Below are 71,638 nucleotides of genomic sequence, written 5' to 3'. Positions count from 1 at the left end.
GTTATGTTAAATATATTATTATCATCAAGTGATGTTTGATTGGTTTAATTGATCATTACCATAGAATTAAAATACCTTTTCACTTTTTTACTTAATGACATTCCAGTTACATGCTGAGGATTTGTTTAAACTTCCAGGAAGTAATCGTTCACAGTGAATGTATAAAAACATTGTAAATGGTCGATTCAATATAAAAATCCAATTCATGAATTATTGTAAACAAAACTATTCTGTACAAGGTTTAAATATACGTACTAATTCAGGTGAAGGGAACGTATTAGTATTATAATAATTTGATACAAATTTTCCATGATAGCTCTAACATCGAGAGTTCTACAAAACACCATTTAATTCAGGTAGTGCAGTTATAATCAATATATCTTCTAAATTAAATGCAGCTGATGCCAGCTTTATTTCTGAAATATGGCTGGCGATTGCACGGGTTGCACTGTTGAAAGATAACAATGTGTGATATTACAAATGACTATGCTTTTTATAGTTTATGTCGAATATAATTGTTTCAGAAACATTGATGCTTTATTAGATAAAACAGATAAAATGAACAAGGATAAAGATTAAATAAAAAGAGCCATCTCCAAGAAGGCTTCTCAAAAAATGGTCCTACAATACGTATATATCGATTTGTAAACGATACGTATCTATATAAAAGACACAGAAATGATAAAACCACTAGACGGTAATGGCATTAAAACAGCTCATAAAGGCTTAAAGTGCAAGGATCAACGACAGTGTGATTTAACATTATCCTTAACCTTTAAATGAAATAGTTCTATTTGTATTTTGTTGCTTGACTGAATTTGTGCTCAGTTGCAGTTAACAATGGGTGTTTCGGAACAAATTCCAACTATTTCAAATGCATCATTCTCAAAAGAAAAATATTCAAAATTTTGTTTCTAATGATTCAGCTCTCGCTTTATTTCACGATGATTTAACTGTTTAACTTCCAAAACAAGATTTCAACTTCCATGTATCCCATACAGATGCACCTGTCAATATTTTGCCCGTCGGGGGGGGGGGGGGGGGGGCGGGGTGACCCAGGGGAATTTGACATCTGGGGGGGGGGGGGGGGCTGACCCAGGGGAATTTGACATTTCAAAAATTTTGTTGTCTAAATCCCTACCATAGAGGCAACCTTTTTTGTCTAAATCCCACCCTAGAGCCTGGTTGGTACATCAATTGTTTGTCAAATTCCCGCCTGTCGGGAATGGTCTTCTGTCTTAAGTCCCGTGTATGCCCGCCGCTCCCCCGGGCGGGCAAAATATTGACAGGTGCAAGAGTTATTCCGCTTTTACGGTTAACTTTTGTCAAACTTCATGAGCCTCAACTTAGGTAGAATGAAATCGGCAAGAAAACACTAAATTTACTCTCGGAAACGATACTATCGCTGGAGCTAATAAATAATCTGACTTGATTCAATTACGCCAAAAGTGTGGCAGCCATTTTGTTTTAATCAAAATTCATATCTGAAATATACTAGCAGGATATGGAATATATCCTGTCTCCACGTGACGTCTATTGACCAATAGAAATGCAAGAAACTTGTAGGAGGCAAGATAAAGACGGATACATGTCACAATGTATATTTCAGCTTTGACATGATTACTGAATGTATTTCCATAGAAATGTTCTTCTTTATGTTTAGATACACAAACGAAACACGCATTCAGTACTCGAAATCCTTTGCGGGATACTTATTATAATAAAAATAATAAGGCAAAATTCAAGTAAGATTTATGTTTCGCGAACCAATATAAATACAAGTTATTAAATCAGAGGTTTTACAAAAAATAGGACAGACATTTCCACACAAGAGCATATGATTTAAAATTGAACCATTAGACGGGTATTGTAAAGAGCGAAAACATATATATCAATGTTTTTTTTTTTTTGTAAACAAAGCCAAACCCGCCGGAATCATTGACATTTTTATTTGTTTGTTTGTTTGTTTTGGGTTTTTCGACAGTATTTTAACTTTGATACATAAATCACAAAGAATAAATCCGTTTAGAAAGAGACCGCGATCAATGTCTACTCGGTATTCAAAACAGTACCATATATGATTGCAAAAGTTAATACACATGACATATTAAATACATTTGGTGCTGGCTGAAATGTTTCTTTGCGTCACAAAACTCGTCCTTCTATGGCTCATCGCAAGAGAGAACTGGTTACGGTATTACAAGCCTTAGTAATTTTAGTATTTGTTTCTATATTGCAATGAAAATATATGTGTGTATTAAGATTATTATTTGCACTCGAAAAAAAAACACAATTCCCTTTGGGGTCGATAACGGGTATACAATGTATTGAGATTTTTGGAACTTCATCAAACCGTTCATAGGGTCCTTTTTGACTGACGTTGTCTAAAAATGTGAGTTTATTCCTCGGATGTAGGATAGTTTCGTATTTGAGAGCTACACACCTAGGCATTCCAGAAATATTTTCAAAATTAATTTCGTGTTATAAATGTTGATTCTACGGAAGCGTGAAAGGGCGGCCAGAGGCTAATACGTTTTAGTACGTTACGGCTATGGAAAGGATATGCTATGAAAATGTGAATGAGAAATGGTGGGGCTTATGTTCAGTCACATTGTTCAGCGTAGATATCTATTTTGCAAGTTACTTGCTTAGATATCCACGCATCTTTGAATATGATAAAATATTCTTGCACATCTGTCCAACTGATATTTGATTCGTTTTATCAAATTTTGTTGCCGTTTTACTATCGCTTATCTATATCTAAATGCCAAATGTAATATACCAGTGGAAAGGTCGTCATATTAGATTTACAATAACACCCTGACCATATAACTGGTTTGTTTGTAGAAGTCGTAGGGGCTTGTTGTCATGACACTGTTCAGGAGCCCAGTTAACAGATGTTTTCTTGGTTACCTTGCATACATTGATATTTAATATAGAACAGAACATTCCACGTGCGCTCATACTGTTAGTCAACATTATTGGTAATGAACAAATTTCTAAATCTTGCATCTAACGATACCATGACTTGATTATACGGGTAATGTACCACTATGATATCCTGCTCTTTATGTATACCCGTAGCATTTTTACACAGTGATTTTTGTTTACTTTCCAGTATTTCACTTATTTGTAGAACTTTATTCGCAAGATCTATTATACCCCTTTCAGAAAAATGAAACTGACGGTGAAACAATTTACCATGCAGAGAATCGAAAGACAAACTTTATTCAGTGAATTATATAATATTTTTGCGGTTGGAACGGCGATCGGCATAGTATTTATTGTTCTACTTCGTGTGTTTTAAGCTTGGGAATTACAATAAGAGATGTATCGCTATGGAATCGGTGCAGTGGTAAGGACAAGATGATGTTCTCAATTTAGACAGAAACTCAAATTTGACATTGTAAAAGTTAATTCTCATGACCTATTAAATATATTTGGTGCTGGCTGAATTGATTCTTTGCGTTACAAAACTCATTCTTATACGGCTCATCGCAAAATAGAGCTGGTTACGGTGTTACATGCCTTAATAATTTGCAGCATTTGTTTCTGTATTGCAATGAAAATATTTATGTATATTAAGACTATTATTTGCACTCGGAAAAAACACAATATCCACAGGGGTCCGTAACGGGTATACGATGTATGGAGATTTTTGGAACTTCGTCAAATCGTTCATAGGGTCCTTTTTGACGTTGTCTAAACATGTCAGTTTATACCCCGGATGTCAGATATTTTCGTATTTGAGAGCTGCATACCGAAATATTTTCAAAATTAATTTCGTGTAATAAAGGTTGATTCTACTGAAGCGTAAAATGGCCACGTTTATGTACGTTACGGTTATGAAAATGATATGCTATGAAAATGTGGAAGTAAAACATGTTGTAAATGGAAATGGTGGAGCTTATGTTCAGTTGTTTTTGGAGGCTGTGTTCTGGGAACGTGGCTTTTTCAAGTGTTTTTTTTTGTACTTGTTTTGTTATATATAAACTATGTATGTATATCTGTATTTAAAAAAAGAAAAGAAACATAAATGTTTAAACAAACATGCGTGTGTATCTTTTAATATGCATTCTTTTCAATTTAATGTCTCTCTAGACATATCCATTAAGTTGATTAAGTTGATTCGAATTAATATACCATACAAACTGAAAACGTTTGTTTTTATTGATAGAGCAAAACGTATTATATATCTCATGTACACCAAAACATTACATTTATTCCACACTTTGACTGTTCTTCAAGTAAAAACATTATGCTCTAGACATAGCAGAACATGATCCTGTTTTAAACAGAACATGTTAGCGTGATGCAAAGTTTGAGAACCTTGTTTTCATGTAATTTCCACAATGGTGTTTATTATTGTGTTATTTTGTGATTTTAGAACTTGGTACAGTAAGTACAAGGACGTAAAAACAATAAAATTGTTCGCATTTGTCAGCGTTTATATTCAGAAAAGTACTGACCAGTGAGTCTAGTTGTTTCAAGTAATGATGTGTGCTTAGGACACTGTTGTTTTATTTTCAAACGTAGAAAGGGAATACATTTCAACCTTTTAATTTTAGTATGTTACAAATACATTGAAAGCATTGGTTACTAAACAAATTGACTCAAAATGTCTTCACCTCACCGGGAGTTTTAAAGCTCCATATATAAAGCAATATAAAGAAAGTAATATGTGCGGATATCAGAGATGGCTAGGAATTTGCTTAATCGGCAATGAATGTGCGTTGGTGACGCATACAAAAAGAAAACAAGGAGTGTAAAATGGATTTTGTCTATCAAACGGTGTGAAATCCTCGACATGAACTTCCTTATCTGCAGAGGCTTGACAAATATCTCTATGTAATTTCTGTACACAAGATGTATGCATTAAATCACAGCGGAGTTCGGAAATAAAACATTTTAGAATTGATTTGTTGAACAGAGATCATTTCAAGAGATTCTCCGACGAAAGAAAATTGACGATAGACAATAAAAATAACTTACAGTCTTTACAGACATATTCGAAAGGGGTTTCTAAGAGATCAAATTGTGACGGTGTCCTTTTATCTGGTATATCCACTGAGTTTCCATGGCGCCATAAACATGTTACATCTTTCGTTGAATCTGTAAATGCAAGAAAGATATACAGACAAGACTTGACCCTACTTATTGTTGGGGGAAATTATTCGTTCTCATATGGAAAGAGGTTTGCTATGAAAATGAAATGTATTAATTTCACAAGCAATATTTTACCAGTTAACAACCAAGAAAACAAAGCATGTGTTAAATGGTCTTCTATAAATGGCACTCTATGCATTTGTAATCGGATAACACCAATGTAAGCAATATCACGTTCGCCCTCCGCCTTCTGTCGGCATTACGCTTGTATGGTTTTAATTTTGACAATAAAAAAACAAATAAAAAACAATGATTTGTTTACAAACGTTTTGTTCCATTATATTTTAGGCAAACTAAGTAGAGGCATACAAAAAAAACTACATTTCTTATTTGCGCGTACAGCAAGACAGAAACACACTTTAACTTAGCTCAGACTAAAGTTCACCGCATCAATAATACATGTCTGCAAATACTGTACTAGTATATGGGCAAATCGTAAAACTTGAGTTATTACATTTCAATTAATTTCTGCTTCCACAAACTGAAGACATTTTAAGCAATCAAAGTGATTATCAGTAAAACGTACTGCATTGGTATTAGCGAAATGTTACAAGATTATTCCCTCTCAATGTTCGAAACAAAAGAGACGGGAGGTAGTGATCGATGTTAGAGATTTTAACCATTTGGCCATGGAAGCTGTATGTTTTAGTGGTTGTGATTCTAATACCAGTATCACTTACGAATGAATTTCGTGCGTCTATTTTGCAGAAGATATATTGATGAGAGAAAAGAAGTGTTTGACATGTTGACAGATATATTGACATTGCAGAGCGTTTTTGTCTGGAAACGCCTACAATGAAGGACGTAATCTGTTAATAGAGAGTTTGAGATTTCAAACTTCGCCTTCCCCTTCAACGTCTCTCATATATATTTTGGGTAAAACGTCACCGATATGCGTGTATTTTATTTATATCACACGTTGCTACTAAAGTTTTCCATGTAATATCACGTAAGCCTAAGACTTCTCTTTATTACTATGCGAAATAAAAAGCTTAGTTTCAGGATTTCTGTTTATTAAGTTATTTGATAATTCATATATATAATTAGACTAAATTTGATGCGAAACACTATCAATAGGTATAAGAATAATGAAGTTTTGTATGGCTAATGATTTTAACTAAATACATTGAATTGAACCTGGAAGTATGAAGTTATCAACTGATTTTGAGAAACTTTGAGATTTTGTTCAAACTTTAACTTCTACGGCATATTTGTGTCCCCAGGCGGTATCGATTATACCAGATGGGTCTTTTTGTCGTATGAAATGAAGTTTTGAACGTCCGAAGACGTGATATCACGAAAGTCGAAACTTCAATCTTTTTACATCTACTCTGTCCACATACTCGGCATCAAAGACTGAAATCTGGATGGAGGCACATGGCATGACAGTCATTTTACTTGAAAAAAAAATAATTACGCGCGATTATCATTTGGTGGAACATTTTATTTTCACATCCAAATAAAATCAATCTGTTTCTGTCGGACACTTAATACGACAATTGCGTTTAAATTATAAACATAAAATGGTACTAGAATGTAGTAAGACGGAAAATTCTTCTGAAGTATCAGACAATTTCAGATCTATGATATCATGATGAGAGACGTTTCCTGTTAGCCGTATGGGATAACTCCATTATTTAAATGCACGGAACCAGAGCCTGGCAGAGGAACATTGTGGGTTAATTCCCCCTTTGATTCTTACATTTTACAAAGAAAGTCGGCCTTGAAACTCGGCGTGACCCTACCCTACCCCTACCCCCTCCCCCCTGAAATGGGTGATCCCCTCTTTAATGTTGGTGTCCCTCTAACCAAAATTCCTGGATCCGCAGATGCCTTACTTATAAAATAGTATATTAAAATCATATTCTGATATGGCTAACAATGCTTTTTTCATCACAACGATATAATATGTTGACGTCACGTCAATGTGGTATTTAGCGCCAAGTACGCATCAAGAAATAGCGCTTTAAAATTTCATGAAATATTTTACTTAATAACATGTTTTAAACGAGATGTCACATTGCACAAAAATTTTGATTAATTTATAATCATGCTGAATTAGTTATTTGCTTTGCAGAATCATTCGCAATAATTTTCACTCGAACTGAATTCTGCCGCAAGACGTATTACCGTTTCCGGTTCTGGTGTGTTTTAACAAATACCTACTATCGGCGCCATGCTTGCGCGAAGAAACAGTTCCATCATATTTGATATAAATTTCACCATAAAGAACATATTAGAATCGAAATAATTTATAGCAAACAGTGTTTTATTACTATTTATACACTCGTGTATAAATAGTGATAAAACATTGTTTTGCTATGAATTATTTCTTAATTGTGCTGTCTGAGAGTTTGGCATTATACAGAGTCATATAGTGTCATTATCACGTTGATATGATCATTATAGATCATTAACTTTGTATGTGGATATATGCACGAGTTCTGCAGCGGTAATGTTGCGCGACTTTAGGAGAAACGAGATCCGCAATGGACGGACCGTCAGGGGAGGTAACTAGAGTCACGGATTGGGACTAGTCCGATATGAAAGCGTTCAACGTCATGATATGGAAAAAAAATTCACGATCGCGGTCCATTGAAACCCAATGGAAAATAATTTTAGGTATGTAATAATCATTTTTATTTCCTCTCATGTATGATTTACAATCGTGCATTGTAACTATACTGACTATACTGACATAGTTTTATATAAAACCTAAATGTGTGGAGCAACACTAACGGGTGTTTACATTGTTCACATTGTTTTATCGTTTTTTATTTTGTTGTTTTTTTTTTTGTGGGTTTTTTGGGGTTTTTTTGGTAATCGCTCTAATATCCATGCGATGATTATATTTATTGAAATGTTTTTATTTATTTAATTTTCATTTCTTCATTTTTAAAACCTCTTGTAAAATTCCTGCCCTTTCGGACAATTGGTATCAAAATGCACGAAAAAAAACGATCATAATTATGGATAAATTGAATGGGCGGATTAAAAGAAGTAAGGTTCATTCTAATGTTTGAAATCTCAAGGAATTTTAATCGAACTTCAACTTCATACGTTAACTTCGCAAGAGACGTTGAAGGGGAAGGCGAAGGTTGAAATCTCAAACTCTCTAATACCTCACTGACCACTTTCAATATTAGTAGATGATATAAGCAATTTCGCTGCACTTGTCGGTCAGTAGTCTAGGGTATTGGTTTTCAGAGATTTTGAATACAAATTCGGATAAACCTAGTCTAAAAATAAAAAATAGTGTATATATTCATGTTTTCCATCAAGACGTTTTTGATACTTTTCGAAATAATATATGTCAAAGACTGGTTACTTTTTATGCATAGACGGCAACAACTTTGTAAGAATACATTTACTTGGCCTCCTGAAGGATAAAGCACTCAATATATCAGCAATGTCATGAAGAACACTAAGTGTCCCAGTCTAAAGCATACTTGTCCGGATACGCTTTAAATATCAGCAAATGTTGTTTGCATTACATGATGACAAAAATGAAAAATATTTCTCAAGAGTCCATTCAACGTCCAGAAGTCTTTGAGAGGTCATGATTTGCTTGGATAGTTAAAAGTGTATGTTTCTACGCGACACTTCCTATTATACACTACTGACTTTATGTGGATAATCTGTTTTGTGGAAATCTGTATTGACTAAGACGCTTGAAATTATTTCATTTGTTACTTATATACTTAAACTAAGCTCTAAATTGTTCAAATTCAAATTTCAGCGGAAAATTGTGGTTTCTTGAAATAAATTGATGTTATCGCGGAAACAAAGCCCGTGACCTATATATCTAAACGTAACATTGAAAAGCGTTGACACTGGTCTATTAAAGGAACACAGCTTCGGCTTTTTATTTGCATTTCAACAGTAGACATGAAAATAAAAGCAGCAGCAGAACGACTTTTTCATTAAAAATGTCAGACGAGGTGAACTGCTGTAAGTATTTAAGGTGTGAAATTTGATTAAATAAATGCAAATAGCAACTATTTTTTTTTTTGATAAATACAAATCAATATATAAGCTATTTCAAACATCTCTGTTGCCATGGTTACTTTAAAATATAATAACAAAACTAGCGTACCATGTAAAGTGCTTGGTATTTTGCTAATTATACTACCCAAATATTCCATGTTGGTCATTAACAGAAGCTGTCAAAAACCCGTTTTAATACATAATAGTTATTTGAAAATAAGAGAAAATGTGTACCTTTGGACGGTCATGTACTTCGAACCGCGATAAAAATGTACTTTAAAGGACGGAGATAACCGGAAATGAGATTGTAGCAGTTAAAACATTAAATTACAAGAAATACAAAAAATGCTGCGGTTCAACTAAATTGGATTTACTCTGATAACAAGGTAACCTACCTCCTTAAACGACCCAAGCAAAGGTCGAACAAACACAAGTGATTCAAAACACACGGCCATGGAGGCCGCCTCAGTAATGAAGAATACTCTAAAACAACTGTGTCTTTATTAAAGTACCAGAATGGATTGGCATTTGTCTCGTTCTTCGCTTATACACTTAGCACAATGGTATGGAATTTTGTTGTGCCATTCTTGAATTTATTAATTTAAGGCTGTTTAAAGTAACGCCTTTTTCATTCCGTATTTTTGTTGCTTTGAAGTGGTGGTCGATGATGTTGCCAGACCTGATGTAATTTTGAATTACACACATTTTATAGATTCTTGTTTGCTGGACCACGTTACATGTAATCGCTATGTAATTTGTTTTCTGAATCATATCAATTTAAAAAGAAATCGACTTCTTAAAATGCAGTTACTCTGTTCACAAGGAGTATGCTACATGTTTTGTAAAATATTCACATTTTACACTTAGTTATAATTGCTGGTCACATTTTAAAGATTAAAGGGCAACGATGGCGCTTGATTGCTCGCCTGAGTTACTGAGTTACAATGCTTGCTTAAACAGTTTTGGATCCGAACATATGTGTCTGTGAAGTTATTATTATAAAGTAGTATATTTACATAATCTTCGTTGAGAGCTATCGGTTTCTGACGGTGAGATTTTAAGGTTCAAATATATGCATACAGGCTAAAGTGACCACGCCCCCTGGCGGCCATGGCCATGCCTTTAAGGAACCAGAATAATTTAAACAATCTTAATATAGGGTCACCAATGGAACATTTGTATAAAATTATTTAATATATGGCCTGCTGTTTCTGGCTAGAAAACTTTTAAAACGTTTAAAGTTTCAAGTATATACATATAAGGAAAAGTGACCACGCTCTCTGATGGCCATTATTTTTGCTGATTCGGAACAATTTAAACAAAATATGGTAGATGTTCAATAAAGGATCATTTGTGTTAAATTATTTTAAAATCAGACCAGCATTTTCATAAAAGCTTTTTAAAGTGTCCACTATAGAAAGATATGTCACTATTGGTCCCAAATGTCCCCAAAGCGTGTCCAAGAAAGCTACAGTTGTCTGCACAAACAATCACACATTATTTTGTGACCTTGACCCAAGAGACCTGGGTCATAAGCGTGACATACTATCTCAATATGGTTAACATTTGTGTCAAATTATTTTCAAATCCCTTGCAGAGTTATGGATCAGACAATACGAAACTTTGACCTCTACGTGTGGCCTTGACCTTGGAGCTAGGGGTCTAGGTCTCGCGCATAACAAATCATCTCAATATAGGGAACATTAAGCCAAGTTATTTTAAAATCCCTTCATCAATGGCAAAGTTATGGACCGGACAAGAAACAGACCATGTGAACATTTAACCTCTAAGTGTGACATTGAACTTAGAGCTAGGGCTCTGGATCTTTCGCATGACTTGTCGTCTTATTATGGGGAACATTTATGCCGTGTGATTTCAAAACCCTTCTTCCATGGCAGAGCTTTCGATCGGACACGAAACAGACCCTGTTACCTTTTGACTCTAAGTGTGACATTTACCCTGGGACAGGGGCTCTGGATCTTGCGCGTGATTTTTCGTCTAATTATAGTGAACATTTATGCCAAAATCTCTTGATGGATGGCAGAGTTACAAGAATTTACACGGACGCAGGGACGAACAGTGTGATTTTAATATGTCCACCTTCGGGGAGATAAAAGCGTAGGGAAAAGTAACACCGCTCACTGACGGCCATGTTTTATTTTGACGAATCGAAATAACTCAACAATCATGGTAAAGGGTTACCAAAGGACTATTAGTGCGACCTTAAGGTAATGGACCCGAAATAGAGTACCTCCTTTTTGTAGAGTATTCATTTCCTACCATAAACTTTGACTGCAATTTTCAGGGGGGCATAGGTTCAAGCCCCCCTGTGACCAAAATTTTTTTTCCATATTTTCCTTTTTTCTAGTAAGGTTTTACTTCAAGACTTATTATGGATGTATTGTACAAAAGTGGAAAATTTTCGTTTTATAAGCGATTTCTTGCTGTTCAAAGTGAATTTACCTCTGAATCAGGAGGGGTAGAGTTAGACATCTTTAAAAATACTGAGTTACATGCGGTAAAAGTTCTCTATTTTGCCTTTATTCTTTAGATTATTTATTGTGGAAGAAATGCAGGTAGGTTTTACTTCTGCCCCAAGGTTATTTTTGAGTGAAGTGAGCAAAATTTAAAACAGACCAACAGGATTCGACCTTAATTTTTCAATGTTGGAGTTAGAATTCTGTCACATTAAATCTGTTAACTTGAGGCACCCTAGAAAAAATGATATCTACAGTTTTATTTTGTGTTTTATAATTGTTTAACAATAGTTTGATGTTTCTTTTATCAAAATTAATGCTGTAATGAATTTTCTGCAAACGTTTTAGATAGTGGCCATCACATTACCATGAAATACCATAAATCATACACAATTTACAAAAAGCGGCACGGTAAAAGTTGTTTAAAATTTGCAACACAGTGCGTAACATGGTCAACTTTAAGCATATACCAAGCAAATGCCATTTTTTAAACATTACTATTAGGGGTCCAATACCTTAATTTAATATCGGGCCTGCAGTTTCATACAAGAAGAACAATCTTGGTATAGGATCACACAAGGACCATTTTGAAGAACATAGCGTGATCACAGTAACTTCGTGCTCAGGTGAGCTAAAAGGTATTACCTCAACAACTCAGAACCTAATTGTCATGCTTTAGGGACTATGAAGAAATATACCATCATATAATTTAAAAGTGTAACGTAGAGATTTCTAAACGTCTGCACCATCACCACCGCCCAGTTTCAATCTGGCTTTCCCATAAACACCCGGGTGGCATATATTGTTAGAACTGTCCGTCCGTCCGTCAGACCATCCGTCACAGTTTCTTATGTTCTCCACTGCAGTTTCCATCTAACTGAATTTAAACTTAACTTACATTATCCACATGAAGTGGATATGTGTATATGTGTAGGACTTTAATGTCCGATTATATTTTAGAGTTATTGCTCTTTTTTATACAATAAATATTTTCATGGCATAGTTTCGACCCGCGAGGGAAAATGTGTCTGAAATATCTGTCCGTTCGTTCGTAAGTCTTTCCGCCAAACTTTCTTATGTACTCAACTCTAGTCAGTTTGTATAAAAATGTAAATACATCTATACAATCCTTGTGGTATTCTTTCAACGCAATATATTTTCGTATGTGTCAACAAATCACCCTATGTATGTGTCTGCTAGACTTAATAAAATTTATGACAATATTCTTTGGATAGCAACTAAGCAAAATAATAGCAGACTCGTTTTAGTAAGATTATTCATTAAATGCAATGATATGTGCAACACCCGTCACGCCTCCTAGCAGAGACTGAAGTAAGGATGTATTATAAACTAATGAATTAATGAAATGAATGCATCAATCCCAGTGATTACAGAAAAAACCGCGGACATGAAGATCGCGCTGACATTTTATGGCCACCTCATGACACTTTAAGACTGATTCTGTGCTAGGTAATCAAAATCCATCAGCCATATTGTATGACGGTTTACGATAAGCTTCTATAACTACATGTACGCGCAAAATTACATGATGTTAAGTGTTTTATGTACAATTATGCAGTTTGCGATTCAATTCCTGCTTGTCACATGAAATGAATTTCACCATCTTTCAAAATTTTGCACCGATATTGTTTTGCGCTTTTTTCTAAGAATAACATTAATATTTCTTCGTTTTGGCACATTTATTATGTTTAAGCTTACAATGAGTCAGAAAATAAAGGATTAGGTAACAACTGTAAGGAGCTAGAAGTTGTAAAAGTTATTTGCGAATTTATCTTTGAAAATTTTGATCTGCAAAAAACATGTCTGACAAATTGCATGAGATGTGTTTTACATTAACAAAAATAGTAAAATAGTAATAATTTGTCTTTCACCACACATAGCTTTCAGCCGTAAGCAACAAAATCATATAAAACTTTTAGTAGAATATTCGGTAAATAAAATCCTCAGAAAGTTCCGGAGATATTTTAGAAAGTTTTTATTATTAGCAGTATTTTTATGGGAATTGTATAGATGTAAAATCTCGAAATCGGTAACACCAAGAAGTAATTTCTTTACATCTTTGAAATGACTGCTTTCGACTTTCCATTTATCTCTTAGAGCAGTCTCTTCGTGTGCTGCTAACATCAATCTATAGTTTAGTGATTCGATCAGTTTTGAGAGGTTCTCTACTCGCCTCGATTATTCACTAAAGGCGACAATGTGTGTGTGTGTTCGAGTTTAACGTCTTTTTCAACAATTTTTCAGTCATATAAACGATAATACTCCCCTGATTATATATTAGGTGTAAAACAATGAAAGGAATACCTGCTCCTGTTTGGAAAAAGACAAATACAGAGAACTCTATTATTTATTTTTATGATGAAAGGGATCCTCACGTTTCTAGTTAGTTTATATATAAAGATATTATTTGAATTTATTTAATATGTCCAATTTTTTAATATCATACCTCATATCTTAAATTTAATCCCGAGCTGACATTAATTCATAAAGTGATTTTCGTTTCCGTATGCAAAGCCCAGGCTTTATCCTACATTATACAGATAAATGACGTTACGCCATTACCTACGGATTATCAAACGTGCAGAACTACCTTAACAAGGTAGTCTGTAGGATCAATAAGCTTTGTTTCGCAGGAGCGCCCCTTAAAGACCATGCACAGTACAGTGAAAGTTGAGATGTAAGGATAGATGAAGGACAACGATATGTTCTAGGATTTCGCACATCCGGTCTCGATGTCATTGCAGTGTGCACATGTTACGCGAAATGTAAACAAACAAAAACTGAATGCAAAATATTCTCAATTTTACAATAAATCTCGAAATGATGAATGAAATTCATCTTAGATATGATTTTGAATTTAAAGTCATACATTGGTATACATCTATACTGTTTAATATTTAATTCATATTGCACATTTTGTCGCGAAGTTCGTGATTTTCTATTAGTTATTTCTTTATACGTTTATTTGTTATACTTTTGTCCGTCAGAGCCAGATTTTCTGCTCCACGAAATTTTTTTGTTCATTCCTCGAAAGCACGAAATTTCACACTTCTCCTTTATTTCTGGATTTTTCTCTGAGTTGCTCTGTGGGAGCTCCTTTTTTTTTTTCTTTTGCTTTTTTGTATTTTTCGTGATTTGGAGCGTTAGCAGCGTTCTTTTCTCTTGCTCTGACGGAATTAGTATCACGTATAACTCACTTTTCTTATATTTTTCATGCATTTGTAATATCAGTATAAATACTCTGAAAAGCCAGAAAAAGTCGTTAGTTAAAATAAAATAGTAAAATCGACAAGGTTTGTTTGTGTTTCAGTGTGGATTCGCCACATTGTTTGGCGCCGGAACCCGGGAATTTTAATTTGGGAGTCAAACAAACTAACACAATAAAAGAATTAAGAAAAAAGACGGGTGTTTAATTCTGAAATCGTGAAATGCTCAAATGTGAAAAGGAATACGTGATTTAAGTGAAATATATTAAGCAAAATTCGTTGGTGATAATAAGTACCGGATTATAGATGTCAAACCTGACTTACATAAAAGGTGTCAGAACTAGGCATAGGAATAGCTTACAGAGAGAAATTGAACATGTTGAAGAAGTATTAAGTCATAATCTAGAAGAAGTTGATATAGAGCAGGAAATTGTGAGTACAAATAAGTGTTTGAATATACTAAAATCTTACTGTGAAAAAGTGGAAACTCAGTGTGAAAGATACGCGACCGCAATAGGTGATAGTGATGAGGAATTGACTTAACAAATAATGGATGAAGACTACAACTTATGTTCTAAATCAATGGAATATTATGCTGAGTTAGAGGAATACAAAGAGAGGATATTAAAGAAAAAAGAGACAACTGACCTAAAAACAACTGAACCTAAACATGCTTTTGCATTACAGGAAGAGATGCAAACATTCATGATGAAACAAAGTGAACGTCAACAAGAGTTTATAGAACGACAGAGTCAGCGACAGCAGATTTTTATGGAAAAACAAAGTGAACAGCAACAGGAATTAATGGAAAAAATCAGTGGAACACGGGAACATTCGAAATTTTTGAAGTTGCCAAAACTTGACTTAACATCGTTCAGTGGTAATAAGCTTAAGTGGCCTGAGTTTTGGGATTCATTTGATTGTGCTGTTCATGGTAACGACAAGTTGTCTGATATTGAGAAATTCAGTTATCTACGAAGTAAGTTAGTGGGAGAAGCAAAGGCGTCCATTTCGGGATTGGCGCTTTCCAATGATAATTATTCAGTAGCAATTGCATTATTGCAGGATAGATATGGAAAGAAACAAGAAATAATAGATCTCCATTATAGCAAGTTGATGACTATCGTTCCTCCTACGAGTAAAACTGATAGCCTTCGTTTCTTCTTAGATACGATTGAGAAGCATCTCAGAAGTTTAGAAGTGTTGCGGGAAAATGTGAATCAAAATATGTTTGTATCAATGATAAAGTCAAAAGTTCCAAAAGACGTACTTCTGCATTTGGAAGTTCAAAAGGGTTCTGAAAAAGAATGGACTGTTGCAGACTTAAGGAAACAGTTGAGAGCATACATTATTGCAAGAGAACGAACAGAGCAGGACGATTCTCCAAATAGTGGCAATAGTGAAAGGAGTAGAAACTTTTGCTATGGAAGGTCAGTGAAACCAGCTAATTTTAAATACAGGAGATATGACATGAGAGGTAAAGATAAATTTGTAAATTCGCGTCGGAACACGGAGCATACAATGTCAGCTGAGGCCTTGGTATCTACGGACAAACCACGTACCCCGAAAAGTTATGCTGATCAGTGTAGATACTGTAAGAAGAGTCACTGGAGTGACGAATGTCCGACTTACCGGACCATAGAATCACGCAAAAAGATGCTGAAAGACTCTTGTTTTAAATGTTTGAAGTTCGGACACCTTAGCAGAGAATGTAAGGGAAACAAGGTGTGCGTTTACTGTGGTGAAAAGAACGTCCACCACAAAAGTTTATGTCCGAAAAAGTTTATACATAATGCAGTTAATGAAACTGTTCATGTTATGGAGGAAATAACAACAGAGACGGGATTAGCTGAAAGTTCGGACGAAAATGTTTTAGTCTCAACGGGAGAAATAGTGTTAATGCAAACTGCATAAACGGAAGTAGTGAATCTTGCGAAAACAAAAAGTCGACAACTGCGTCTTCTGCTCGACTCAGGTTCACAAAGGACGTATATATCTGAACTTTTAGCAGAGCAGCTGAAACTAGAGAAAGGTCAGACACAAGAAATAAAACTCGCAACATTTGGATGTGACAAGCCAAAGGTTATCAAAACCGCATCAACAAAGTTACAAGTAAAACTAAAAGGTGGGAAATACATGACAATCACTGCAAACATTGTACCAAAGATAACTGAGACAATAGAAAGAAAACCAGTGCAGATAGAAGAGTCGAAAAATATCTACGACTTGTTAAATAATGTGGAACTAGCTGATACACTTCCTAGAGAAAATGAAAGATCAACAATAGAACTCCTTATAGGAAATGATTACTATTTAGATTTTATCCTTCCACAGAAGATAGAGGTACAAAAAGGTCTTTACCTGCTTAATTCGAAACTTGGATGGATATTGACAGGACGATCTGGAGAAATTGAAGTAGACAAGAATGATACAAGTATGTTGATTCTAACTTATGGAACGAACATTGGAAATACGAACGTGTTTACAAGTATCGACAAGGTGGTGCCCAGTAAACCAGATTTGGAAGACTTCTGGAACATGGAATCCATAGGAGTGTATGATAATGACAAGAAACCCGATGATAAAATCGCCATGGAAAAGTTTCAGAAAACACTTAAGTTCCAGGACGGAAGGTACCAAGTCACTTGGCCATGGAAGGAAGACAATACTAACTTGCCCACAAATAATGGTCTTGCTGTTGGTAGATTACGATCAATAGTGTCAAAATTGAAATATAGAGCCGATGTATTGAAGAAGTATGACGCAATTATACAGGATCAGTTGAATAAAGGAGTGATAGAAAAGATCCAAGATTCACATTCAGATGGAATAAAACATTACCTTCCTCACCATGCCGTGATAACGCCACAGAAAGCAACAACCAAACTGCGACTTGTATACGATGCGTCAGCAAAAATAAAGGGTGAAAACAGCAGTCTTAACGAATGTCTGTACAGGGGTCCTGTCATGCTACAAGACCTTTGTGGAATACTCCTACGATTTAGGCTGCACAAAATAGCTATTACTGCAGATATTGAAAAGGCATTCCTTCAAATAGGTCTACAGCCTGACTCAAGGGACGTTACTCGATTTTTGTGGTTGAAAAATTCTGAAAGTACAATTCTTGATAATAACATACAAGAATTCAGATTCTGTCGTGTGCCCTTTGGGGTCATTTCAAGTCCGTTTTTGTTGGGTGCAACTGTAGAACATCATCTTTCGACATATAATACAAGATTTGCACGTCAGTTGATAGATGATATCTATGTCGACAATGTTATCACCGGAACAAACACTGTAGAAGATGCTGTGCAACTGTACAAAGAAAGTAAATCGATATTTAGCGAAGCGTCAATGAATTTACGAGAATGGAGTACGAACAAAGAAGAAGTTAACAAGATTATTTCGTCAGAAGATAGTGCTGCATGTGAAACGATAAAAGTGCTTGGACATAACTGGGACACTAAAAATGATGTTATCAGTGTGAATAGGCCAGCTGTCTCGAAAGAATGTGTGGAACGATTAACCAAACGTATTGTTCTAAAGCAGCTGGCTTCCATATATGATCCTCTAGGATTATTTTCACCAATAATTGTGAGAGGAAAAATGCTTCTTCAGTCATTGTGGAGTAGAAAATTCGAGTGGGATGATCGTATAGATGAGGAAAGTAATAAAGTATGGTCGTCTATTGCTGAGGATCTTCACCAACTAGCTCAAGTTACAATCCCCAGATATTATGGTGGTTCTAGTGGTGATAAAGAAACGCAGTCTCGTCTTCTGTGCTTCTGTGATGCTTCGGAGCGAGCATACGCGACTTCAGTTTACCTGCACTGCATGAATGACCAGGAGGCAAAATCAAATCTAGTGTTTTCAAAGACAAGACTTGCCCCTACACAAACTACAACGATACCAAGGTTAGAATTAATGGCTGTGCTTATCGGCGTTCGATGTATACAGTTCGTCAGATGTCAGCTTGGTCTTCTATTAGAAGGAGTTTTTTTGTGGACTGATTCGCAATGTGTGTTGAAGTGGATTAATACAGAAAAAAGCTTGTCTACATTTGTGTCTAATAGAATACGGGAAATAAAAGAGTGCAAAGGTATAGTGTTCGGGTATGTTCCGTCAAAGGAGAATCCTGCCGATATAAACAGCAGAGGATCTACACTAAAAAGTCTTATAGAAAATCAGCTCTGGTGGCATGGTCCAGATTGGCTAAGTAAGCACGAGAATGAGTGGCTGAAAGACAGTTACGATAGTGAAGATAGCAACTGTAACGTGAATAAACACTACGAATCGGAAATTAAAAGAGGGAAAACAAAGAATGTAAACGAAAGCGAATTAGTGTCAGTGAACAGTAATGATAGTTCATCAACGATTGCGCCAGTTGGGATTGATATCACCCGATTTTCTTCATTCACAAAGCTTCTGAGAGTGACTGTTTTGTGTTTTCGGTTTATTCAGAGATTAAAAAAGAAAAGCTGTGATACAGGATGTATTAAAAGTGCTGAATTGGAGGGTGCTGAGCGAAAATGGCTGTTGCATATTCAGGAAAATTATTACAAGGAGGTATTTGATGCTATCAAAAGCAATAAACCGAACAATCTACAGAAACAGCTCGATCTTTACATCGATGAAACTGGTTTACTCCGATGCAAGGGTAGATTGGAGCACTCAGGTTTATCACAGGGAGCACGGCAACCAATACTTCTGCCAAAGAAAGATACCTTTACCCGCTTGCTAGTTGAGAGTACACATAAACACTTGCTTCACAGTGGTGTTTCACAGACTTTGAGTGCAGTACGACACAAGTATTGGATACCGTGTGGACGAGCTGTCGTTCATGGGGTATTGCAGTCATGTACAGTATGTCTTAAAGTTGAGTGTGGTCCTTATCGAATGCCACCGATGCCACCTTTACCAGAAATGCGTGTAAATAAAGCAAAGCCATTTTCAAAAATTGGTTTGGATTATACGGGTCCGTTGCAGATCAAGAAAGTGTGGGTTTGCCTATTTACCTGTATGGTAACACGGGCTGTGCACCTGGAAATGGTTCAGGACATGTCAACGGAAGAATTTTTACTTTGCTTCAGGCGTTTTGTGACCCAACGCGGTTCGCCTAGTGAAATATTTAGTGACAATGCTGCACAGTTTAAATTAGCAAGTGACACAATAGATAAGGTATGGAAAAGAATTGTACATAGTGAAGATGTTCAAAATTATATAACAAATGAGAAAATAGTATGGAAATTTAATGTTGAAATGGCCCCGTGGATGGGGGGATTTTATGAAAGACTTGTTGGCATCGTAAAACGGACATTACGTAAAGCAATTGGTAAACAGCTTCTCACATGTATACAACTACAAACTGTACTGAAGGAAGTGGAAGCAGTAGTCAACTCGAAACCATTAGTATATGTTAGTGATATTCAAGTTTACGATTTAAGTGATATTAGTGATGATCAAAATGATGGCGATATTAGTGATATTCAAGTTTACGATTTTAGTGATGTTAGTGATGATAGTCAAAATGACAGAGATGATGTATTGCAACAAAACGATGACGACATTAATGATGTGCAAGATGACGATTCCAGTGATTGTCCAGAGTGACAATTTAAGTGTTGATATCCATAGTGGGGACTTTAGTGGAGATGCATTTGAACAAAGTGATGCAAACATTGAAGACAATGATGAAAACGGTGAAAATGATGACGTCATAATCATTAGTGACGATGAAGAAGTAAATAATTGTAGAGACATTGAAGTTTCTAATATGACACCAATAACAGAAGTTTTGACATTGACAGTTACGAAAACAACACGATTTGTCAATAATAATCAGATTAACTCTGTATTATCTTTTGAACATGAATATTTCAGATTTTCGAAGTAGGGAATTGATTGTTGTACACATGTATTACACTGAGTATAGTGCTGTTTATCGTCATACTTAATTCTGGCGGGAGTGTCGCGAAGTTCGCGATTTTCTATTAGTTTATTTCTTTATACGTTTATTTGTTATACTTTGGTCCGTCAGAGCCAGATTTTCTGCTCAACGAATTTTTTTTGTTCATTCCTCGAAAGCACGAAATTTCACACTTCTCCTTTATTTCTGGATTTTTCTCTCTCTGTGGGAGCTCCTTTTTTTTCTTTTGCTTTTTTGTATTTTTCGTGATTTGGAGCGTTAGCAGCGTTCTTTTCTCTTGCTCTGACGGAATTAGTATCACGTATAACTCACTTTTCTTATATTTTTCATGCATTTGTAATATCAGTATAAATACTCTGAAAAGCCAGAAAAAGTCGTTAGTTAAAATAAAATAGTAAAATCGACAAGGTTTGTTTGTGTTTCAGTGTGGATTCGCCACACATTTATGCTGCATATACACATTTTAGCTTACACGTGTAGTTAAACGACGACTGACATACATTTTCACATCAGCCAATCAGAATGGTTTTGTAATCTAGACCGGAACTTCACTAGGGAACTAAATACATCTATTACATTCTCCAAAATGATTACTGATTTAAAAGACTTTGCGCCATGTTTAAAGGTAGTCCTGTCAAGTTAACGTAAATTTCCTCAAGAGTAGCAGTTTAAAAAACCGACTTAAGGTGACTCAACAGTCTAGTGGTAACAAATTTGACTGTCAATCCAGAGGTCAGGAGTTCGAATCCAGGATCTAGCACTAGGATTTACCGAGATGCTCTTAAGTGTATCTTACCTTTCTAAAAGGTTTTAGGAAAGACGGTTTCGATGGGACATGTCTATTCGCAAAAGTGCTAGGCTGATTTCATCGGACATATCTGTATGTAATGGAATCTCTATTTGTTCTAGGGGCTTTGTTTTTTCTGTTCTTTTGATCATATTGTTTTAAATGAATGCCTTTGAATGTAAAACGCCTCATGAAAAGGATATAAATCTGGTATGATTATATAGTTATTATTCATTTATCGTCCAGGGAAGTTCCCTTAATATCACCCTTATTTAAAATTTGACAAAGTAATTGTTGGATTCATAAATAACGAAAGCAGAAATACCGTCTTTATTTTAATTTTGGGAAAATCAAACATTCATCTAAGTGTTACTCATCCATTTAAAGTTCTGAAGAGGCAAAACAGCACGCTTAAAGAAGTCACCTTTTTATGTCCCTACATCAAAATAGAGGAGACATATATAAGACCAATCTCTGCAGCAAAGAAGCAGTCTGAGAGCAATAAGTAATTTCAATCCCTATAGCAAAGAAGCAGAATACTAAAAAATTATTTTCCATACATACAACAAAGAAATCAGTAAAAACATAAGAAGTGTTTTTTTTTCAACATTCTGTCGTCGACGGATTTTGCATTAAATGCTGTCAATATAAACAAAAACGATATTGAACAAATATAAAAACATTCTAATTGTAACTATATGTCAAACTGCAAATGCACCTTTATACATGCATGCACAGACTCCGGTGCATTTGTTCACATATTTTTATTTTCAAACTTTATTTGATGACAAGTAGGAATATTGTTGGCCGAAATCTCAGTTTCTCAACAATTGTAATGTAAAATTCAAACAAAATTTTTAAATAACTGTAATTATAACTCCATAAAGATAAACCTATAACGTAAAACATTGTGATTTTATTGTCTTCTTCGGAAAATATAAAAGCACTGATTAAAAGTATCTTGTGTTGAAAATTAGTTATACAGTACAGTCAAACCTGTGTTAAAGACCACCTCTGAAAAGAGACCACCTGGATCTAAAACCACATGTTTTGTTTCCCATCTTAACATTTACAGTGTATTTTAACCTGTGAATAAATACCACCTCGGAATAAAGACTACAATTTGGATCTCCCTAGAGTTGTCTTTATAAACAAGTTTGACTTTATATCAATATTTTGTGTTAAATACAGAAGAAATTATACATTTGTACCTTATAAAACATGTACAATGGCAAACTGTCATTCAAAATACAACAAAATGTTAGCAAAGCTGGACAATATACGGCCGAAGTTCTATATCAGAGGAGAAGGAAGTAGAATTTAAAGAAAAAATATTCTCACGCGTTTAAGTCGGAGAGGATATGCAAAGGTAGGATCTGGTGGTTTTTGCGATGATGATAATGGAATATCAAGGCACAAAAATCTGAAATTAGTAGTTTTACAAGAGGGTCATGATGACCCTGAATCGCTCACCTGAGTAACATGTTTCAAATGGCAAACTGACGCTAAAATATTAGAAAGTAGGTCAGTAGGTCACATTCATGGTCACTGAAAGTCAGTTTTAAGATTGGTGTGCAAAACTGTAAATGTCATCCGAATTTCAAGGCTGTATCTTAAAACACAATAAAGTAGGTCAGTAGGTCAAGATCATAGTCAAGTGACTCCTAATCGCTTGGGGTCATCAGGTAATTATAATTAAACAGTCTAGGAAATATGATCTGATAATTTTTGAAGTATTTATTCCTATATAACTCATATAAAAAGTGACCCCCAGGGCGGGGCCTCTTTTCACCCAAGGGGCATAATTTGAACAATCTTGCTAGATATCCACTAGGCAACGCTACATACCAAATATCAAAGGCCTAGGCCTTAAACTTTCAGAAAAAAAGATTTTCATTTTCCCTATATAAGTCTATGTTAAATTTGGGACCCCCAGGGCAGGGCCTGTTTTCACCCCAGGGGCATAATTTGAATAATTTTGGTAGAGAACCACAAGGAAACGAAGCTTACCAAATATCAAAGCCTAGGCCGTGCAGTTTCAGGCAAGACGATTTTTAAAGTTTTTTCCTATGTAAGTCTATGTAAAACTTGAGAACCCTGTGGCAGGGCCTCTTTTCACCCCAGGGGCATAATTTGAACAATCTTGGTAGAAAACCACAAAGCATGCTTCATACTAAATATCAAAGGCATACGTCTTGCGGTTTCAGACAAGAAGATTTTCAAAGATTTTTCCTATACAAGTCTATGTAAAACTTGGGACCCCAGGGGCGGGTCCTCTTTTCACCCTAGGGGCACAATTTGAACAATCTTCATAGAGGACCATTAAATAACGTCACATGTCAAATATCAAGGCTCTACGCCTTGCAGTTTTGGACAAGAAGAGTTTTATTCCTTTTGAAATGGAATTCAATTCTTTGAATAATTTTGAAAGGGGACAACCCAAGGATCTTTCCTGTGAAGTTAGGTGTAATTCTGTCCAGTGGTTTTCAAGAAGAAGATTTTTTAGAAAATGTTGACGGACACACGACGGGCGACTGACAACACACGACGGACATTGAGCGGTCACAAAAACTCACCATGAGCCTTTGGCTCAGGTGAGCTAATAAGGGGTTGGGGTTAATGTAGGCGTAAGAGCGGGAAGACGTGGATTGCTTCGATTATCAAATCATCTCATGACCACCCATCTATATTGCAAGTTAAAAGTCATCACATTCAAGAATGTTTTACGTTGTGCGCCGGATAAGAAAGACAGATTTGACATTTGAACCTCATTTTGTGACCTTGACATTTGACTTACCGACCAAAATTACGCGCTCAGCATTATTATCACATCGCCATCTATATGCTAAGTTTGAAGTCAATACCTTGAATGGTTATTAAGTTATGCTCTTGGCACAAACGATGACATATAGATTTGACCTTTTTGTGACCTTGAACTTTGATCTACCGACTTGGTTCATGCATTCTTGTGCTCTGACCATCGCCTCAACGGCACCTAACTATATGCCAATATTAAAGTACATACATTTGTATATGTAAATAAATTGAATGGTTACTAAATCAAAATTTGTACACGAAATATGACGGAAAACATTTATCTTGAGCTTCACTTCTGACTTTGACCTTTGACCTACCGACTTGGTTTTATGCACTCTGGATATTGTCTTATTGTTACCTACCTATATGTACGAAGGACCGGTGGTAACTTCGAACTTCTTACTTCACACTTCAACTTCAGACTTCATATATAATGCTTAATACACATACAAATAATCGAGGTCTGAAATGTGAAGTGTCAAGTTTGAAGTGTGAGATCTGAAGTTTTAAATGTGTAGTCTGAAGTCAAAAGTTTGAAGTCTGAAGTCTGAAGTTTAAAATGTGAAGTCTGAAGTCTGAAGTTTGAAGTGCGTTTTCTTTTTCTATTTCTAAAACAACCTGAAATTACCGAGATTGGACATAATGAAGTATAATGATTATGACTGAGTTACTTTTTACTGCTGGGACATAATTTGAATGAATATAGCTGAGTATAATATACTGTAAGAGAAGCAGTTATTAAAAAGGTTTTCCTTTATAGGTCTGTTTAAAATTACTGTCCCTCTTTTGTGATCAATTTTGAATCAAGTGAATTTCCCTTTATTTTTCGAATAATTATCAACAAGTGATTTAATCTAAACTCGGGAAGTCATTTATTTTCCTAGAACATTTAAAAAGTACACAGACAATAATACTTAAAACTCAAATAAGAAATGACGTACAAATCTATGCCAATACATAATAAGCAGATGACGTCAAGTCACATGATGTGCAAAGTGGGCAGTTTGAAGTCTGAAATCTGCAGAATGAAGAATGAAGTGTGAGTGAGAAGTATGAAGTGTGAAATCTTAAATGTGAAGTATGAAGTCTGAAGTTTGAAATATGAAGTCTGAAGTTTTAAGTGAGAAGTTTGAAGTGTAAAGTGTGAAGAAGTCACCACCGGTCATTCGTATATATGCCAATTTAAAAGCAATACCTTGAATAGTAAGGTATGCTTTGGACAAGAAATACGACAGATAAACAGACAGAAAGACGCTCGCTGTCCATTGTTTCCAATACGGGCGTACAAAATATTTATTTACAATTCTGTATACACACAGGTATTGAAAGATACATGTATGTACATGAAATTAAAAGATAAACAGATAAAAAATATATGTACAAAGTTCAATGATCCAAAGTGTATATTAGTATCCAATAAAATTGTATATCATCTTCTTACTAATTTCGAAATATGATATATTGAAATGTTTCATATGAATTACATCTTCACAAGTTGTAAGTAGTATCATAAATTGTGCGCAGTCCAGTCGCGTAGATACAGACGATCCGGACAAAGACTTCTTTCAGGTTTGGTGTAATTATCGTTGAATCAGGTATGAATACATCATATTTCGTACTAGTGATGTAATTCATATCCAGAATATCTGTGTATCCTCTCCTCGAACCTATTATCAGACTGTACGACAACGGGATGCCTTCAATGGTTTGGAAAACGTCGGCCCAGTTTACGTTCAACGAATTGCCTCTTCTTGATATCGTTGCTGTGAGTCCTAAGTCGAAGAAACATACATTGTAATAAAACAAATTACGTTTACTCTGTGTGTTATTCATATGCCTAAAAACAATAACTAAAGTTATAATAGCATGCAATTCGAATGAAATATTATTGTGTCTTAAACAAGTATGAATTGTTTAAAATGTTGCTGGTACATGTACTTAGAACCTATATTATCCAAAAGGAAGGAATTCGTTTGTTGTTTGCTATCGACTCCTTATTTAAAAACATTTCTAAGCAATCAGCGTGGTGGATTTACGTTAAGAAGTAGAGAACTGTATATAAATTTGAGATTAATTCATAAGAGTCTGATCTACAGAGCAAGATCTGCTTTTATAGGCACAGTTTTCTGAAAGAAAGAGGTTGTGCAAAGTAGAAACATAGTACCTGTTAATCTGGGTGCGTGCCTGGCTACCAAAAGTGAAGCAGTCACAGCGTCACTGATAAAAGAGCCGGCATTAATAGCCCTGACTTCTGCAGTGATTTCTCCACTCTCCATATCAACGTCAGCGACTTGTACAAAATTTCTGTCAGTTTTAGTCCAGTCAGTAAAAAACGCTTGTCCATTTTGAGTAAGCCGATACTCGTAATAATCAATGCCAGAAAGGTCTTCAAAGCCAACCCATTTCAACTCTAGACATGTATGATTTGATTGTATGGGAAAATGTGATCCAACTCGAGACATATATTCTGAAGACTCTTCATTTTGTGGCACAAAAGCCAATACTGCAGAATATGTGTCTGGTTTCTCGATTGAGGCTACTAGAGGCTCCGTAAATATCATTGTTGACAGTTCTATGTTATTTGCACATTTGAGATTAAGATATATGTGTTGTCCATGAGAAAGCTGAATTTCGCTCGATTCACAAGATGTCAGCGACTGTGCGATCCAGACTGAATGCATATCAAACAACCCTGGTTTATTGCCTGTAATAAGAAAAATATATCTATGGACGTTCAACAATTGCAATATTAATCTTTTTAAAGGAAAACTTTACGTTAATGATTATTAAGAACATAGTTTTAAAAGCAAGACAGAACAAACCTAAGATTTAAACTACTTTAGAAAAGGGATAAAGGATAATTTGTTTTGGATTAGAGAATTCAGCATTCATATTTAACCTTATTAAAAAAAACGAATTGTTTTGAAAGGAGGATAAATTCATTCGTCGGTATCTTAGAGTGTCAGGAGACAAGTTTTTCTTCCGAAAGCAGAAGTATCTTCATTTGTTAGTAAGTGTTAAAATGTTACATAAAGTGCTTCGAATATAAACTCTATATAGAAAAGCACTTACCTATAGAACAATAGCATTGTTTAATTCTACTTTCTTCGTCAATAACATCCCATGTAGCCTGTACAATTGTATGTACTTGAAGGAAGCCTGATATATTAACTTGTACATTCTGAAGACGGCCAACTAGTTTGTTGACGACAGGGGAAGTGTGGTCAATAGTGATAGGACCTGAGCGAAACAATGATCTAAGTCCTGCGTTGTTTTCTGCTATTGCGGTGACAAACACTTGGGTTCCATGAGGAACGTTGGTATAAATCAGATGTTTGTTATTAAAGTGGTAGTAATGTGACAGCGATTTGATCTGAAATCCATCGACAGTTGTTCCAGCACCTAACTCAATCTGCAAAAGATGTAGTGTGTATCAATATCTGGAGGTTTGTAATAGTTTAGACTCATTTATTTCTGTTTAATTTCTTAGTTAAGAACTTTGTAAACAGTGTAAAGATTCCGAAAGAATATGAGCATGATAATATCTATAAATTCCTTGCTGTTGCTATTCTTTCCAAACTGTTCTTTAGTCGAAGGGACCAGACTACTTCACCAGCCGCAATTGTTTACCAACATAACATTACTCTGGTATGCGCATTTTGCGAACCACAAATATTAAGTAAAAGGAATGAAATAATTATGACTCAAACTATGTGAAAACTTGGTATTTTGATTAATTCCAAGACAGTTTTACCGAACAAGTTATTAAATGTACAATTACAGTTATTTGCTCAAGTAATGTACATACCTTGCGCAGAGAGCTGTCTTCATCCTTTACAAGCAAGTGTACCGCTATCATGAAACGGGATATCTGTGTCAGTTGTAAAGCTTTGTTGCTGTCTTCGATAATCTGACTGCACTTAAACAATTTCATGTTCACCGTTATATTTCTTTGATCATCATTTTCTAATTCTAATGATATGTTATGAAGTCCGGCATTTTGAGCGAAGAAACTATGTTCAAAATTGTAACCCTGATTATGATCTTTTACAGAAGGAAGATACATGTACATTCGGCCTATACTTAATTTAATTTTCATTTGATAGTCATCAATGGTACGCATATTTCCAGTTATCTTATATAACTTTTGCAAAGAAGAAGTATACTGTAGATTTATTGCTGTTTCGCCATATCCACCCATGACTTTAGATATTTTTCCAATTTCCAAATACTTCTCACATCTGCATCCAACAGGCGGAGTGGTATCAATCGTTATACCTTTCGAAACAGCTACTGTACTTACATGTCCAACTTTATCAACAGCTTTAACAAGACCGTAGTAGGTTTCCCCGTTTTCTAATGCTAAATTTTGAAATACAAAATTTGTTCTGAGGCCTGTGTTCGTGGTGGTATTACTTTGGTTTGCATATGGCATATGCGATATAGCTGCATAATAATTTTGTATCCCAGAAAACGCATCCTGAAATCCATGCCATGATATACCGATTGATGAAGCCGACGACTGATAGGCAGTGTTTCTATAATTCCGTGTGTTGTAAACGACGCCCGCAACAGGAACGTCCATGTCAATTACGAAACCATCCGATAAAGCAGACGTATGCAAACCTACGGTATTGTATGCCGTGACGGAGAAAAAGTATTTTGTACCGTGCGACAATGAAATATTTGCCAAAGTAATACTGGTAGTCAATCCAACGTTTTTCCGACTAAATGTATCATCTCCTGAAATAAATAACTAATCACAATTACTTCGAATCTTGATGTCATTGTCAACAGTAATCATTAACGTTCACGTGTAATAGTTTATATTCGTTTTATTTCTTTTAAACTTTTACTATATCTTTTACTACAGATATTAATGATTTTAGAGATATCTTTTCTCAACGTAATGGTACCGTAACTTGAAGAATCCTAGGAAGCAAAGGAGGAGGTCATGCAAACTGAGGGAATTCTTAGTCTGATTTAGTCTGGTCAGGAAAAAAAATAAAATGTGCAACACCTTAATAAATTTAACTTCATGATACATTTAATAAATTTAATTATTGTATTATGAAAACAAATTCTGAACCTCACCAAAAGGGTATGTTCCTAATGATATAACGTAATATATGACACGCCCTTGCCGTTCAAGGAAGACGCCAGCCCAACATGCAGTAATTTTATCCATCCAATCTATTACGTCAAAATCGGCATTGCATAATTCATTAGAGTCAATTACAGATCGACCCCGACTTATTGCTGGCGCCGTTTGGTCAACTGTGATCGGAGCCGATCGATAAATGGCATATGCACTTCTTGAAAACCAAGCTCTTATATAAATAACGTACTTTTCCCGTGCAATAAGAGTTTTGTTTACAGGGAGACAATATACAACAAGCGTTTGCAAACCGACATCGTTCCAAGGCCTTTCGTTTTTCAAGTCAAATATCCCTTCTCCAACGGGCTGGTCTTGTAAACCCATACTCCATTCAAAACGTGTTATGTTTTTGCTACCAATTTCGTCATTTACTCTCCAACTCCCAGCTAAACAAGCAGAGGACGCAGTTATATTAGGAGACATTTCATTCATTCCATTAAACACGTCAATGTGAGGAATAAAATGACTGGAAACAGACCTATTTACTTCTTTACAACTAAAACTAGTTTTAGCTTCCACACACGGTTGACCAACTACTGCACAAGTGCAATCTTTATTGCAGTACTGAATATCACATGAATGTTTTTCCAGTTCAAGTGATCCTTTCAGGTAAGCAGTATCTAATGAACTTGATGAAGATAGAACGGTTACCGAAACGCGTGCTAATGAACTGTTCAAACCAACAGAGTTTTCTGCCCATATTGTCAAAAAGAGTATATCATCTCTTTCTAAATTTTTGTTTAGAAGAAAGGAATGTTTGTTTTCAATTTCAGAACCATCAACGTTAACGGTAGATAAGCCGTTGGTCAGTTCTTGGCCACTGTATGTTTTACTAACTGTGATAAAATACCTTACAATACCAGATTCCTGGTCGTGGAATCCATACCATAATAGTGTTATGTTTGATCTCCATTCTCCAAAAGAGCTATTTAAGTTTTCCCATACCATTGGTGGTTTAAAACCGCCAAGGTGTGGCGGAGATGAATCAATTTTGAGGTCATCACTTTTCTCAGAAGAACACAGGCCAGCTAGATTGCAACTTGTAATGGTAGCAAAATACGTATCACCGTTATGAAGCCACGATTTGCCATCTAGATTTATGGTTAATTCACTTTCTGGTCCAAGTTTTACATGCTCCACTGGGGTGTGTCCTTCGTGATGTGTCTTAAGTGTGACATCATGATATGCAATTGGACTTTCATCATCATCAAATTTCCAATATATTTTAATAAGTGATTTATCCCATTGTCCTTCCTTTCCGGCAATGTTGTTGTTTTCAAGCACGAACGTTGGTTTGATTGTCGTAATAGGTGGTGTTGCATCGACATAAAAGCTATCAGATGTTTGTCTGATATTCAAACGAACTTTATTGTAAGCAGTGACTGTTGCATACAAATCAGTTTGCGTAGGAAGGTTTAGACCGGTTTTAATAACATTAGACTGTAATAAACAGTTCATGTTTGGTGAAATGTCACAGTTGCCTGGTTTGGTTCCAATACACATCTCATAGCGATCAATGCCAGATTGTGGGTCATCAAAACCTGCCCATCTGACATGTACAGAGGACCTGCAGTATATTAATATAATATTTATATGATTAATCTAATTTCAAGTTTAAAACAAAATTCTTTGAATTTTAAAGATCAGTACATAAAAATAACAACAATTTCTGATGCTAAAACTAAATGAATATATTCCATGGATACAATAAACACCTACGTATGTGATTGGAATTTCCGATGAAATTCGTCTGATCCGATCTGAACGAGGCCTTGTATCGGCGGCGAATTGTCAATAACTATGCCATCAGATGCACGGGTTACACAGAGACCGGCATAATTACATGCTTCAACTGTTGCATAATACTTCTGTCCAGTAATGAATTGAGAATGCCAAGAGATATCTAAGGCAAACATAAAGAAACGTTTAGTGTAAAATAGCTTCAAGAAATGGTATATTAAAAAGTATGTTTTAAATATATATAAAGTTGAAAACAAAATGATTAGTTAGGAAATCAAAATTTATAATTATACTAAATTCAACAACAGACCAATTTTACAATGTTTCAATTTTAAATGAAGACAAACAGATTGTATGATGAAACTTTTATGGCTATAAAAATATTGTAATTTATATATATTTTGCCAGCAAATGATAAAGGAAACACTCACTTTAATGGCGATCTAATTTAAAAGACAATTCGATCTTGTCTAACAACTTTTTAAAATATAAATGTTACACAAACTTAAACTATACCACGAAGATCAGGAAAATTTCTTACCTCTAAATTAAATGGGAACGTCCAATGTAACATTGATTTTCGTTGATTTATGACTTAACTGATTAGAATCAATACCAAATTTCTAATGTGAGGCTGTGAAATCAATCAAATTCGAGGGGGGCTAAATTTCATGAGTTCAGTGTTTCCGTTGATCCAGGCTAATAAATCCTAACAACCATGTTCTAGTTTCTTTCCTTGACTGGTCTATTTTGCATGACCTGGCCCAATAACATAATTTGTCGACTTAGCCAAATGACGCTGGGCTAGGAAAGGCCAATGTATTAAAGATCCTAGAAAACTTATATCATGGACTAACAGAGTGGAACATTCGGATTTGGTTAATTTTCTCATTCAGTCAACCAAGATGCCTGTTTGTTTTAAAATTTCACTTCTTGGAGAACGTTTTAACCAAAACATTCAATGTTAGTCCCTGGTGATTTCTCTTTGACAGCAAAGGCGTAAAATAACTGCCTGTTAGCTGTATAGTTGACAAACGTAATCTATCAGGTTCATGCATTTACTAACCGTTAATTAATTTGTAAAGTAGCAGCACATAACTACAAACTACATATACTACAATAATGTAGTACAAAGCAGTTTTATAAAGATCGGCCGTCATTTATTGTTCAGGTAGTTTTGAACTTTTGAACAATAGTTCACTTATAATTACATCTTTTGCTAAAATCACTAAGATGAATCTTGAAATAATTAATAATTCTCCCGAGGCATTGGTGGCCATGAACAGCTGTTAACACAATCTGTCTGACCTATGGTAATATTTTCAAATACATAAAATTCGTTGCAGTTATATCCTATGTCTGCAGAATGCGCAATGAACAGTAATTATATATTTCAGTATATAATTTTTGGCGGAATGGAAATAATTGTGTATATTTGTTGTACATGTTAAGTGTTCGCAAAATCTGACCGTATCTGAATTTGTCAACAATTGGCTTTATCCGGCTACACCAGGCCAGATCAGGCGAGGTCAGATCACATATTAGAACATGTCATACTAATCAAATAGGATTTATCTTCTAAAGCTGCAAAATACGAATTCATATCCACAAGAATTAGCAATTTTAGCAGAAACCACGAAAAAAAGGAATGCAAAAGAAATTAAACCGTATTACAGTTACTAACTGTTATTGTATACTAGAAATTAATCAAATGTAACGTTTTAAACATGCTGTTCTAACACAATGTTTTAGCAGTAAAGATTCTATAGACGTAATTTACACGTTTCATCTTACCCTCTACTAATCCAACATCAACAAATGGTTCAATGTCATCTAAGTAAGCCTTTGTGCCAAGCCCGATTCGATAGTAAGCTATTCCAGTGTGGGAATCAATAAAACCCTTCCAGTGCGCACTGATATGACTAAGATCTGTTTGATAGTCATCATCTTTCTGTGTTAATGATATGGAAATTATCGAGGCATTACCACCACATACAATTTCATTTTGAAATATAGAACCTTACGATATAAACATCACGTTTTGCTAAAATACAAGTAGAAGAAAACAATATTTATTATCTTTACGGAAAATTGATCGTTTCACCACAGTAAACAAAGTGAACGAAACAGTATTTATCATTAAAAAATATAACAAGAAAACCTCATTTTCCCAAAGTCCATCCAAGACATGCCCACCAGTCGGAGTTGTCTTGTCAGCAATGAACTTCAATGTTGCAATTTCAGATGCAAGTCCAGCTCTGTTGACAGCCTAAATTTTGATTAAATCATATAAAATAAAAATTATTAGTGCACTGCTATTCTGTGCATTACGAGTGCTCACATGTCTTGTATGTGCGGAAACAAACTGATAAATATCACACACATATTTTTTCTATAGAATATCTTAGCGTTGTTGCATAAGAGTGAGGTTTAGTGCTGACCGTCATTTACACACCTATGCAAACGCTGCCGTAACATTTTGTTTCGGGCAGATTGTGTTCTTGGCATGTGGTAATTCCTATCGAATATTAACATTGTTTATATGCAAATTTTCTAGAGGCCACATTATGGAAGGAATTCAATGACTTTTGTTTTATTGCATATATTTTCTGACGCTTTCAGGACAAAATGCGCTGTAGTTTTGTTAAGTAATCTGTACTTGCTTGAATATGTATAAACTGTAACTTAGAAATGTTGCCACAATTTTTAATCAAAATGACGGATAAAAGCTAATCATTTGGCCAGGGTTAAATATATCCCACACACTGAAATAAACCATACAAGGACAATTTGCATTATAATGCCTATAAATGGCCATATTGTGAATTCGATTTGTAGTGTTCTAGTGCTATATCGAAGGATTACTAAGTGATAGCAAAAGGTGTGTAAATGATTTCAGTGTTGTTATATTTTCCACTACCTCTCACGAACAGTCAAACCGAGTTTGCTATTATTTTGCTTGGTTGCATTCTATGTTTCCAAATGGTCTTTTTACAGATTTTAGTAACTATCACATCAGCAATCTTAGAGTACCTCATGGCAACCGTAAAATGTTTCCCTGTACTTGATTCAGTGATGTTATATTTTCTGTTCCTTTGGGATCATGGAGTCCACTCAATATTCAGGCTTTAAAAGAGTACGCTATAAGCCGTTGCTAGAGGGCATGAGGAGTGTTGCACTTTGCACTAGCTCTCATGAGCATACACAATCCAACCAAGTGGTTATCATTTTGCATGGTTGCATTCTATGCTTTTAAAGGCTCTTCGTAATTACAGTTTTAATTCAGATACTTCATTTGTTTCACTTACCTTTGCAGCTATATAGTATATGTGTCCATCTGTTATGTCTGTACCGATCAAATTTAGATCAATTATCACATCATGGTAAATAGATTTTGGCAGGATGTCCATAAGGTAAGGTTTAGATCCAAGCCAAAGTTCGAAATAATCTATGCCGCTTTCGTCGTCCTTAAAGTCTGATAAATGAACTGCTATCTCATCTTTGGATACGTACAAAATATTGCCATTGTACAAATCGTAACTCACAGCTTGTACCTGGCCGCGTGTAGGAGATGAAATGTCAACAATATATTCATTTGATACTGATGTTGCAGAGTTGCCAGCGTGGTCTCTGGCTGATGAAACAAAGAAAAACAATTGTAAGTTCATTCTGTTTATACTTTTAAGAAAATATGCCATCAATGTTTTGCAAACTCTTCTAGGGATTACTCGATTTAAAAACAAACATGCATCAACAATAAAATTCATTTGAAGCCCATATTTTTCTTTTCACTTACTGGCTATATTGTCAATATATGCAGTTGCCGAGATCTGTAATAAGTAGATTACTAGGCTTTTCTTGCCTTATTTAGTTAGTCTAATTAATAGTCCATTTTACCTCTATCGTTCAGTAGAACAAGTTTCACTACAAAATCAGGATTTTATAAACCCAGCAAATATCACAAGTATTAAACGTAAATGACGTCGAATTAAATGGTGTCAATAAATGGCTATGCTATTTCTAGAAGGAGTTTCTGTTTTTCTAAAAGAAGATTGGTGTTATAACTCACGAAATTAAATAATGGAGAGAAAATTGTCAATAAACAATGGAAAATTGTGAACCCTTCCTGGAGAGATTATCAAATAATAATTAGCACCCTCTGAACCTTAAGTGTTGAAAATCAGAAAAAAGATTCGGAAACCAATACTTGTGATATTACAGGGTCGCTTTATGTGTGATAGCGTATTCCAAAAGAATTTTCAATTTTTCTAGCACTTGAACAATCTTACTAACGTCTACATCTACATTTACGGAGATGCTCCCAACTATCAAGTTTTGATCATAACTGGGAGGTAACTAATTTTGTCACACGTCTTCAATTTTCATTTATTTCAAAATATTTTTGGTCAAATTTTGCCAAAGCAACAGAATTTTATAGAAGCGAATATACATGTACTGTTCTGACACTGATTTTCGAGCTTTTAAAACATAAACAAGAGGGCCATGATGACCCTGGATCGCTCACCAGAGTAATATGAGCTACATATTTCAAATGTCAACTGATGATTTTTAGAATTTTTTTGGAAGATTTTCCGATGTACAATCAAGTAACCCTTGGGGCGGGGCCAATTTTATCCCGGGGGTCATGATTTGAATAAAGTTTGTAGAGGTCCACTAGGCAATGCTTACATGTGAAATATCTAAGCTGTAGGCCTTCTGGTTTATTTTTAGAAAATTTGAAGATTTTTCTATGTACAATCAAGTAACCCCATGGGGCAGGTTCAATTTGACCCAAGGGGTCATGATTTGAACAAATTTTGTAGAAGTTTACTAGGCAATGCTACATGTGAAATATCTAAGATATAGGCCTTCTGGTTTATTTTCAGAATTCTTTTGAAGATTTTCCTATATAAAATCAAGTGACCCCTGGGACGGGGTCAATTTTGACCCCGGGGGTCATGATTTGAATAAATTTTGTAGAGATCCATTAGGCAATACCACATGTGAAATATCTAAGCTGTAGGCCTTCTTGTTTATTTTTAGAAATTTTTTGAAGATTTTCCTATGTAAAAATCAAGTGACCCCTGGGGCGGGGTCAATTTTGAACCCAGGGTCATGATTTGAACAACTTTAGTAGAGGTCCACTAGGCAATGCTACATGTGAAATATCTAAGCTCTAGGCTTCTGGTTTTTGAGAAGAAGATTTTTTTAAGATTTTCCTATGTAAAATCAAGTGACCCCAGGGGCGGCTTCATTTTTGACCCCGGGATCATGATTTGAACAAATTTGGTAGAGGTCCACTAGGCAATGCTTCACACCAAATATCTAAGCTCTATACTTCTGGATTTTGAGAAGAAGATTTTTAAATTTTTCCTTTCGGTTGCCATGGCAACAAGAGTTCAGCATGGAATTCAATTCTTTGAATAAATTTTGTAGAGCTTCACCCAAGAAACATTCCTGTGAAGTTTGGATGAAATTGGCTTAGTGGTTTATGAGGAGATGTTGTTTAAAGGAAAGTGTGGACGGACGGACGCCGGACGGTGAGCGATCACAATAGCTCACCCCGAGCACTTTGTGCTCAGGTGAGCTAAAAAGTATAGTTGAACAAGACTTAAAAAGAGATTGCTAAAAATGTACTAACATTGATAAGAGCAAAAACCCATAGATTCTACAAGGGTACGTGTAGGCCAATTTTCCTTTGTATTATTTTTATGCTGATGCATGCCATTACGAGCTATAATATTATTTCTTGCTTGATCTTAAAAAAAATCTATATACTAAACATCAGCTGTAGTCATATGCATAACGAAAACAAAAGTATATTCAAACACAAATACACCTCTGACAGTGAAGTAGATAACTGATCCATCAGGTAAGTTTATGCCATTGATAACCACACTTGTCCTGAGTCCAACTTTCGTAAAAGTCTTTATGTCTTCCCCATGTGGGCGACTTCCTAAAAGAAAAGGCAGCTACATCGATGTAAAATATCTTGTATCTTCCTTATTTGGCCGACTCAATAAAATGTAAAGTAGCTACTTTACGATGGAATTAAATGTCTATCTTAAAATACTTAAAGTAACAGGTGTTAAATACATAAAATGTTACAGTTAAGAAAATCTAAAAGTGCAGTCTTGGATACATTATCAATTATCTTGGATACATTATCAAGCTATTTGGAAGATAGATCAACATAAACATATTTCATTCGTACCAATAGCATAACTGTAAGTTCGTATGCTGTCTACATAGCTGAGATTTGGAGCATCTATGTCGTCTACGAAACCATCCCAGACCAGTTCAATGGAATTGAGATTTGTCAGAAAATTATCAGTATTACGAACTTCTACGTGTCCAGGGCATGGAGCTTTGCTATCAAGCACAAATCCATTACTGCATGATTTGATTTCGTTTAGAGTTTCTAAAAACAACTCCCTTTCTATAATTGTCTTATTGGAATATGCACATATGTAGTAAAATGTATTAAGTGCTATAATCTTTCGATCAGGTAATAAAATACACTTCATCCACACTTAAAATAAAACGGGATTGACCGTATTGCAATGAAATCATTGACTTAGATACGTGATAAAACGCTAACATCAGGAAATATTTTATCTTAGGGTTGATTTCGCAGAAGCAAAGAGTATCCCAAACACAGCCACAGAACCATGCATCGCAAAGTAGGCACACAGCAAAAAGAAGCTCTAACGGAACAAATGTTGTGTTCGTGTAGCTCCAAAAATCCAACGTCTACATTTTAATTATATGCAAAATACAAAAAGTGGGGAGGAGGGGTAAGTGGTGGATAAAAGGGTCGGGTGTTGGGGGAAAGTTGAGCAAGGATGGATATTGCAAAGGGAAAGTCACCGTCCTTAAACGCAGTAACCCTACAACGTAAACCACATCGGTACAGGCAGTCACATAAAAAAGACAAACACACACACAACTAACATACATACAACGAAGAAAAGACACTGTGGGGTACGTACAATATATATGTAATACTCGAGAGTTAAACAAAACAGATTTACATGAAAAAGTGATCCATATTTACAACCATGCGTGAAACAGGTACTATTTTGCTTTATCTTTAGTTAATAGCAATGACAATTCTGCGAAATAGCAGAAAATAAATCACTACTTTGATTTAATCAGCTAAAGATGCATCTTCAAGGTTAGAATTAAAAGTACAAAATGTTTCCTAACTGAAAAATGTATCATTTTTAACCTAGAATAGCGCTAATGCATGTTTGTTTTCTGTTAAAGCCTCAGCGGGTAATTGCCCAGAATTTACAAATGTCATAACACGAAATGACATGCAAAATCTCTACATTCCTGTATGATATATTTAAGGAAACCACAGTATAGGCTTTCAAACATATCTAACATAGTGATAACAGATAAAGATATAACTCTCTTGTGGCGATTCCCAGTATGAAATCTGGCATGCTTTTATTCCCTTAACAATAATAACTACCACCATTTTCAAGCAAAACTTTAAGCGAAGCTGCATGTCTGTCACACATTACCGGCTGGATACAAATGCCTCATAAATCATTTAACAGTGGAACAAATGCGCTAGAATTGTTCATCTAGGCACAATAAAGAGTTATCTTTGTTTTCTATGAAATTCTGCTGTCAACTATACAATATCTACAAAAGCCAAATGAGCCGCACCATGGGAAAACCAACATAGTGACTTTGCGACCAGCATGGATCCAGACAAGCCTGCGCATCCGCGCAGTCTGGTCAGGATCCATGCTGTTCGTTTACGGTTTCTATAATTGCAATAGGTTTTGAAAGCGAACAGCATGGATCCTGACCAGACTGCGTGGATGCGCAGGCTGGTTTGGATCCATGCTGGTCGCCAAACCACTATGTTGGTTTTCTCATGGCGCGGCTCAAATGTCCATTTTTCGTGTTGAAATAAAACTTCTTTTTAAATTTATCTATAAACTTGAGTTCTAAATGAACACGGATATTGGTAGATCTGTGTTTTGTTTGAAGATCTCTTAACATGTCCAAAACGTTATGGAATGATACTAATTTCACTTGGGTATTGATTATATTTTACTCGGACTTTATCATAGACCCCCTGTGTAAAATCTCAAACTTTTAACTAAAATAAAGGTATTAAATCGATATGATATTTTGATGAAACTTCAAAGTTTTGTTGTTTGTAGCATCATCTGGAGCATGTGAAAAATCTTAATTTGATTTCTACAATAGTGTGATATTAATTGCTAAAGTCACTATATGTTCACTGTAAATATACTTCGTTATACCCAAGTGGAAACTGGCAGGTACTCGAAAATGCAGCTCTCTGATTGGTCAGTTAGAACCCCTAATGTACTGTGATGTCATAATAAAGTTATGAATAGCTTAAATAACTTTCGTTGCGACTTCAACTGTGCAACGTAGCCCATAACGAAGCCGTAAATATAAATTCGACATACGCTGAGCAGTTTTGCAAACCCGTAGTGTTTTGAGGTTGTGCCCAAACTTATTGGGATTATTTTGAATTATAATAGTAATAAATGTTTGATACCAAATTTGAATGTAGTTTTAGATATTTTGAAATATTTCATGCGTGAAAATAAATAAGATTATTACATGACTGTATTCTATTGTTTCTCTGATTGGCTAAAAACGGTTCGAAAAGTAATGAGTACATATCATATCAACTTATCTTGGGTTATGAATAGTACGAAAATAAAAATAGATCAAAGTAGGTGCTTGGAACACCAAAATCAATCTGATTTGGTCTAAATTTATATTTATTTCCTTATTTCTTTATTAAAGATACAGTTGTAATAACAAGACTGACTATACATTTATTCATGTAATAAAACAATTTTTGACTTTTTCATAGGTTGATATCAGGATTTATCAACCCGAAAAGAGTTATTCGACTCGGTGAATATAACTCTTTTCGGGTTGATAAATCCGGATATCAACCTATGAAGAAGTCGATAATTGTATATGATTAAGTGAGAAAAGCATGTAATATGTGAGGTAAAAAGGATGAAAATTTCTTCTCTTACAGCAGCTTTAATATATTTTGTTGATTGCGCTATTTTTAAAAACAATGTTTACTAAGGGTAATTTTTCATGCATATTGACGGATATTTTACACATTTTACATGTTTTAAACGATATGATATGTTTCTTTCTTGTAAAATATTTTAACATTTATGTAATTCAACGTCAGAACGGAAAACAAAACATATTCAATAACAGTCCTTATATATATATATAACTTATGTTTAATCTATTTAGTTTTGAACTGTGAGAGGTCAGTAAAACATGTCAAGTGATACGTTCTGTTTTTTTTTCACGAGAATTCGTTTATAGAATAAAATAATAATGCATGCTCTATTAGGAATGGGAATACTATTGTCTGCAGCTACAATGATAGACACACCATTTCTAAAAGGACTGTAATGGATCTGGCTAGACAAATAAAGCCAATTTATTACGTAGCAAAGAATCTTGTTTCCAAAACTGTCTGTTAATGGCGGTCACCTTTCACTGTTCAGCGTTGTTTCAATACTACTTTAATGTAATAGAGATGTTTTATAGGAAAATGTGTCTCCGTGCTTATCTCTAAATGATCTATTGACAGATCTATATACAAATGTGCAACAAAGATTTATTGCGGTCTGGACAGTTTTCGTGTTATTAGACGTAATGTTTGTTTTAATTATTTCTATACTTGAAGCTTGGATAAAACGTCATGTTACTTGTGGTAACATGATAACAAAATTAAAGTTACTTTCGCATTTTCTTATAATATATACATTTCTAGTTTGCCTAAAAGATAACGATGAATTGTTCACCACGATAAAAAATAACAAAAAATCGATTTCTTTAATTTTAGTTTGCCAGTTCCCGTTACGAGTCACTACAATGAACAAGCCAAACCTGTGCCACAGATAACCTGTCGCCTGTCTATGATCAGGGGCCAGTTTCACGAAAGTTTGAATTTATGTAGGCGCTGGAACTAAAGATAAAAAACTTCAAGTAAGCACTCTCTATTTTAGATATATGTGTAGCTAACTGCATCAAAGTAAACAATCTGAAAACAAAATTTAAAATATAATTTGCTGAAAAATGTTATTTGAGCTAAAAATGAGTAAAATATTTAAAAGAAATAGGAACAACACCGCTAAAACTTAATTGCAGACTGAGGTGACTATGTACATAGTATCAAATGCAAACCATGCACGTTTTACCTTTAGGTATGGCAAACTCATGTATAATTACTGCAAGGATCAGCAGTTTGTAAAGGAAACTAAGTAAAGACCAAAATCATTTAATTTCTCAAGGTAAAGTATGTTGACAAAGTTGGAAAGAGAACAATCTCTGCTACCAATACATATGCGTCAGAATATGGGAAAATATCTAGAAATATAAGAAAATCGAAGAAAACAATTTTAGATGCATGACTGTGTAATCCTGCTAAGCAGGTAACATTGATAGATTTTTTCCATTGCATTGATATAACATGGACAGGATTATGATTGTCAAACGGTGTTTACTCAACAATTCCACTCTATAAACATACTGTTTCCCTTGTGTGAAGAGGGCTTAGGGTAAGTGTATAATTTATGATATTTCTTAGGAATAATTTACGGAAAAGCTGTTTCACAAAACTGGTTTTATTATTATAGATTTTCAGTAATTCTTTTTTCTTAAAGAACCCACTGAGACTAAAACAGAAAACAAACATACATTAGCACTATTCTAGGTTAAAAATGTAAACTAGCTGAAATAAAGTCTAAATTATGTCGTATGCCGTCCATTACCTTACAGTCTACTTTAGTTACGCGTTGAAGTAGGATCGTTATTCAATTACGCTGCGTTGATGTATAGAAAATAAGTATCAACTACAGTGTAAGATTTGAAAAGACACGATGAGTAAGAACACAGCATAGCAAGCTTATCATAAGTTTTGGCAAGCATCGTAAGCGGTGTCTATAAAGGAACAAAATTCGGCCAATTTTCTGTAATCAAAAGGGATATTTACTCTTCTCCCTGTAGCAGTAAATTACTCTCTTACAGACAAACATTGGCAATGATTTTTATGGCATACCGACCTTCTTGATATAATTCCAGATTTGCCAACCGTGTCAAAGTATGTACCGTTTTCTTGCTCTATGACCAAGAAACGTCTAAAGTGATCTGATCTATGTTTTTTTGTCTTTTTTTCCGTCTCTGATAACTCAAATACTGAGTATTAGCAATGCGTTGTTAAAGGGTGCAAAAATTTGTGCAAAATAAACCGATATAACCGAAAAGCACTTTGCAAACAGCCTTACTTTTAAACGCCTGTAATATATTGTTTAAAATGTGCAGTCAGTCTTGTTAAATTAGTTGAGGAAGCACAAAGTTCTTAATAGAAAGGGCAGTTTCTTACATTTTCCAATCAGTTGAAACGGGAATAAATGAAATCTTGTTACAAATAAGTCTGCTGCATCTATTTATATCATTAAATCATTAAATTGATCTTCTTTTTACAGTGCAAGACTTGATACAGAACCTCATGACATACTGAGAAAATATAGCCAATAAAATTGATTAGGTTTGTCTGTTTTTTATTTGTCTGTTTAACAGGTTTTCAAAACAGGAAGCTGTGGGAAAGTTACAGGTTTCAAAGACATGAATTAACCTACTTTTATTGTCTAACAATAACTCACTACAACAAATATGTACTCAAATATACACTGCGCATGATAAGCAAATGATATATGAAATATGTGGAGACGTATGCTATTCAATATAATGTATAACTCAATATAAAAAATACATTTACGCATTTATGGTTACTTTCAGCAACACATATCAAGCTAAAATATTTCCAGCTTTTGGTGGTGGATGATGCTACTCCCTCAGGCCTTGTGTCCTATGTAGAACCACTGGCCTTCCGTACACCAAATGGATAACTACCTCACATGAAGAATATAACCTAAAACGAGGCCTCGAACCAATTTCGACTGGAGCAAATGGTTCGAAGTCAGCGGTCTTAACCACTCTTCCCCAGTATATTTCAAATAAAAAATAAAAAATTGTAATATTATCTCAACATTATCTCTCTCTTAGATGGATTATTGTAAATGAATCGTATCTTTGAACATTTCTATATAACTGATCGTGAAATTGAAGTAACAGAATTATTCTCTCCGCTATTGCTTCACTGCTTTAGGCAAACCAGGGCGAAATATAAGATCAATCGAAAATCTACGGAAGGGATCGTATGCCATGCTGGCGTGGTAATTACAGCCATTAGTTTGTTTCAGGCCACAATTTAATCTGTGAATGCAATGAAGTTATATGGAAGTGTATAGCAAGACAGAAGATACTGGTAAATATTCTTCATTCTTTTTACTAAGCGCCAGTAATGAATGTGGCGAGACAAATACAACCCATTCATCTTACAGTAATGAATTGTGTTTTCCTAACTACCTTTTAACGGCGACAATCTTTCATTCTCTAAAGCTTTGCATCAATTTTACTTCTTATACTGATTAATAGAGATGTTGTTTGGAAATGTGTCTGCCGAGCGCTCGTTATCGTCTGCAATAATTGGAATTATGTAATGCACGGTTCATGTTGCTGCAAAGAGATGACACTTAAAGTATTTAAAAAAAAAAAAAAAAAAAAAAGAACCGTCAACACGGCGTCATACTAACTTTATGCAATACTTGGTTTGCGTTTGTGCGACGCTTTATCTGAATTTGAAAGATTTGACGCCAACCACAAATGTAATGAAGTGATGATCTAACTTGCAAATTCATTGCAGGTATATAAAAACCAACTACATGTATATAACACTTCCAACTTAATATATTTGGCTTCCTTGACATAAACTAGATATAGTACCTTTACTTTTAGAAGGTACAAAAAAAAATAAATATATATAAACGAACTCGTATATGAGAATGTTTTTGCAATTTTGTATTATATTTGTTTACAATTATCATTGTTTCTTTTTGTGCCAGCAAATGTGGACAACTCTTATCTCTGGAAGGTTTTATTAGGCGCTTGTCATTTATCAAAGATGCTTTATACAGTGAAAGGGAGATCATAATTGAGGAAATAAATAACAAGAGGGTCATGAAGGCCCTAGAATGCTCACCTAATTTACACTGCTTGCTAGAACAGTTTTGAAAGATTGTTATGCAAGAAAAATGTCTTTGAAATTATTCTGAAATAGTGCCAGTGTTTTCTGACAAGAATATTTTAGCAGTTTCTATTTAACAAGTACAGGCTGGTATTGTGTGTGTGTTGGTGGTGGGGATGAGGGTGTGGTAAGATGTTTATGTAATGATGACATAGGATACTATTAGACAATATCAGACAAGAAGACTTAAAAAGTTTCCAGAATGTACATATCGGGGAAAGTGACCCCACGCCCTGGTGGCCATGCTTTTGACGAAACGATATAAATTTTACCATCTTGTCTTGATGGAGAGTCACACAAGGACCATTTGTGTGAAATCATTTAAAAATCGAACCAGTGGTTTGAGTTTTATTTGAATATGTCTGATCTTTGTATCACTGATACTGATGTTTCTGTTAGCTCATTAAATGCAAGTAATTTAATTTAATAGTTCGATGTTAAAATACAGTAGTACCTGTTATTTAACAAGCCAGATGCGATATTGTACCATTGAACAAAGTGTAACGGCTTTGAAAAAGTGTAACATTACATCAAAGAATGAACTAGTAAAGGTTTAACTATTAAAATACACTTCAGTCTGTGGTTGATATTGAAAATGAATTAATTTTTGTCGTTTTCCCGTCAAAAATGCCAAAGTAGCGTCATATATTACATAAGAAAGTACTTGTATTGTGAATTTTCATTAATATAACTATGAACTATACATTAAGTGGTAACAAAATCTCAATTCGATATAATTATATATTTTTTTTGCAATAATGTCTAGACATATTGACAATAAAATAACAAATGATAAACTGAATTGTTCATCTAGACACAATAAAGAGTCATGTTATGTTTTCCATTAGTTTTAGCTGTCAGTCATGGAAGTAATCCAGTTTAGCCGAAAACTCGGAGACGGAAAGGTAGATTATATGTATATATATTTGTTTGATATGTGAATAAACACAAATGTTAACAAAACTGCAATCTCTGCTTTGTCCCAAAAACTGTTGTTTTTTAATCAAAGAGATACTGGAGGTGTATTAACAAGTAATAAAAATTAGGAATAAAAACAGTACAAACTTATCGGTTAAAAATTTTTCAAGATGCATTTAAATTTGTTGCAAGTTCTAAAATACTTATGATAGATGTGAATGTTGTTTTTAAAGCAACCTTTATAACTGTTAAGCACAGATAATTCGATTAATTTGCATTTGCTTTAGCTAGCTTGATTCTTCTTTGCGAGAGAAGTTTCTTTTGGATGAGAACGTTCTTACATCCAATATACAAAATGAAGTTAACTTTTGTTTGTCTAAATTTGTTTTTCTGTGAGTTGTTGCATGCCATGGACAAGTATGTGTAGCACTTCCTAAATGATAATTAACATGAATGCGTAGGCGCCAACAATTACTTTTATCAAAGTAATGTACTTGATTATAAATGACATTGTATTTTAGTTTGACAGCACATGCTGTATAATCGTCTTGCCTTAATAACAATTACACCTCACAGGCGATATAGAAGTTATTTTGTTGAGACTTTGCGTTTTTGATCTGGGTAAATATTGTTCTTGATTAAATTTATAATGTTGTTTAAGATTTACAATAAAGATCTTAACAACTCGATAAGATTGACTAAGTCCCATAAATAGATAAAAAAAACTTTGGACAGTTAAGTTATGTGTTTTGTCAAGCTTTCAGTCGGGAATTTGTTAATCTGCATACCGTCTACATAAACACAAGGCAACAGTTTTACAGAGTGGAAATGAAAGATTATGCTAGACAAATGAAGCCAATATATCACAAAGAAAAAAAATTATGTTTCCTTAACAATCTTTATAATGGTGGATATATTTCACTTTGTCAATAATAAATGTGATAAATGATGAATGACGATACTCTGCACGGAAGTATGTTTTCTGCAATTCATCAATTAAGGAAGATATATTACAAATGCAACCAACTTGTGGCGAGAGATGCTCACGATTTCATGGAACATTTAGGAAATAAAGTTCATGTTATAATAAATGAACAACAAGTTTCCATTGAGCAGCAATGGCATATACATTTGTACGTAACACTGTAGTACTTTACATACTGTCTGTTAACTAATGAATGAAAATTGAAATGATTTACATCGGATTGCCAAATCGATGAATCGCGGTACGCGGACGTCGTCAAAACAACGGGCCGTTATCACTAAGCAGCGTTGTTGTAAGTATGGCGCCTTTCCTTTTGCTGTACATAGAAAATTGAAACAAATAGGACGAATGTAAATGTTTTTATATTAACTGGTATGAATTAAATGTACTAGATAGCTATATTCAGTTTTAATGTACTATATATTTTGATAAATGCTTTCGTGTGTGTGTGTGTGTGTGTGTGTGTGTTCGGGTTTAGCGTCTTTCTCAACAAGTTTTCAGTCATATGAACGACGGAAATGCTTTCGTGGACCTTTCTATATATATATGCTAAAACAACTTCAATTACCTTTTCCTGTATGTAACATTCAGACAGTACATATAAAATAGACAATTATCACTGACACAAACACACAAACGTGAATATGGAACTTAACTTGCTTTCTTCTTTATAGCTTGTTTTAATATATACGAAAATACGTGCCACTGCAAACCTCATCAAAATACATTAAAGGGAATATTGAAGATGGGCATATTAAATGATTGCTTGCATAGTTATTTACAAAATTACATTATCCAGAATATCTTTATATACAAACTTGGAGCAAATTGTTATAAAGACGATTTATATTTGTTACAATATGTCAGTAATGGTTTAAATAGTCTATAACGAAAGTATTTAGTATTGCAGTCCCCTAAAATGTCTTCAAGAATCTCTAGTCAGTTTCTCTGTACTAATTTAAACAAGTATTCATGAGGAAACATTTTATTTTTTTTGATTTTACAATAAAAAGTATTTTTTCTAAATCTATTCTATTGTATATTTTCTGATTAATATGTATTTTGTGTAGAGATAATTCTTTACAAATCCAGGCGGTTTAGTGTTTGAAAGACCGAATTCTTTACATGCATATTTATTGTGCCGTTATTGCATTATATAAATCCAAACGTGTCTATACCATTAGTTGTCTTACAATAGCAATCATTTATTTTCGGATCCTTTTATTTTTACGATCAATGAACTAAATCCAAGAAAATCCAACAATAATAATAGCCGATTTTTTAGCTATTTTCTACGGAAGCCTATTTTGTCTTAGTTTTTATGCATAACCTCTTATGTATGACATATTATGTGTTACGTGTTGTCAGTTACCTCTTTGGTGTTATCTCTTGTGTGTTACTTATCAAATGTTAGATTTGCCTTGTTCTCAATAGGGAAACAAAATTGGCGGATGTTAACGATTACTGCTTGTGGCACTTACCACTTTTGGTGACCACTAGAGCTAAACCTAGAAAAAAGGTTTAAACGACTTCTGCTATGAACAGCATGATATATCTTGATCAAACCTGTTCTGTACCACCATTATAAGGTCATTTCCAAATTTACTTCAAAACACGCAATGTTCCCCTTGTAGGGTCCTCTAGAACTAAACAAAGAAATACCTTTAAACATTTTTTTCAAGAAGTCTTTTGCTGAATTTTCATCAAACTTTTTTCTGTTGTTTAAACACGGGGTATTTGATCCCTTTCTGAAGTCATTAAATATAGAAATAGAAATACCTTTAAACAACTTGCTGATGACCACTTGTTTACCATCATAGTATACATAGTAGGCAAGACTACATAACTAGGACAAGGTCTTTAGCTCAGTTATGGCGTTTTCTTTTGGCATAGAAATTACGTTTCGCATACAATTCCATATTTTGTCTAAAATGTTTGATATATAACTTCGAAACTTTGAACACTTGCTTACCATCATGGCCACACATTGCCATATAGTGCAAGTTATATCCAGATCCACAAATATACAGCTTTTGTTTCTTGTTGTTTTATGGGAGACCTAAAATTGTTCATTTTCAGTACGTCTGTCCGAATATACGTCATGTGTATCTCAAAATGTATTTAATCTTTGAGTCACCAGACCTAGGATTGTTGTTAAACATGTTACGTTGTACATCTGGTGTTGTGGTTTGAGTTTACAATGCCAGACAATGGCCATGACTTATTCTAAATATACTTATTGTAAAAGAAAGTCGGGGTTTGGCTGTTCCTATAAAAAGAGGATGGCTTAAACTGGCGCAAAAGGGCATATGCAGCATTATGTATTTCATTACTGCCCATAAACAGACTCGATAAAACCCATTTTTTATTTCCTAGTGATTTATTTCAGTTTGTTGCCTTGCAGGATTATATATTTCATTACTGCCCATAAACAGACTAAATAAAACCCATTTCTTATTTTCTATTTTTTTTTTTCGGTTTGTTGTCTTCCTGCATTATATATTTCATTACTGTCTATAAATAGGCACACAAAACAAAACGAAAACCTAGGTCAAAAGTGATGTAATATTCTTAACATTAAAAAATGTATTAGTTTCCTTTCTCTACCGACGTTTCCATTCAAATTGCACTTGTTTCCTGGCCAGTTAATGTTGGGTTTTATGTCACTGCTAAGGCATTCAGTTTATACACCTTTCCTGGGTAAACTAACCCATCAGTACCAGTTGTAAAAGTAACTGACACCTTGTTTTACGGGAGAAGGCTTTTGGACAACACAATGCTCGGGATCAAAACTGCCCTCCTGCTAAAATCTAGTGTAGGACATATTTCAATTGTTGAAGTCCGTTTTGTAGCCTCTTACGATACACCTAGGAAATAATATTTGCCAGGGCTATTCAGTGCTTACGACTCCTTCACTCTGCCATTAAAGGAGGCTTAAAGGATAATACAAAGATAAACGCTAAAGGTTGTGCAAACACCAAATGCGCAGTTGTACTTATAGGGCTCTGACAACAAATCTTGTGTGTCGTCTTTTGTTAACTGCGCAATAAGTGTTCTCTGAACTAACTTATGTCTGTAACTGAAAACTATATTCATACAAACCATTTACTTTATTTATTATAAAGTACGATAGCCACAATAGAGAGTATATAAATTCTTAGACATAAGATGAAATACCTAATTCCCAATACCTTTGACTTAAGAAGAAATACCTAATGCCTAACACCTTAGACATAAGATGTAAGATGAAATACCTAATGCAAAATTATGTACATTTTATATATGCAAGAGCTTATAAATAAGACTTAAGTAGGAATTAGCAGTTCGCGCCGCACTAAGGATTGAAGTTTTCCAGCGTATTTAGAACTTCACCAGTATTAAAAGCTATTTAACACCTTACACCAACATTTAAAAACAAAACATATATCACTTCGACAGTTTAGTTTCCCTTTTTCAGCTAAGAATTTCGATGAAAATATTCTTAAAGCGTACGTGCGATTTTTGCTGCAAATCAATGTTCTGCGTAAACCAAAGTTAAATTTACATAAAACATCCCTGAGGCAAAGGAATGGTTCAAACGTCATAGAATTGTCCCCTAACCAAATCTGTATCATATCCAATAGTATCTTTATTTTCACAGATGCAATGAAAAAAGATATGATGAAATGAAAGATATTTTCATTATGTTAATAGTGACTAAATCTAACCTTTCTTCAACAAGTTTTAATAGCTCTCTATATAGCATCTTGCACAAGTATGGAAATTTGAACACTATATGTTTGAGCAGTCTTACTAGACATTCTGAGTCTTGACTATATATCTTCGTACGGGAACCACACATTTAACAGCATATATTGACATCATCTTAGCGTACTTTCTTGCCAAAATCATACCGATCAAATACTTTGGTAACAAAGTACATTAGATCAGGCTTTCCAAGGCGGAATGTAAATTAACAGCTATTCGGTCGAACTTTGTGAAAGAAAACTTTATACATTCCACATATCAGAAAAGGATTCAGTTCATGTTTCCCGCTTCACCTCTATCTTACGTGTAAAAATCTAAGATGTAATAAATAATACGTAATGCATGATACATCACACATAAGAGGTAATGCATAAAAACCAAGACAAAATGACCCTAATAGGCTTCCGTAATTTTCCAGACATATTGACATTAAAACATACCATGATATATACGGAATTATTTATCTGGAAATAACAGAGAGCCATATTTTGTCTTCCATCAAAAGTAGCTTTCATCCATAAACAATGATCTGATATCAAACGTCAATTAAGAATATTGTTCGGTGAGAAGACATATGTTCACGGTGTGTTAGTTTACGACACTATAATATTGTACGGTGGCTTCGAAATATATTTTATAACAATAATGATTTAACAGATTACAAACGGAGCCGCTACCTATTTAGCCGTTCCTCATTTTCAACTATTTGTGTTTTCTTGTTGCTATGCACGTGTAACTGCAGCATATATCTAGTCCCACTTCGGCTGTATAAATAGTTCTTTGAAAGAATTATTTGGTTACGTAATCGTGATATGGATTTAATTATTGAAATGATATAGTACGATAAGACTTTCCAGATATTCCTATTCGTTAAAATCCACTACATTATTAATCAGAATGGTTATCTTGAGCATTAACCGCTGTATTCAATACTGAATATAATTTTTCTTCTTGTAAAGTGGAATACAATAGGGTTATTATAACAGTAGCTTGATCTGGGATGCAGTATTCGGCTCGAGTGGATTTTGCCAGATCGGATCTCACGAGGCGCGCAAGCGCCGAGTGTGATCCGATCTTGCAAAATCCACGAGAGCCGAATACAAAGTCCCAGATCTAGCTACTGTTATAATGACCCTTTTATTATATACCTTTACCATTTTGATTCTTGTTTTGTTCTTGAACGAAATCTTCAATGTTTATTGATATTAAATGGAACTTAGTGAAGTTTTTATGTGCGCTATTTATAGAAATGTGTTGGGTCATGCATATTGATGAAAATAGTCCGACAGCATACAATACGAAAGGTACAATACGGAATTTAAAAGGAAAATACGGAATATTTGTCTGTCTGTTCATATTTAATTGTGAAATACAAGCCGATTTTTTACAGAATTTATATAGGTATATAATAAATCTTTATACATAACAGGATTCGATTCATTCATTCTTATTCTAAGGTATATGAGGAATAATGGAGTAGTTGTTGACAAGGTAAGTTTTATCAACCAATGAACTGCACCGACAATGCCTAGATCATAGGCCCATACGAGGGACTCGCCTTTAGACGTAGTTTAGAAAAGTATTCTCATTAAAAAGAAATTGAATTAATAAATATGTACAAGAAATATTTAAGTAAATGCTAACGAATACAATTATAGAACCCTCGTTGAGATTTTAAACTAGGTAAAAACTGTTTCGCTTCTGTCCCCACAGTAAAACAAAATAAAATTAATGTAATGTATAACAGAAAATTGAATTAAGATGTACTATTGTCATCACATGCACTGGCCTAAACAAAATTGATGTATTTGTTTATGTTGCGTATGAAAGAAGTAACTCTTTGTTCTGAAATATTTAGAATATTGCAATATACTAGTGTGTTTGTGTTTATCTGAAGTCACCACCTGAAACGATTCAGTCACAACATGTTATGATGCCGTATGATGATATTTAAAATTAGTCGAGGGGGCCTCCGTGGCAGAGTGGTTAAGGTCGCTGACTTCAAATCACTTGCCCCTCCTCGATGTGGGTTCGAACCTCACTCGGGGCGTTGAAATCTTCATGTGAGAAATCCATCCGGCTGGCTTATGGAAGGTCGGTGGTTCTACCCAGGTGGCCGGTCGTGATGAAATAATGCACGGAGGGGCACCTGGGGTCTTCCTCCACCATCAAAGCTGGAAAGTCGCCATATGACCTACAATTGTGTCGGTGCGACGTTAAACCGACCAAAATAAACAAATAAATAAAGTTAGTCGAGAAGACGAGACCGTCATAAGGTTATAAGGTTTTTACTTCAATTTATGAAATTAATCGGTCGTTCATCTTACCCAGAGTGACGAATGGCGCTTAAGTAATACTCCTTTTATAGCGCCTAATTTTCCTAGTAAAGAGATGCACCAGTTTTACTTCTAAAACTGATTAATGGAGATTTTGTGTTAGGAATTTTGTCTCCATATTCTTCAATTTATCCATACAAAATTCTACTTTGCTGATCTGGAGAAATTCTTTACACTATTAAGCTATTTCAAAAGACCCGTCCAAGCGACTTTATATAAACAAAAATACTGAATTCTTCACAGATCGATATTCTATTATTCCTTAACTGTCCAGTTAATGGCGGCTACCTTTCACACTGTCAATATTACTTGTAAGAGAGATTTATTGAGGTGTATGTCATTGTTTATCATTTAATTATACAAGTACCAATACAACACAATTTATTAGTTTTGAAGTCAGTGGACACTTTGTTGGAACGTTAATGTCAATGTTTTCGTTTTACAAAAAGCACTAGACTAGTACAAAATGTTTCATGCTGCTCGTAATTATCAAATATAGTCGAGTTATTATTGGTACTTTGTCATGAGGATGTATATAATATTGTGTTACTTTTGGGTATATATTATCTTACATGTAAATGTTTATGTACAATAATTGCCAGCAGTATATTTCTGTAAAATTATATGTTCATGATAAATTATTATTTCCGAACTTGCCATATGATTATTTACTTTTCTTATTTACTTAAATACTTTTCTTATTTTACTAAGCACATTTGATACGGAAACGAACAACGTACGATACTGACAAGTAAATAACACATTCGGTTATATCCGTTCGAATTATTTTATAAATGAAACTCGTCTTCCACGCATGCCGTACATGATTTCCCGTGTTTTCGCCGGTGCTTGAAAAACTCGTCTTATACATTGTGGTGTAATATATGTCTCTCTTGAAGTAATTTATGAATGAATACGTAAATTGGTATTTTTCTCTTATAGAATAGTGTTTAAAAGAAAACGCTTTTTGAATATTTTTTCTATAAGCTGAAGCAATCAAATCAATATGCAAGAAAACGACTACACCACTGGTTATATGTGTGGTTTTCATACCTGACTCGGATAACTGTACCTGCTGTAACTGGACAGATTAACATTTCCGCCAAAACAGATACTATCAAACCAGATATTTCAATCCGAAACTTCAAACAATCTACAATCTGATAACACTATATCCTGAAAAGGAAACCATATAGTTTGTGGTCAACAGGCAGCTACATTGCATAGTTTAAATTGACTTCTGTTATCCAAAGGCACGTCATGTTAACAAATTCTGTTGAATTGTCAAAGATATTAGATTTGAGTCGGAAGACCTACACATATTTCATTTTAGCATAAGTATAGTCCGACATGTTAGAATACAAGAACTTATAGCACAAGAATATCAAACTCACACATTACACGCTGACATATTAGATAACAATCTAAGTAAAACAGCAAAACCTTTAAAAATTCTTACGTTCTTATTATGATTTATTTACTGAATACTTTTTAGATAGTTTGAAACGCTTCAAACCGGTCTAGTTGAATAGATGTCATATGTCTTGTCGATCAGGTACATTAATACATTACATTAATTAGTACTTAAAGCCAAATATATGTTGAAAAGATTAAATGGACGCACTGTTGTTAGGCAGACAATCTGTTAGCGTCTACATGTTTCGTTATGACAATAACAGTTCATTTTGACTGAAATATCTTATGGGCAGTTGAAGATATGACTGTATTGTGACGTTATTGCATTTCCCAGTTCAAAAATCATTAGTGATCCTATTATAGGAATCGCTCATTTTTTTGATCCTTATTTTAGATATTTCGATCGAGGCATTTACTTAAATTGTAAATAATCCAATCATATTAATAGCCTATTTTATCTCATTTTGTCCAGACATATTGACATAAGATAAGAATGATAAACGGCATCGTCCATCTAGAAAAAAAGATCGAGCCATATCACGTTTAGTATTCCATCAAAATTAGCTTTCTTCCATAAATGATAACCCGATGCTAAGTGTCCATTCAGTGACAGAACAAACATTTCGCTTATGAATATATTTATGCATACGATAATTTCATTAGAATGCCTTTTTAAGAAATTAACACTTAAATAGTATTGCAAAATAATGCCAATGCACTAGGCATTATTTTGTCTTTAACATTTCTTCATTTAGATACCGATTCTTGCAATGCAGTTTAAAACAAATTCAAAATATTATGGTTCTTCTTATATGTCAGACGGAAATTTAATCAAAGATGAAGAGAAATGTTAAGAAAGTTTTAACTTAATTCACGATATGAATCAGGCGAGACAAATACAATTCGTTTTAATAACGCCTACCTTTTATTACGGAATTTGATGCACCCAATTGACAAAAACTGATTCATAGAGATCTTTTGTAAGTGAGAGCCTCTCTGTTTTACACTACAGTCTCCATTTGTAACTATAATGCTGTCTCTATCTGTTGTTAAGAATTTTAATAACACTCAACTGCCACTTTCAAAAGAACCGTCTACTGTGTTATATGAACGAGTAAACTGTATACAATGTACACGCGTAGACTTGGCAACACCGATGCTTTGTCTGCTTGAGAATGTTTCAGGTCTTTGTTTTCCTCACACTTGCATGCATGTGTCAATGACACGCTTGGAACAAAAAGGTATGTCTCTCATTTTGCATCTCATCATAGAGAAGCAAGCAAACCCTAACCCCCCCGCCCCGCCCCCTGCCACCTCCAAAAAAATCCAGTAAATTTAATAAATATAATATCATCTTATTATGGTTTAAGTTTATAGTACGTTTTCTGAATAACCTTCAATGCATAAACAAGTTGTAGACTAGAGATCGAATTTAAGGATGTCAGTCTTGTAAAATAAAATAAATAAGCAAACTATTTGACTTCTGTGCTCTCGACGTAAGAGCTAGCCATCTAAATCTTATACTCAAAATTGTGAATGTTTATGCCAAGTTATAGGAATATTCTTCCATTCATACAAATGTCAAAAGAATCGCCTAAGCGGCGTTATATCAACACAAATACTAAATTTACTGGCAGTACAGATATTGTATCAGATTAAGAAAGATGAAGGCGGAAATCGTTTTGAAATATCTAACTAATGAACAATAAATCTAGTAAAGATTCTGAGGTCATACAAAAAGGCGTTTCAGGCTATTCGTGGTAGAGTGAGACACGAGATGCCCCTCCAAGCACTATTTCAGGCACCGATGAATATTGGGTAGAATTAGCCAGCTAAATGGCTTCCTCTCATGAAAAGCGAGGATTCGAATGCACATTAGTGAGAGGGCAGCTATCTTAATCACTCGGTCACGGAGGCCCACATTATTACTCATGACCGTGTATATATATACTACTTTGTAATGTTTCGGGTGTATATGTTTTACTCAAAGATCGAAAAAGAACATTGCTTATATTGTTTCTTGTACTGCTATCCACAACTTTGACAGAACTAACTCGTTTTTTGGTCAGTGGCGTGTATGTTTTTATTTGAGCCAGAGTTACATTAATGGCAACAGATATATAACATCCCACTTTTTCAAAAAACAACAAAAAAAAACAAACTATAATTTACTTAAATATAAATAAATTACGCATTTAAGTGTATCAGCACTACGAATTCTCATGTCCATACATTAATACATGTTCTTGATATTTCTTCTTCGATTTTCATATTCAATTCATTTGAATTAAGTGCAGGCCATAGTATCAAACAGTGGTGTACTTGAGTGTGAGTCGTTAAGTTTCTGTACTTAATATTCTCCCATGTCTGGTTTTTATACGTTTAGCAATTCTGGAGTTAATGTAATACATTGAATTGTTAATGCCCTTTAGTCAACCAGCATGTAATATATTAAATTTCTAATGTCCTTTTAGTCAACCAGGATGTATTACATTAAATTTTTAATGTCCTTTAGTCAACCAGGGTGTATTACATTAAATGTCTAATGTCCTTTAGTCAACCAGGATGTATTACATTAAATGTCTAATGTCCTTTAGTCAACCAGGATGTATTACATTAAATTTCTAATGTCCTTTAGTCAACCAGGATGTATTAAATTAAATGTCTAATGTCATTTAGTCAACCAGGGTGTATTACATTAAATGTCTAATGTCCTTTAGTCAACCAGGATGTAATACATTGAATTTCTAATGTCCATTAGTCAACCATGGTGTATTACATTAAATTATTACATTAAATGTCTAATGTCCTTTAGTCAACCAGGGTGTATTACATTAAATTGTTAATGTCCTTTAGTCAACCAGGATGTAATACATTAAATTGTTAATGTCCTTTAGTCAACCAGGATGTATTACATTAAAGGTCTAATGTCCTTTAGTCAACCAGGGTGTATTACATTAAAGGTCTAATGTCCTTTAGTCAACCAGGGTGTATTACATTAAATGTCTAATATCCTTTAGTCAACCAGGGTGTATTACATTAAATGTCTAATGTCCTTTCGTCAACCAGGATGTATTACATTAAATTTCTAATGTCCTTTAGTCAACCAGGGTGTATTAAATTAAATGTCTAATGTCCTTTAGTCAACCAGGGTGTATTACATTAAATGTCTAATGTCCTTTAGTCAACCAGGATGTAATACATTAAATTTCTAATGTCCTTTAGTCAACCAGGGTGTATTACATTAAATTATTACATTAAATGTCTAATGTCCTTTAGTCAACCAGGGTGTATTACATTAAATTGTTAATGTCCTTTAGTCAACCAGGATGTAATACATTAAATTGTTAATGTCCTTTAGTCTACCAGGATGTATTACATTAAAGGTCTAATGTCCTTTAGTCAACCAGGATGTATTACATTAAATGTCTAATGTCCTTTAGTCAACCAGGATGTATTAAATTAAATGTCTAATGTCCTTTAGTCAACCAGGATGTATTACATTAAATGTCTAATGTCCTTTAGTCAACCAGGATGTATTACATTAAATGTCTAATGTCCTTTAGTCAACCAGGATGTATTACATTAAAGGTCTAATGTCCTTTAGTCAACCAGGATGTATTACATTAAAGGTCTAATGTCCTTTAGTCAACCAGGATGTATTACATTAAATGTCTAATGTCCTTTAGTCAACCAGGATGTATTAAATTAAATTTCTAATGTCCTTTAGTCAACCAGGATGTATTACATTAAATTTCTAATGTCCTTTAGTCAACCAGGATGTATTACATTAAATGTTCAGAGTCCTGTAATAATACAGGATGTAATACAAATGTACATACAATTATAAGTGACTCAGTTTCTTATTAAATCTTAGATCTTATTAAAGCAAAATTAAAATTGGAACACTATTGAAAAATGTATGACATTTCAAAAAATATCTAACAATGAAGGAAGCTATTTTAGTGTGTTTGTAAGTTCATTTATACCCTGCTAAATTATATGCATGCATGTAGCAAATTCTCTTTAAATAGTGAATTTACGTGATGCATAAGTTGATCGTAAAAGTTTGATTTAAATAGTCTACTGTCTACGGTCAACAATCTCAACATTTATATCAAATGGAAAGAAAAAATGATCAGACTAGCCTATGTTTCACATATTAGAAAGAAATAATGTATATGAAAATGTCCATTTAATAACGGCTGCTCTTCAATCTGCCAGTATTACACGTAACCTGAGATTTATTCAAATGGTCTTGTAAGAAATAGGTCTCATTGTTTATCATTTAAGTAGGTAAGTACAAATACAACACAATTTATAACTTTTGTAGATTCTATTTCTTGCATACTGTATTTATCAGTTAATAGAGGAAATAAAATAAACCGATTCCTTTTATAAGCACCTTTGTACTGCTTAGCGAACGAAAGCCATATTGCATCCCGAGTGCAAGACAAGCTTTGTCAATACCGGCAAAGCACGGCATGCAAGAAATATATAATATTGTATTATTAGAGGATATATATATTATGTTCCATATAAATTTGTATTGTTTGTACAATGAATGTAAGCATTACTTTTCTTTAAAAAATAGAAATATGTTACTTTTGAACTTACCATATGAAATTTATTTATGCTTCTTATTATTCTATGAACATTTGACGAGCAAACAAATACAGTGTAGAACAATACATTACCTGAAAAGTAAATAACACGTGCAGTATATCCGTTACCGCCAAAAGAGTTACCTAAGAGCCAGATATATCAATCCGTACCTTCAATCAGTGAACAACTTTTTATATTTTGATATTCCTATATCTTTGATGAAATAAGACAATATTTTTGTGGTTTTCAATCAGTTTCAGTTCTATGCAAAATGTGTACCACAGTCTGCTGATTTGTCAAATATACTGAATAACAGTTTGAGGAACTACACATAGCTCGTCTTAACATAGGTATTGTCAGCTAGAATACAGGAACTTATACTCATAGCCTGCTAGAATATAGAAAGACATCATTGCTGACAATAATGAACAGCCAAAATGAAACTTTATGCAAATATGAAAACGTCAACAATTATACAAAAAAAAAAAAACTAAAACAAATGATTAATTTTCTTCTCTTTTTCGTCGAAAAAAAAAAAGCAGAAAAGACCTTTAAAAAAATGAAGAAACGAATCGTTCCATGAGTACTTATGTAACCAATATTTCCGTATCTTTTAAAACTTTGTCTATTAAAGATACATTACTTTTAAACTTGATTTCTTTAACAGCAAAATAATTGAAAATTTAACGCTCATAAAATGATTTCCTTATTAAAAAGTTATCAAAATTATTAGGTTATGAATGGATGTCATACGTCTTGGTAATCAGGCATTCATAGCCGAATATATATTGAAATGAGTAGATATATGTTTGCATTGTAACAGATATATATTGTCTTTTTCATAGAAATATCTCCAATAATCATTATGACAATAACATTTTATTTTGTTTGGAATAAATAGTTTACGTAATAAAAATTTATGTTGCCATTCTCCATAAATCATCCGATGTACTTTAGGAATCGCATATTTGTGGTATCTTTATTCTTAATTTTACGATATACGAGGATTGCTCTAATTTATGAATGCATCTAGAACGTTATCTCGCTCAATAATGCGAAAATCCCAAGGAAATTAAGATTATTGGGTAGATAAACATATTAGATTTACATTAATACCAACCCATTAAAATCCGTTCACTTTAGCTGTGTCTATCGCTCGCTAAACATTGCCTACTCGTGTATACTAATACAAAAATGGTTTGAAGAAGGTCAGAGTATGCCGTTGAAATACGGTCCTATATTAAGAATCGTTGTAGTCTTGGCATAGGGTGTAAAATCATTTTTGATGAAATATGTTCTGTTTATGGGCATAATGAAATGTCCTTTTCGACAGTTATTCGTTGGTTTAAGAAATTCAAATGTGGGTTAGTTTCAACAGAAGATGCACCACATGGCCGTCGGCCGAAAACAGCAAAGTCTACCAGGATGGTTGTTAGAGTGAAAGAAATAGTTGCTACTGATGCAAGATATACCGCTAGGCAAATAGCTAGTATGGTTGGCATCACATTAGGAGCAGCTCATACAATTCTGAAAAGTAATTTGAAAATGAGATAGATCTGTGCTAGATGGATTCCCCATCTGTTGACAGATGAGCAGAAAAAGGCACGCGTGCAATGCGAAAAATTGTTGCTTAAACAGTTTCCAAATTACAATGCACGGTCTTTCGCAAATGTCTTCACTGGTGACGAGACACGGGTTCACTTTTTTGAGCTCAAACGAAAGATTCAGAACAAAATATGGGCAACAAATTCTGGCAAAAGACCATGCATTGCAAAGCGGACCATGAGTGTCAAGAAGGTAATGTATGTCATATTATTCACAACTCAGGGTCCTGCCATTCAGGTTGCTGCACCTAAAGGCAAATCCGTAAATGCGAAGTTTTACAAGACTAAAGTTCTTCGAAAACTGAAGAAATATTTCAAAAATCGAAGACCCGCAACTGGTTTGGCCAATGTCAGATTGCTACATGACAATGCGTCATCACACAAGGCGTCTATTGTACAAGACTTTCTGAAGCAGGAAAAGGTTGTTGTGCTCCCTCACCCTCCTTATTCGCCTGACCTTGCCCCGTGTGACTTCTTTTTGTTCCCAAGGCTCAAAATACCTTTCTGGTCAAAAACTTGTGCAGCGCAAACACCTCGGTTCTGCAATATTCCAGTGTCTTCATAGTATACCTAGAAAAGACTATGAAAATGCCTTCAAGGATTGGATTAGAAGACTGAAACTTTGCAATTCTGTTGGAGGTGAATACTTCGAGGGGACCAAATAAAATTTTTATTTAAATATGTCAAGGATACATTTTTATGTGCTTAGATGCATTCATATTTGAACAATCCTCGTATGCATTTACTAAAATTGTAAACAATCCAACGAACCACAATAATGGCCGAGTTTCTCTAATTTTCTCCAGACATATTGACATATTAAGATAAAAATTATATACGGCATCGTTCGTTTAGAAAAAAGTAAAAAGTCGTTCATTCAGTTCTGTGACAGAAAAAATATTTCGTTTATTATTGTACAAATTCATGCGATTCTTTTATGACAGGTACCAGTTTAAGAATTAAGTTTAAAAACCTACTTTGATTTAAGTCTCTTTTAATATATACCTATTAAGGACTGAAGTTTGTTGGACTGTATTGTGTTGCTAAACGTGCCACATCAAGTTAAATGGAGACTCTTGAGCCCGCCCGCTTAGCTCACATCTTAGGGAGAGCGCGTGACTGGATACCCAGGTGAGGCGCATGTTCTCGATCACGATTTGCTAAAAGACACTGTGTCTGAAATCCTTCGTCCTCCACCTCAGATTCATGTGGGGATGTTGGCAGTTACTTTCGGAGAACAGAGTTATACTGTGCAGAATATAGTAACACCAGGCAGGTTAACTACCCGCCGTAAAATAATTGAAATACTGTTGACATGTATGTCTTTATTGAAATACATTTCGACAGGATTTTCCGATTGTTTAAAACTCATATTCTTATACAATCACGTATTGAGCGTATCACTGAAATTGTCACTGTGAAGCCAAAAACGTAATGCTTATTTTCATCGTGTAGCAATTATCATTTAGAAAAGCTGGAAAACACTACTCAAGTTAGGTCTATTTACAGGGTAACTAACATAATTATTAAAAAAATTCAACCATTGATCGAAGGCTCATGTAGGTATATACTTTTATGTAAAAAACAGTGAAAACCTTCAAAAGCCTTCTTTGCATGAACTACTTGATCTTCATCAAACTTGGTCTGTAACATCATTTAAAGTTGTTCAAATTGGCGCATTTTGCTCCTTTAAGGAGCCTCTAGCGCTAAAATAGAAATAACTTTAAACAACCTCTTCTGACGAACCAGGAACACTAGTTAGGTTGCATAACTGAAATACTGTTGGACAAAGGCTCTAAATTCAAAACAAATCAACCAATTTAAGAAAATATGTAGCAGGATATATCATAAAAATGTTGTATAAATATAAAATGAATATCTCGTAACTGTACATAACAACATTACGTTCAGGACGAATGTTGACTATTAAGGTGTATTAACTTTTAAAACTGAGCTATCATCTTGGCAACATGACTTTTTAATTCACGGCAGAGCTGTCACTTGCAATAAAAGGTAAATATTTCTACTCAAAAACTATTTTCGGAAACGCAATATATCCAAATGTAATGTACACCTTAGGACTATCTCAAGCCTGCTCGGTTAGCTTCTTGTTACAAGAGAAACATTTGACTATGAAAGTGCTTTCATGACGTAATGCCCTCTTCACAGCTAAATCACAACCACCAATCTAGAAGAAATTTGCTAACCTTAAAGTGCCTGTAAAGTTAAATCAAATCTGCACTGCTTACCATTCCCCGATTTTCGACACTCGATACAGGATACATACTAGTAAAAATTCCAAAAATATGATGACACTCACCTTTGTTGACGATGTTTCTCGCGACATGTACTAGCTCGGATGTTGCGACAGAGCTATTTACCGTATACCTCTGAAAGAGGTTGCTCTGTTGTTTCCAAGGCGTGTGTACGTTCTTGTAAATGATTTCGATTCTCTATAATTAATTCATTTCTCGCAATTCAATTTAAAACTCTTGCAAACTATTTTCGTCCTTCTCTGATGTCAGACGACCATTTTATCTAAGATATGTCGAGAAAGGTTATGGAATTGTCACCTGTGTCCACGATATGAATCTGGCGAGACGCATTGCATTTATTTAAGTAAACAATCTTTTCAATAGCGCCAACCTTTCATTATGTAATGCGATGTGCCCACCTTTCATTATATAATGCGATGCATCAAATGCACTTCTTAAACCGATTGATAGAGATCATTTGTTTGGCACGGCGTTTCGTTTTAATCTACAGTAACTGTTTCCATTTGTAACTATATTGCTCTCTGTTATTGTCGCAAAGACATTCCATTACACAATACACAATCGATTGAGCTTATCAAAGGAATCGTTTACACTGAACTATATAAATAAAAGTTCTATAAACCGCTATTTTACCTGTTTAAGAGTTTCAATTGGCTATCAATGAAAACAGTCATTACATGAAACAAGTCTCATAAATGGTTTATACATAAATATTACGTATTTGGTTTTAGATACTTGATTCCCTTGCAAATACATGCATGCTCCAGGGACTCTTGTGAACTAAAAGAGAATTACTCCCATTTGGTACCTCCTTAAACAAGGGCAGAATTTAAATGGAAAGCCATCTTCAAAGAGCGCATCTGCCTGTACAACATTCTACGTAATTGTATGCACGTGCACAAAGGCTGAGCACGTGCACACCACTTCAAGTTTCATTTAAAATACTTAATTACAGCTAAAACTAGAAAAAGATACCGACATCCTGTAAAACCTTATTTTTGATAAATTAATCATATTTTATGTGTCTGTACAAATTCGGTAAGTCTTCCTTAGCCTGATTTAATTTAATTTACCTTTAACTCTGTCTGAACGTTTCAATAGTACACTGTTTCAAATTTCTAAAGTTTGGCTGTTTTTCAAATATTTTGTATTCATACAGCCCAGGTAGAATAAACAAAAGTAAAATCGAGTTCTCCTAATAAATTATACTTTTTCTCTACTGTACTTTTCTACTTTGAAAATTATGTTCAACCTTGCGGAGAAGACCCCAAAAATCTGGACAGAATAGTTGAGTAATTCATTGTCGCCATATTGTAATTCATAGTATAATGAGAATATATACCAGTAATTAACTGCAAAATTTAAGATAACAACAAACCAAAACATATGCCTAATGCATCTATATTTTCCAACATATGTTACAGTGTTCATGAACGTTAAGCTGGTTCAGTATTCTAGACCAAAAGCTGTTGCAGTTGTCCAGAAGCTCACCAGCTGCAATGTTCTAGAACGCTTAATTGTTACAGTGTTTTTGAACGCTATGCCAATCATATCTGCGTATTTAACAATTATTTTAATTTAGTCAATATCTGTGACAATTTTATATAACTAGTTAAAAGAGATGTTCTGTTGAAAATCGTTAGCTATACTTTCTCTATGTTATGACAGTTTTGGAAAGCTTTGAAGTGATCTTTCTTGTAGATGTTAAGAGGTTGTGCATTACAGAAAAGAGGCAGGAATTTGTGTATATGAAGATTTATGCATTACATGGCATCCGAGTCCGAATATGGGGTGACAATTTGCAGCAGCCACACGGCACTTATCTACTGTTGCGTTATAGTTTATGCACTCTATATAAAGATACAACATGTATAAAAATCTTGCAACATTACGTATGATTTTTTTATGCTTCATGCGAGGATAGGAGGATACTATCTTTATCAAATTAACACATGATGTCACTTAATCGCATATAATATATCATGTTTCTTGGACTATCATATGTCTGCTATGTTTAGGCCTTCTAAACGATGCGTCAGTATTACTTGTAAAAGTGATTGATAGACATGTTCTGTAAGATAATGTTTCTCCTTAATTATAGTGTTTATCTCTAGATTGCCAACTTAGAAAGAAATACACAAAGGGCAATAAAGGGCTGTATAGCTATGTATTGTAAACCGTACGTTTAATTTTACTGTAATGCTTTATCTATACTACTAACTTAAAATATCCTTCATTTGTACACTGACTATCATGTTCGAAGTGCATCAACCTGATATCGAAATTGTACTGTGAAATGTATTTTTATTACAAATTGTATTGGTTTGGCATGCTCCATTTGACCAGTTGACAACGAAGAAAAGGAATGAAGTTCCATTTACCTTTTATAATGCCCCTCTACACATTGATTAAACCAACATACCACATATATACCACGAATTATTATTCAACTTTACAATATTACACACTGTATTAGACCAATTGCAAACATCATATGAAACAGACAGAGCTAATACAAAACGTAACTGAGCCAATATGAGAAAAACAGGGCCAATACGAGAAAAACAGGGCCAATACGGAATTCAAGCATTTTGATTGGTTCAAAAGAGAGGGCCAATATGGAGAAGGCACTTCCGTTAGATTTTTAAATGACGCCATTTTGTTTTACATCAGAGTTATAGATAATATTTTTTCTTTCACATTTTGACAAAAAATCATCTAACATGTTCATGTAATAACCAAGTATAACTGAGCGGGGTGTACGTCTTCATAGATTACAACAATACTTCCGCTTATTCGGTACTGTCTAAAATGCAAGTGTTTCCTGTCAGAAATTCTGGCAGGTGTCAATGAAAATAATGAGAAAACACGGAAACTCAGAGTAATTAAAAGGGTGAGACTTATCTTTAACAGACATTTTAATAGTGTGGACTATTTGTGCAATGATAAATAGCGATTCAAATGCTGGAAAATGGATGAATAAATTGGCGAACAAGAGTGTCAGTTGTGAACTGCAAACAAAAATTAAACGAGGGAGTGTATAATGTGTGCTTGGTTGGTTGTATTATCTTGATCAACACATATGTGTACAATTTTGTGTCTCGTTGCCTGCAGCCTAACAGGAAATGACTTTTAAAGCAGTTTTATCACAGTTCAAATGATAAGATAACTCACTAAAGAAAATAAATAGGAATTCAAAAAGTAAGGTAAGTTCTAGTTACTCTTGATTATGTCACATCAAAAATATCTCTCAAAATTATTCTCAAATACCTACATACATGATACAACCCATTCTGTTTTATCGGCTAAAATGATTAAGATTTCTAAAATAAATCTAAACAATTTGTCAAGATTTTTCACCATAAGGTAACTAACTGAGTTTTTGTACTGTTAACGCCTAACAGTCGAAAGTTGAATAATAATATTATCATTAATCAAGCGATTTCATATTGGCCTAGTTATTTGTCCTCGGGCAGTCGTATTGGCCCTCGGCCTATGGCCTCGGGCCAATACGACAACCCTTGGACAAATAACAAGGCCAATATGAAATTGCTTGATTAATAACATTATAATATAACTGACGATGTCCGGACGCTTTTCGTCGGAATACGCCTTAAGGGCTTATCCATGAAGAACGGGAAAATATAATTTTTTTCTCGTAGACAAATTATAATTGAACACTTTAATATCAAATATTTTGACAGAAAAAATGTTCGAGAAATTCAAAATTAAAGCATTGTACTGTTGACAGATTTACTATTTCTTACAAATACATGTACTTTGATTCGAAAAATTCTCAGTTATTCCGTCAAAAATAAAACTAATTCGACAACATAGTACTTGAGTATTTTAATTTTATATGAAAGTACGGAAAAGTGGTATATGAGCTCGGGTATAACATTTATAAGCTGATTACCATACCTTCATCATAAACTGGCTTACATTGAAAACAAATAATATTGACGGACTTCAGTAACGTTCCAAGAAAACGACGTACTGCTATTGAATCCATCGCTCGTGTGATACCACGTCTGTTTACAGACATAATGACAGATGCTAGTCAAGTAAGGAGTTTCCTTAGAAACGTATAAAGGCACTGAATTCCTGATTTAGGCTTTACAATGATTTTCCTTTAAAATTGAAGCTGGTCATATTATGAAAAATAGCATATGAGTTTTTGTTTCTAAACTATCTTAAAAATGCCAAATCAAGTACAAAATTATGCCCGAGTTTGGCATTGAACCAGGGCCCCCGCGGCAATAAAACTTCCCGCAGTCTTGACCAATTCACCACGGAGGAATATGTATTTAACGATCGTTAATTATACATATTTATAACTAAGACAGTTTACCTTGAGTAAAACAGTTTGCTTTGCTTTGCAATTTTCAATGTAAAAATTAGTAGAACAAGTAATTCTCACGTGTTTCAGTAACATACTGTCTATCAGTAATTAAGTTTCAAAGCTTTCTTAAGAAATATAACATTAATTTCCCGATACCTAAAAATGTTTCTTTTTTGTTGTCGTATGATCTGGAGGCCAGTGCTTAAAAGGCGTGTTTATACTATAATAACGGGGCAAAGGTGCGGAAAAGTGTACGGTTCATCAAATAAACACTGTAGAAATCAACATTCAAAGAAGGAGTTCCTGGAGACCCTCTAGGAAAGCTTTAAGTCGGATATAGGAAACGTTTACTATTACCGTACCAAAAACATTGTGTTAATGTCGAAATCATAAACATATTTTCCTATAAGTAGATAAAATGTAGGCTGTCTTTCAGCTGGCAATAAAATTTTATTCAATCGTGCTATGCACTCTGTTTATAACGCATCAAAACTCACTCCTTAACATCTTTGTCATTTCTTTATTTGAGTGCATATGGCCATGTTTCAGGTTCGAGCGCACGTTTTGGTAGAATCAGTGACATTCCGTGTGACAGTTGTAAGACCTCTTCAAATGTTCGATAATGATTAGAATTCGGCGACATTGACTAATCGGCCACGAAGGTCCCTTCTCTATTACTCGATCAACTGAATCGGTTACTCTTGGAATATCAATCTTGACAGACTAAGTTGCTGTGTATGAATTTCGTTGGTCTCTTTTTGCATAAGATGTACTGATTAAATAGAGCAAGTGTTTGACATTTTGACAGATATATTGTCATTGCAGAGCGTTTTGTCTGGAAGCTTCTACAATGACGGGCATAATCTGTTTCATACATCACTGACTACTTTCAATATTAGTAGATAATAAAATCAACTTTCGCTGCTGTTTTCAGTCTGTTGTCTGGGTTATAATTTTCCTAACATTCAGGGAAATCTGGTTTATATAACTCTGACCTCTTTAATGATCTATTTTCAAACTTTATTCGTATGTAAATGTGTATACAGAGATCTTTCATTCCATAGACCTTATTTTCTATACGCTTTTACTGGTTATGAAATGAAATAATAATTCTATTTGTATGAATGATAATATTTTTTAAAAGCATCCCTTGGTAGCATAGAATACAACGAAACAACATAATAGCAGATTTGGTTTGACTGAGCCGATCTGTTTATAAGGCGCAATGAATGGTGCAACACCTTTTGCACCCAAAAGTACCGGCTAAAGCAGATCTCCATCTTAGTCGTTAAGAAACTGGTATGACTGAATTCAAATACAAAAAAAAAAAAAAAATGTAGAATAAGTCTACCACAAATAAACACTAAGTCTTGGATTAAAATGTTTGCTGACAGTTTTTTAAAAAAAAACAACACACACAACATATTTCAAATAAAAGAATTATAAGGTATTATAATGTTTTGAAGGCGTTTTCTAATGATGAAATCTTATAGAAAACATTTTGCTGTCTTGTGTTTGATTGTAGACACACCATAGTAACCGTGATTCCTGTTGGAAATACCTGTTAGCTGACCGGAGTTGCTTTATCAGAAAACTTAAATTGAAATAACATTGAAGTACAAATCCCCGTGACTTTGCCATGTATCCAATTGACGGAAGCCAGTACAAAAGTTATGAACAAACAGCATAAAAGTTAAAAACTGGTAAAATCTAAGGTTACCTCACTGGAAACCCACTGAAAGTACATTTACTTTATGAAATGCTAAAGATTGAGAAAAAATCTACATGTGATCTGCTGATTATCGAGTGATTTTTTTTACCAATCTCAGAACTTCAGCGTGTTATGGACCTTTTTGAGTACAATTTTAATGAATCTACCGGGAGATTTTAGGAATAGTTAACAAACAGTTTAGACCAAGGTTTAAACATCGGTACTTTTAGTCTTGATTGTAGACAAAAGATTGCTGTGCTGCTGAGATGCTTATTTGACACAATATTCTTGCAAATAGAGTTGTTGTTTCATACAGAATTCAAAAGACTTATCAACTCTAATTACAGACATGGGATAGCATTTCTCTTGAACGAAAACTATACGTTCAATAAGAATGTTTATTTTTTACAAACAGAATAGTAAGGAACATAATTCGAATTACTGAGATTAGTTATCCCTAAAAGTTTTTGTCTAATTTCTGTTTTTAAAGTATATTTTTGTAAAAGGTATGGACGCATCTTTATAATAATATTATACTGTAATATTTTGACCACAACACATCGCCACAAATCACTGTTCTATAGTTTCCTGCAAGAATTAACCAATTCTTTGCAACGCAACATATATTAAAGCATATAAAGACGTAAGTAATTTAATTTGCGTCACCTATCACACCCATACCATCGTCTTTATCGGATATATTCGTAGAAAATACATCGATAATCCAAAACTAAAAATAAAAGAAAAAGGTAAGAAACGCTACATTACAGAACGCAGTGACTTACTTTTTTGACAACCATGTGGGACTCAAATATTAGTTTTAAAAGGAATTGCATAGGTCACGCTAGAAAGCATATTAGAAACATCGACCTTCTCACGAAACCGCTAATTGCTTTACATATATTTATAATTTTCTCAGAAATACGGACGTTTATTTGCACAATCATGCAAAGTTATATCATGTTAAGTATCAGCATATAATTATACTAACGTATTTGCGATTTAATTCCAGAAAATTGACTTGTGCATTCTTTCTAATTATTTTTGGCTATTATGGTCAAGTTTAAAACTATATTTACATCGTAACTTTGGTACCGGTATTAGCCGGGTAAAAATCTTCATTGAAGGTTTGCCAGGAACCATTCTCGTGCGGTACCTGTCCCATTATTTCTCTTCCATTGTTAGTTTTATCTTTGTTTTCCCATTGCTTTTCTTTTTCTGTGTATTTATATGCAAATGCAAATATTTTACAAGTTTATGAATACACTTCTGTAAGGTTTCGTTTTGTTTTGTTTTTGGGTGTGTGTGTTTGGGGGCGGGGGGGGGGGGGGGGGGGTAGCGATCTTCAAACAAGGCCATTGGATCTATTGGATAGCCATTCATGTTTTTTATATAAAAAAGTTTCATTTATGTTAACGGAAGTATAATTGCCCTAAAATATCTTTGTTTCACACAATTTTACAAGACTGTCTTTTTGTTATGAAGTTTAATGGTTATTGTTGTCACACGTGCAAAAAGGAATAATCCGACAGTATTGGTTCACTTTGTTGCCACATTTGTCTAGACTTATCGGCATGTAAATGCAAATGATACACGAAATTATTCGTCTAGAAATAATAGATTGTCATATTTTGTATTCCATCATACTTACGTTTCAGACGTAAACAACCTGATACAGACCTGATATAAAACGTTGATTTAGTAGAATATTTCGTCGTAATTGATTTACATAGAGTATTGAACTTTGGCTGTTATGTTAGCATTACCTTATTTAATACCAGTTTTAATGTTATGTTAAATATATTATTATCATCAAGTGTTGTTTGATTGGTTAAATTGACCATTACCATATAATTAAAATACCTTTTCACTTTTTTGCTTAATGACATTTCAGTTACATGCTGAGGATTTATTTAAACTTCCAGGAAGTAATCGTTCACAGTGAATGTATAAAAACATTGTAAATGGTCGGTTCAATATAAAAATCCAATTCATGAATTATTGTAAACAAAACTATTCTGTACAAGGTTTAAATATACATACTAATTCAGGTGAAGGGAAAGTATCAGTATTATAATAATTGGATACAAATTTTCAATGATAGCCCTAACATCGAAAGTTCTACAAAAACACCATTTAATTAAGGTAGTGCAGTTTTAATCAATATATCTTTTAAATTAAATGCAGCTGATGCCAGCTTTATTTCTGATATATGGCTGGCGATTGCACGGGTAGCACTGTGGAAAGATAACAGTGTGTGATATTACAAATGACTATGCTTTTTATAGTTTATGTCGAATATAATTCTTTCATTATGAGATAAAACAGATAAAATGGACAAGGATAAAGATAAAATAAAAAAAGCCATCTCCAAGAAGGCTTCTCAAAAAATGGTCCTACAATACGTATATATCGATTTGAAGACGATGCGTGTCTATATAAAAGACAAAGAAATGATAAAACCACTAGACGATAATGTCATTAAAAGAACTCATAAAGGCCCAAAGTGCAAGGGTCAGCGACAGTGTGAATAAACATTACCCTTAACCTTTAAATGAAATAGTTCTATTTGTATTTTGTTGCTTGACTGAATTTCTGCTCTGTTGCAGTTAACAATGGGTGTTTCGGAACAAATTCCAACTATTTCAAATGCATCATTCTCGAAAGAAAAATATTCAAAATTTTGTTTCTAATGATTCAGCCTTTTATTATTTTCTTTTTTTAAAATAAGGATATTGATTGCTTTTTTATCAGAAAAATTATATATATAGGTCCAGCTTTTTTAATTTCATTTTACTTCAGTCGTAAATAAACCATACAACTGACTGAACAGATATTGCATATCAGAAAAATATTAATTCGAACACTCGACTTTGACACGAACGACCTATTAAGTATCTATTGCGCATTTAACAGTGGTGTTCCCGAATCTTTGTAACTGAATTCAGTTTGTCTTTAGACGTAGATTTGGGCACGCCTTACTATATTCTACTCCTTTATTGACAATGTACCACACCAAACGCTTTTCTTCAGCTGTATGTAAAAGTGCGCTCATCATCCAGTGGTATTGAGTTGGCCTCAAATCGTTTGACAATGTGTGCAATGGGAGATTATCCCATTAATCAAGATATTACTTCCCATACATTCACTTATGTTTGCAAAGTTCTTTGAAGGCTTTGGACATATTTTACATTTATTTAGAAATCCTCTCAAGTGTCTTCATGATT

At 34.2% G+C, this 71,638-nt stretch overlaps 3 protein-coding genes across 3 annotated transcripts; 2 read left to right on the top strand and 1 right to left on the bottom strand.

Annotated features, from left to right (window-relative positions):
* The first annotated feature begins 15,406 nt into the window (after positions 1 to 15,406).
* Positions 15,407 to 16,771, top strand: LOC123558301 (uncharacterized). Its single transcript, XM_045350180.2, has one exon. The coding sequence runs from the start codon at positions 15,407 to 15,409 to the stop codon at positions 16,769 to 16,771; it is 1,365 nt and encodes a 454-aa protein (XP_045206115.2).
* A 222-nt stretch (positions 16,772 to 16,993) lies between these two features.
* On the top strand, positions 16,994 to 20,467 carry LOC123558303 (uncharacterized). The gene has a single exon (XM_045350182.2). It carries the CDS (start codon positions 16,994 to 16,996, stop codon positions 20,465 to 20,467), a length of 3,474 nt encoding a protein of 1,157 aa, XP_045206117.2.
* Positions 20,468 to 21,892: 1,425 nt separating this feature from the next.
* On the bottom strand, positions 21,893 to 37,812 carry LOC123556901 (uncharacterized). Its single transcript, XM_053544537.1, has 11 exons — positions 37,500 to 37,812; positions 37,125 to 37,241; positions 34,594 to 34,919; positions 33,447 to 33,554; positions 33,080 to 33,236; positions 31,265 to 31,448; positions 29,482 to 31,112; positions 28,196 to 29,130; positions 27,460 to 27,799; positions 26,552 to 27,091; positions 21,893 to 26,159 (listed from the first exon to the last, which is right to left on the bottom strand). The coding sequence occupies exons 1-11, from the start codon at positions 37,810 to 37,812 to the stop codon at positions 25,876 to 25,878; spliced, it is 4,935 nt and encodes a 1,644-aa protein (XP_053400512.1). The 3' UTR covers positions 21,893 to 25,875.
* Between the last annotated feature and the right edge of the window lie 33,826 nt (positions 37,813 to 71,638).

This window comes from Mercenaria mercenaria, chromosome 5 (genome assembly GCF_021730395.1).
Source record: "Mercenaria mercenaria strain notata chromosome 5, MADL_Memer_1, whole genome shotgun sequence".
Taxonomy (NCBI): Eukaryota; Metazoa; Mollusca; class Bivalvia; order Venerida; family Veneridae; genus Mercenaria; species Mercenaria mercenaria.
The sequence above is the reverse complement of the archived record's forward strand: the minus strand, read 5'-3'. Positions and strand labels throughout refer to the sequence as shown.

Coding starts and splice junctions, on each gene's coding strand:
- LOC123558301 (XM_045350180.2), top strand. CDS start 15,407: ATGGATGAAGACTACAACTTATGTTCTAAATCAATGGAATATTATGCT.
- LOC123558303 (XM_045350182.2), top strand. CDS start 16,994: ATGACAATCACTGCAAACATTGTACCAAAGATAACTGAGACAATAGAA.
- LOC123556901 (XM_053544537.1), bottom strand. CDS start 37,812: ATGAAGTGTATTTTATTACCTGATCGAAAGATTATAGCACTTAATACA. Junction 37,242..37,499: donor AACTTACAGTTATGCTATTG/GTACGAATGAAA, acceptor CTTTTCTTTTAG/GAAGTCGCCCACATGGGGAA. Junction 27,800..28,195: donor AAGACAGCTCTCTGCGCAAG/GTATGTACATTA, acceptor CATCTTTTGCAG/ATTGAGTTAGGTGCTGGAAC.